Below are 67422 nucleotides of genomic sequence, written 5' to 3'. Positions count from 1 at the left end.
AGAACTGGTACTATTTCTACTGAAACTATTCTAAAACATTAAAGAGAAGGGACTCCTTCCTCATTCTATGAGACCAATATCATCCTGATACCCAATCCTGATAGAGATACAACAAAAAAGAAAACTTCAGGCCAATATTCCTGATGAATATTGACACAAAAATCCTCAGTAAAATATTGGCAAACCAAATCCAGCAGCACCTCAAAAAGCTTATTCACCACAATCAAGTTGGCTTCATCCCCAGGATGCAAGGTTAGTTCAACATATGCAAATCAGTAAATGTGATTCATCACATAAGCAGAACTAAAGACAAAAACCACATGATTATGTCAAAAGATACAGAAAAGGCCTTCAGTAAATTCAACATCCTTTCCTGTTAAAAATTCCCAGTAGCTATTGAAGGAACATACCTCAAAATAATAAGGATCATATATGACAAACCCACAGCCAATATCATACTGAATGGGCAAAAGCTTGAAGCATTCCCCTTGAAAGCCAGCACAAGACAAGGATGCCCTCTCTCATCACTCCTTTTCAACATAGTATTGAAAGTTCTGGCCAGAGCAATCAGGCAAGAGAAAGAAATAAAGCATATTCAAATAGGAAGAAAGGAAGTCAAATTATCTTTGTTTGCAGATGACATGATCTTATATCTAGAAAACCCCATCATCCCAGCCCAAAAACTTCTTAAGCTGATATGCAACTTCAGCAAAGTCAATGTGCAAAAATTTCTAGCATTCCTATACACCAAGCAACAGGCAAGCAGAGAGCCAAATAATGAATGAACTCCCATTCAGAATTGCTACAAAGAGAATAAAATACATAGGAATATAGCTAACATGGGAAGTAAAGGACATCTTTAAGGAGAACTACAAACCACTATTCAAAAAATCAGAGAGGACACAAACAAAAGGAAAAAAAATTCATGCTCATGGATAGGAAGAATCAGTATTGTGACAATGGCCATACTCCCCAAAGTAATTTATAGATTCAATGCTATTCCCATTAAACTACCATTGACGTTTTTCACCGAATTAAAAGAGAGTGTTTTAACATTCATATGGAATTTAAAAAGAGCCCAAATTACAAGACAATCCCAAGCAAAAACAACACAACTGGAGGCATCACGCTACCTGACTTCGAACTATACTACAAGGCTACAGTAACCAAAACAGCATGGTACTGGTACACAAACAGACACATAGACAAATGGAACAAAATAAAGAACTCAGAAATAAGGCTGCACACTTACAACCATCTGATCTTTGACAAACCTAACAAGATAAGCAATGGGAAAAGGATTCCCTATTTAATTAATAGTGCTGGGAGAAATGGCTAGCCATATGCAGAAAATTGAAACTGGACCCCTTCCTTTCATCATATACAAAAATTAACACAAGATGGTTTAAAGACTTAAATGTAAAACCCAAAACTATAAAAACCCTACAAGAATGAAAACCCAAGAGATAGACTAGAGGAGCCCTAAGGTATCCATTAAACATTGTTCATTAACTTCTCTCCTCTGCATCCACAATAGTCCTAGTTATGAACCACCCGTGGGGGAAATGACAAAATAATCACTCAAATTATTTTCTGTGTCCGTGGCTCAAATGAGGCTCCCAGCTGAGAAAGACTGGAATAGATTGAGGCAGGTCTAAGGACATGGAGTCTGGGTTCCTAGAAATATGATATGAGAAGGAGGGTTTCTTGGCTATTTCAGGCCTGGGAGGAAAAGAATGACCCAGAACTTTAAATATTAGAAGACTCTTTTGATCTCCTTATGTGGCCTTCTCCTATGGTTTCTCTTTTCTCAGGAAACCACATCAAGGTCCCAACAAAGGAGCCTCATGTCCATGGAAGACTCAACATTTAAACGTTTCTACCTTAATTCTAATTATGGTTATACATCACAGACTTGTGATGTCAGGACTGAAAGAAGCATTCATCATACACCTTTAAGCTTGTGTCCATAACCAAACAACATCTCCTAGAAAGTCCAATGAATGATATGTATGCCCAAATGTAAGCCAACTCTATATGTAGGAGTAAGTCCCATTTTTCCTATCAGAATACCAATTTTAAGAAAAATTCTTGGCCAAGCCAAATATTAAAGCTTTTAGGAGTACACATAAACTAGTCATATTTTTATTCATAGTATTTAATATGGCCATTAAGTTATACAAACACATCTAAAATAACCTAATAAAAAACTATATTATGCAGAAATACTGCTTTTTCCCATTCTCATGTATATTACAATGTTTATTCAAAATCTTTATTGTGTATCTTCAACATCTTTATAATCATTAAATCAGTTTTCCAGAGTGTATCATCTATACTTCTGTGTAAGTTAAACCATGAATTGTATTCATACTGCACATGTAATCTCAAGCAACAGGTGCCCATTTTTATAACATGCAAAGATTTTGTTTTCATTTGTCTTCTGGTGCATACTTGTGATCTTCAAAGAGTAACCACTTAAATTTATCATTTTATAAAGCCATCTGTTAAAAACTTATTTACACTCCTACCTACCACTTATATTTGGGAAACTGTGCCTACCCCAAGAAAAAGATTGAATCTGGGTTAGAGACTTCTGCTGCATTCTGACTATACCATGTTATTTCTGTAATCATCTAAAACTAGTGTTGCTTGAGATCATTTCAGGTTAGTTGTCTTCCTCCATCATTATACTGATGATGGAAAAAAAATTGTTAAGATAGCACATAATCAGACACTCCACAAGGATTTGAATATGAAGAAACTCCCTCTTCTCTTTGAAGTAATAACAAAGTGAATTGAGTAAAGAACTTGCCTTATATATGGACATGGAGAATAATACTTTTTATTATCTGTTTCAGCCTATGAATATCACAAATATACTGCAATGTACTTTTAGTGTTAAAAGTTTTAAATTGTAAGTGTTTTTCATTTAAAATAATATATATAAATGCTATATTTTATTTTGCTGATTTTTACGTAAACTGTAAGGCTCTCAAAATATAAATGAAGCCTGCTTACATTAGTTCCTCTCTCCATATATAGAGATCTCCATCCTTCTTGTTTTGTCTGTAAGCTTTCTCATTCACCATCCTGAAATCCATTTATTTACTCAAGGAACACTTTGTAAGCCACTGCAATCATCAGGTTCTATTAGTTCATGAACATCAAAGGGCACAGAATGATCTCAAGTTGTCAAAAGTCAATGGTATAGAACACAAATTCATTTCAAAATATTTGTTGTTTTCCTTAAATTTACATTTTTTGTTTCAATTTGAGAAGAGTTGAGTAGTTTCTTTGCTGTCTTTACTGAGTTTAATTTAAGTTCCTTTATTTGTCTCTTGACTTTTCAAATAGCTCTCACCACGACCAAAATATGAAGGCTTGAATGAACCAAATATTGAAGGGGATTCCAAGAGTCTGACCTGGCCCAAGCAGCAAGTTCATTCTAGAAAATGGTGAGAAGAATGTACAACAGGAGAACTTGACCAGGTATTTCCTTTTAGATAATGGAGAGTCACTGAATATTTTTTAGCTAACAGCTGATGCTGTGGTTTGAATGTTTGTGTCTCCTCCAAAATTCATGTTGAAACTTAATCCCCAATGTATCTGTATTAAGAGGTGAGGCCTTTAGGAGGTGATTATGCCCTGAGGGCTCCACCCTTCTTAATGGAATTAGTGCCTTACAAGAGGGCTTGAGAGGGCTTGAGAGGGTGACTTCAGCACTTCTCTTTTTCCGTGTGAAAACACAGTACAAAGGCACCAACTATGAATCAGAGAGTAACCCCTTATGGAACATCTAATTTGCTAGCACCTTGATCTCAAACTTACCAGCCTACAGAACTGTGAGAAACTGATTTCTTTTGTTTATAAGTTTATGCTATTTTGTTGCACTTTAAGGAACTAGAAGAATAAGAACAAACAAAACCCCAACTTGGCAGGAGGAAGGAAATAATAAAGCTCAGAGCAAAAGTAAACAAAATAGAGATTTTTTTAAAACTCCAAAAGATCAATAAAATGAAAGTTGTTTTTTTGAAAAGATAAACAAAACAAACCTTCAGATAGACTAAGAAAAAAGAAGACAACTCAAATAAATAAAATCACAGATGAAAAAGATATAACAACACAGAAATACGAAGAATCCTAAGAGACTATTATTGAAAACTATATGCCCACAAATTTAATAACATAGAAGAAGTGGATACATTTCTGTACACACATGGCCCATATTAACTTATGAAGAAATAGAAAATCTCAGTAGATTGATAACAAAGGAGAAAATTGAATCAGTAATTTAAAAGTCTTCTATAAAAGTAAAGCTCAGAACATGATGGTTTCACTGCTGAATTCTACGAAACATAAAGAATTGATACCAATTCTCAGCAAACTATTCCAGAAAATCGAAGAGGGGGGAATTCTTTCAAACTCATCTAATTAATGTGGCGTTACTCTAATCCCCAAACCAGAAAAGGACATACCAATAAAAGAAACTACAGGCCCATGTTCCTGATGAACATAGGTACCAAAATTCTCCAAAAGATACTAACAGACTGAATCCAACCACGTGTTAAAAAATCATACCAGGGATGCAAAGTGGGATTCATCCCAGGGATACAAAGATAGTTTAGCATACACAAAACAATAAATGTGATACACCACATTAACAGAAATAAAGACTAAAATTATATGATCATTTTAATATATGCATAAAAAGCATTTGACAAAATTCAACATCCCTTCATGATAAAAACTCTCCACAAATTGGATAGAGAACATATGTACCTCAACATCATAAACCCATATTTGAAAAGCCCACAGTTAATATCATACTGAATGATGAAAAGCTAAAAGCTTTTTCTGTAAGATCAGAAACAAGACAAGGATATTCACCTTCACCACTTATATTCTACCTTATATCAGAAGTCTTAACCAGAGAAATTAGACAAGAGAAAGAACATAAAGGCATCCAAATTGAAAAGGAGAAAGTCATATTGTCCTTGTTTACAGAGGACATAATCTTATAAATAGAAAACTCTAAAGACTCCACCAAAAAACTGTTAGAACTAACTTAAAAATTTGATAAAGTTGCAGGATACAAAATCAACATATAAAAATCCATAGCATGTCTATATGCTAATAGTGAAATGTCTGAAAAATAAATCAACAAATCAGTGCCATAGTATAATAATTTAAAAAACGAAAATAAAATATCTAGGAATAAACTAAACTAAGAAGGTGAAATATCTCTACACTGACAACTATGAAACTTTGAAAAGAATTGAAGAGGACACAAATAGAAACATATCCTATGTTTATGAATTGAAATAATTAATATTGTTAAAATGGCCATAATACCCAAAGTGATCTGCAGAATTAATGCTATCCCTATCAAAATACCAGTGGCATTCTTCACAGAAATAGAAAAAACATATGTAAAATTTATATGAAACCACAAAAGACCCCAAATAGATAACGCAATCCCGAACAACAACAAAGTAGGAGGCATCACATGACCCGACTTCAAAATATACCATAAAGCTACAGTAACCAAAACAGCATGATGCTACCATAAAAACAGACCAATGAAACAGAATTAAAAGCCCAGAAATAAATTCACACACTCATAGCCAACTGATTTGTCCAAGATGTCAAAGACACACACTGGGGGAAAAATAATCTCTTCAATAAATGGTGTTGGGCACAAACATAAGGAAGTGAACAATAGACACGGGGCACTACAAGTTGGGGAGTGAGTTGGGGGGCAGCAAGAACTGAAAAACTACCCATTGGGTACTATGCTCACTACTTGGGTGATGGGTTCGATTGTACTCCAAACTTCAGCACCAGACAATAAATGCCTATAACAAACCTGCACATGTACACCCTGAATCTAAAATAAAAGTTGAAAGTAGAAATAAATAAATAATGAGTAAATTGTGCTGGAAAAATTGGGTATTCACATTCAGAAGGATGAGGCTAGACCCTTACCTCTCAGCGTATACAGAAATCAACTCAAAATGGATTAAAAACTTAAATGGAAAACCTAAAACCAAACTACTAAAGGAAAACATAAGGGAAATACTTTATGACACTGGATTGGGCAAGGATTATTTTTATGTAAGACCTCAAAAGCACAGGTAACAACAACAACAAAATAGACAAATGGAATTACATTAAACTAAAAGGCCTCTTTGCAGCAAAGGAAACTGTTAACAGAGTGAAGAGACAACCTACAGAATAGGAGAAAATATGTGCAAAACATACATCTGGCAAGGGGTCAGTATTTAGAATATATAAGGAACTTAAATAACTCAACAGCAATGCATAAATAAAATAAAATAACCCAATTAAAAAATAGGCAAAAGGCCCAAATAGACATTTCTCAAAAGAATACATACAAAAAGCCAAAAAGTCTTTGAAAAATGCTCAACATCATTAATCATCAGGGAAATGCAAATCAAAATCACAATGAAATACAACTCCACTCCAGTTACAATGACTATTTAGAAAGAAAGAAAGAAAGAAAGAAAGAAAGAAAGAAAGAAAGAAAGAAAGAAAGAAAGAAAGAAAGAAAGAAAGAAAGAAAGAGAAAGAGAGAGAGAGAGAGAGAGAGAGAGAGGGAGGGAGGGATGATGGATGATGGGATGATGATGGATGATGTGGAGGATGATGATGAAATGAGCGAAAATGGCGCCGAGCCGAGCCGAGCGAGCCGAGGCCGAAAGCCGATGAGCGATGAATGAATGAATGAAGGAGGGAAGGAAGGAAGAATGGAAAGAAAAGAAAGAAAGAAAAGAAAGAAAGAAAGAAAGAAAGAAAGAAAGAAAGAAAGAAAGAAAGAAAGAAAGAAAGAAGGAAGGAAGGAAGGAAAGAAAACAAAACAAGAAAACAAATGTTGGCAAGGAAGTTTGTGAAGAAAAGGAAACAGTTACACACTGTTAGTGGGATTGTAAACTAGCACAGCCATTATGGAAAACAGTATGGAGAGTCTTCAAAAATTAAAAATAGAACTACCATACAACCCAGCAATCCCACTACTGAGTATATATCAAAAAATAAAATGATTATGTCAAAGAGTTATCTGTACTCCATGTGTACTGCAGCACTATGTACTGCAGCACTATTCACTGCAGCCTAAGATATGGAATCAACCTAAGTGTCTAGCAGTGAATGAATGCATAGAGAATATGTAGTGTATAAACACAATGGAATACTCTTCAGCCATAAAAAAAAAAAAAGAATGAAATGCTATCATTTGCAACAATGTGGATGAACCTGGAGAATATCATGTTAAGTGAAATAAGCCAGACACAGAAAGATAAATGCCTTGTGATTGCACTGATACGTGCAATCTAAAAATATATATATTGGTATCATAGAACCAAACAGTAGAACAATGATAACCAGAGAATGGGGATGAAAAGGAGAATGAAAGGATTGGGAGAAGTTTGTCAATGGGTACAAAATTACAATTAGATAGAAGGAATAAATTCTGATGTTCTATTGCACAGCTATGGAAGACCATGGTTAACAGTAAAACATTGTATAATACGAAATAGCTAGAAGAAAAGCTTTTGAATGTCTTCACCACAAATGATAAATGCATGAGGAGATGGATACACTAACTACTCTGATTGGATCATTATACAACATAGATATGTGTCAAAGCATCAAATGGCATTTCTATAAATGTGGTCAGTTACAATGTGCCAATTAAATAAATAAATATACTGAGTTTTGTTGGGCAGTAGAATCGTATAATATTAATAGTAAAACTTTCTCTGATGGAGAAGAGTTGGGGTCTGCTTGTGGAAGCCAAGGGAAGAGGGATTTCCAAAGTTGTGGATGCAGTCAAGAGCAACAAAACGGTTAAGAAGTCTGTAGAACAGAAGCACTGCCACTCTCTGCATGTAGTTCTAGCTTGAGGAAACAGCCCAGTTGGCCTAGATTACTAAAACAGGACCTCTTTTAGGGGCTCTTATCAAGGAGGATCTAGCCATGTCCCTAATAGAAGGGAGAAGGCAGACTGAGGAGGAAAACCAGGTTAGCTCAGATCACATCTGCTTCTGCAGCACTTCCCTGCCAGGTGGGGACTCTCCATGCTCACACCTCACCAGCTCTGCGGGGTGCTTTCCTTTGTTTCATTTCTAGATTTCCAGCCTGGCATTTTCTAGTGCCAACGTGTCATTCTCTCGCCATCCCACTGGAATGAACGCCATCTTCTGGGCATACTTTTCAAGTACAATCAATACCTACCTCCCTTACAAACATCAAGAGGAAGAAAGAAGGCAGACATGGAAAGCCCAAATCTTCAGATAACTGAAAAAAAACCATATTTGAATAAGCTTATGGTCAGATACGTTCAACAATCAGGTTTCCCAAGGGACTTTCCTCTGTAGGCATCCAGCCTTTTCAAGAGGTCTCTACTACCATCACAATATGGGGAATAACTCCGGCTAGCCTCAGGAAATCAACCTTATGTAGATCGAAGTAACTGCACCCCTTCCATCTGCCAAAAGAGTTCTACTGTCTGTCTCCCAGGCAAAATATAGACTTCAGGAAATATTGCCATTAGGCAATCTGAGGGTGGCTGCAGTAAAGCATTCTAGAATGCCTGAGATTGCCCTTAAAAAAAAAAAAAATACTACTAGCTTTGCTTCCCCTCCCTGGAGACAAGGATGAAATAATAAATCAGACATCCCTGCCCCTCTAACATCAAAATGTATTTCATAGAGTATGGAATGAACCCACCTGCATGGATTCACTGGTCTGTGGCAGAGGTGGCTGCCAAAATTAGGGATTTAAACCACAAACCCAAACAGAAAACCACACATTGAGAAAAGCATGTGCACATCCCTCTCCCAATCCTCTTGCCCCAGAGGGGGAAACAATCTGTGGACAGTGTCCAGCACCACTTTTCCTTCTCTGCAGAAGTAGCAACTTTGACAACTGATAATCACTCTTGTTTGAAAGAGGGGAGAGAAAGGGAGTTTTGCTAACCCCAGAGGCAGAGTTTGCCAGGCCCAGGCAAGGTCTGGTGACAGCAGAACACATGATTCTTACCCAGTTTGCTGGGTATTCCAGTCATTCTAGTATGCTTTACTGCAACCACACTCAGATTGTCTATTGGCAATATTTCCCAAAGCCCATATTTTGCCTGGGAAACAGACGATAGAACTCTTTTGGCAGATGGAAGGGGTGCAATTATTTTTATCTATGTAAGGTTGCTTTTCTTAGGCTAGCCAGTTATTTCCCATATAGTGATGGTAGTAGATTAATTTTAACAAAAGACGTCTGGCATATCAGCAACGAAAGCACTTCTGGAGAAGGTAACAAATGTGCAGAGTTGGTCCATAGAGTTCTGATGACTTCCTTTCCCACCAGCATTTCAGAAAGAGCACTGATTTTGGGTTGGACAGATCTGGTCTCAAAGCCTGACTGGTAAATTTGTTCTGGTAAACATTCTGGTAAATCCCAGATTCTGGTAAATTCAGGCAAGTCATTCCACCTCTCAGAGCTTCAGATTTCCATCTGTAAAATAGAAACAATAACGTCTTACATGGCTTGTGTGAGACTTAAACAGACAGGGTAAGTAAAATGCCTAATACATCACCTGGTCCATAATGGTCTTAAGTGTCCTATATCATTGCTGGTATTGTCATCACCACCAAGGTGGAGGAAGAGAGAACAAGTAATGAGTTACTTCCTGATGTCTATTATCTCCATTCTTCTCTAGACACCCTTCCGCCTTCTGCCCAAGTTCATGCTGGCAGAGAACCAGGCTTGGCATTCAGGAGTCTAGAGGCCCAATTACCATAAAGCTTGATGTATCTTAGCCCGTGGTTGGCTGGTAAATGTTTAATGAGGGAGAAAGAGGAACTTGATTTGTAACTTTTGCTGATTTTCGTGGTGTAAATATTCTCTCTGTGGCAAATTTCAAGCTGCCAATGGGATGTCACTAAAAATAGAATGGGAAAGAGATGAGCGACAACAGAGCATTATATGGCATTTTCCTCTTTTGGATACAATACATGGGAATAACTTCAAGAGTATATTAATTACAGTAATAGTAAAGTCTAGCAAAATAAGAAGTAATGAGTTTTGAATATCCCTTACCTTTGTTTTCAATATAATTCACTTGATTATGAGCTTAAATAATTTTCAGTAATGGTTGTGTTTAACAGCCAGCTCAAAAAATTCCTGAAATTTTAACCAGCAAGCCAGTATATGTGAGCTCCAGCTCACTGCTGATTCTAGCCTGCTGGTTTGTACCCACAGTATCAGTATCATCGGAATGGAGTTTGAACATAGGCAACAGGCTTGGCCATTAAAAGATTCAAATGACTTAGGATGGGACTTCCCCAGAATTCAAGACAACTGTCAGGGAGACAAATCCTCTTTTAACTCTAAAAATCTCTCCTAGAGAAAGTAGCCACCTTGGGGTCCTTAAATGAGGGGATCACTTGGTTTTCAACATTCAGGGCAAATCCAGTGCAAGTCAGCACACTGGAATGCCAGGGATTTAATCTGTAAAGTTGGAGTGGTGAATGGAGAAAAACCCATGGGCCATCATTGTGCCTCTGCCCCCGCGTGGCTATGTGACTTTAGGCCAGTGACTTCAGGCCAGTGACTTCATCTCCTTTAGGCTCATTTTCATCATCTGCAGAATGGGGACAGCACCTACCTGCAAGTGTGGTTATGAAGTTGATGAGATAATGTATTCCAGCTGGCATTGTGAACTGCCAACCATTATAAAAATGTAAGGCATGGCTTCTATGTGGGGAATGAGACAGAAACCTGGAGTGAGAAAGATCTAGGTGGGGAAGGAAGGAGGAAGGAGGTAGTCAGCTTAGCTAAAGGACAATGGAAGAAACTGGGGAGAAGAGGTTTGGAGTAGGAGGAGGATAAGGGAAGTGAAGGTAAGAGAGGGTAGTACACAGCCCATTGCATTTAAAGTCATTGCCTCAGTGTTTTTCCAACCCTCTGGTCACACTCACTGCAGCAATTTCTTCCTTATTTCTTAACAGCTCCCATGTACATCGTAGTGATTGTGATCATACATTCTAATGATCATGAGTTTATGCTTGTATTCATGCTTTGACATCATCCCCACTACCTAGAATAGATTCCTGTTTTCTCAGACTCCACCTTGTGCCCCTCCTCCCCACTATGGCCTCCTCCATGAATGGAACTATCTCAACTGTACTGTTGGCATTTTATTTACCTGGCTATCAGAGCTCCATTTTGACAAAAATCCTTCTTGAGCTCTACCATGTTTCTGTCTCTGTTTGACACGCAGCTTGAAATACTATTGGGCCTCAAATGAGAAAAATTGAAAATCAATTTCAATCAAGGTGATGACTTGCCTTTTTCATGCCTTCATTTACTGGGTATTTTTGTGCAAGGATTCTTAACACAGTCTCTTTCAAAGACACTCTTTCCTCTGGCCAAAGTGGAGCAAAAATGGGACAGATGTGTTGATACGCAATTTGAAACTTCTCAGCAGTGGAACACGCTATCCAGGAGGCAAAAGTCTTCTCATTACAGGAGAGATCCAGAGACTGGACAGTCTCTTGGTGAGCAGGTTGTAGAGGTGTTGAGAGCACCCAACAAGTTGGCTTCCAAAGCTCTTCTAACTCTTGCCACCATTCAAATATACCTAGCCTTAGAACCCATCATTCAAGGTCCATAGCACGTTCTTCACCATTTAGGACTATTATAAATATTGAAACACTCACTGCACACCCCCATGAAATATATCTAGCCAATAAAACAATAGGGAGTCTACAAAATCTTATTCCAGGAGTCCACTCATTTCCCAGGGATCCCAAATCCTAGTTGTAGTTACACTCTATTCTAGCTTTGAAGCCATCATAGAAACTTTGGTTCTGAAATATTCAACACAGATAGGGAATCTGAGGCCATGATGGATCATATCTCTTAATGTTATTTTCACCTATTCCTCCACCCCATCTATCTGGCCCCTGCCTTAAGCATCTCTCACCTGGACAAAGGCAACTTCCCTCCATGGGGGGCCTTGCCTCCAGCCTCTCTTACCGCCAACTCACCTTCACACAGCTGCCAGAATGATTATTCTGACATGCAGATGTGATCAAGTCCCTCCTCTGCTGACAATCTACAATCACAGGTATAAAGTCCCAGTGAGCCTGGTTTACCAGGTCTTCATTATTCTTTGTGCCCTCCTTTCCTCCCATTTCTTCTCCAGGCAGCCTGTACTCTAGCTGTGCCAAGTGGATTACTGTGCAGGTGCTTACTCCCCTTGAATGCTTTAGCCCTTTTCATCCTCTGCTTGGTTCCACTCTTGCCAGTCACTGAGGACCAAAAGAATTGGGCTAGATTCAGTTCTGACTGGCCACACCAAGTCAGCCTTTGTCAACCAAACACCATGGTGATACCAGGTTATAGATGATGCTATATACCAGGTAACCTAAAATACCTGCTGCCAAATCTCTGTGTGAAACTGGGGAGTCCTTTCCCTTTCTTGGGCCTCAGTTTCTCTTTCTGAGGCTAGGTGGGTATCAGTCCAAGTGAGTTTTTTGCACTCTAATAGGCTAAATATTTCTGGACCCATATTCATTTTTCCAGTAGGTATTTGTTGAACACCAGATATCACCTGTCACTGTGTCAAGTGATGAGGACACAGCTGTGACTGAGACAAATACAATTCCTACCTTCACAAACTGATTATCCTGCATTCTCCTTGAAGCACAATAGAGTTCTTTTTCTCCCAAAGGTTGTTTATTCTAGCCAAGAAGAGCAACTTATGGTTCTGCTATGATTTAGTAACCATCCTCTTAGACCAAACTCAGCAATGCTACGTGCTTTCATAGGTAAGACATCCTTAAATCTTCACAACGATCACATTGCTGTCCCCCATTTACCAATAAGGAAACTGAGGCTAAGAGGGGTTCAGAATAATATCTTAATATAATCTAAGATCAAAGAACTAATAAGTGCTGAGATTCACACCCAGGTCTGTCTGCCTCCATCGCCCCTGCTTTTATGCCATAGGCAGTTTTCTGTTTTTCTTTTTAATCAGGCATTTATCAGGGCCTACAGCTTGGGGCACTATATTGGGTCTTATAGAGACAAAGAGAAAATGAGCTTTCAGTCTGATAACTTTGATCTGAAATATGTAACTCTGACCTCACCCAGCTTTCCCATACTTGCAGACATAGCTTCGGAGAGAAGAAATATTTGAATCAGATGAAGACAGAGCTGGACTGGATTTGGAAATGCCAAGCAGAGGAGTAGGGGCCTGCCTGGCTAAAGGCTTCAGAGGGTCCAGGAAGCTGTGAGTCACAGGGGGCTTGAAGAGGAGAGGATATGCTGAAAAATGAGATCAGCCAGGTGCTTTGGGGCCAGATCATTAACAACTTTAATTAGATCTCACTCCAGTTCAGCTGAAGATTAGTCTGAAGTCCCTGAGGAGGTATTAGGTACACTGGAAGAGGGATGGAAACAAGTCTAAATTAGAAATTCACCAGGAATAAGCAAGAAATGACTCCAGCATCCTCAAGACTTAATAGAACTCAGATGGTTCTCAAGGTACTAGCTTCCTGAACAGGAAAAGATCTACTACTTAAGATGAGAACTTGGTTTATTTTAGTTTGTAAAGGTGCAAAGCATGCTAATGGGATAACTTAGGGCAGCTGAGATTTTCTGAAGGTTTGAATAGTTAGAGGGGGTGAGCATGGCCCAGGGCCAAGAGTGTAGCTTTGGAGTTAGCCAGGTGTGAATGCAAAAGTCCTCAGTCTGCCATCTCCTCCCTGTTTGAACTTGCACAGTTTCCTTCCAGCTCTCTGTGCTTCCATTTCTTCAGTGAGAATATGAAGTAAATAATTGAACTTCATGTTATTTTTGTGAATTACAAATGTAAGCTCACTTAGCAATGTGCCTGCACCAAGCTAGCACTTGTTAAATCATAACTGACAATTAGCTAACTTTAATAACTTGTGCTAAAGAGAGAAGACTAGGTATCTATTAAACAGACACTTGGTGCCACGTGCTCTGCAGGCATTACTTTATTTAATTCTCAGAGCAGTTTTTCTAAGGAGGTATAATCCTCCCAACTTAGCCTTCTAAGTAACTGAAGTTCAAGAAAGTTATGCTATACCTAATCATTTTTTTAAATCTGATTTTAATCGTTTATAATCCTGAGCCAGATTGCTTGGGGTTCAACTCCTGGCTCTGATACTTTTAACTTTGTTCCTGAATGTAGTAACTTTGTGTCTTAAACTGTCTGCCACTTTGTATTCTCTTTCATAAACTGTAAACCCTTCTTCTCACAGTCCTTATAAAGTATATTAAAGTAATATATAATATAACCGCCCACAGTGACTATTCAAAAACATGGTGTTACCTTTGTGGTGAATTCACATAGCTATGAGATGATGGAGCTGGAATCTGAACCCATGTCCAAAGCCCAGGCCCTTCCCTCCAAATCACATGATGGGAAATAACCCCAGTGTGTAACCCTATAATGGTAGACTAGATGGCTTCCAAGAATGGGGGAGTTTCCCAAAAGGGCCTAGCTGCTCCAAAAGTCTTTCTAAACCTAGCTAAGTGCCTCAAAGTCTTACCATTAGTTTCGCTTCATTGGATTAAAACTCAATTAAAAACCAAATGTTGAACTAGGGATGTAAAGTAAGCCCATTATTTCTTGCTAAAGTGTTACAGTCCTACTTTCACATAAGATGGCTATCACCAAGCAGAAAGCAAGATGCAGGTAGTGTAAAACTAAAGACATGTGACTTTCAATTAAATAAAAAGAAAAGTCTACAATTAAAAGTTCCACCAAGACATGGGAGTGGGCTCCCACAGTTAGGTAGCCCACAGTCAGAGACAGAATACCACACTATGAATTTTAAAACTTGGATAAATAAGGGGTCTTACTCTACCTCACTATATGACCTCAGCCAAATCTCTTCCCTCCTCTGAGCCTCAGTTTACCCTTCTGTAGCAAAGGGCTGATATCAAATGTTTCTAAGCACATTTCAGCCCTGACAGCCTGAACTGTTAGAAAAAAAAGGGAAGCCCGGAAATGACTGGGTGAGACAGAGTCCTCCCTGGGACATCTGGAAAAGCCCAAGGAAGAAAGCAGAGCTAGCCTGTGGAGACAAACCATCTGGAGCCAGCAGGGGCCTGAATCTTATCATCTGACTGTGGTTGCCAGGCCACCAATTCCCATCCTGAGGTCTGAGCTCACCCATCCCTGAGATCACTCCTAAGACCAAAGCTGAACTCAGAAGTATCAACAATATTCTGGACTTGCATTATTCTATTACCTGAGATGAGAAGGCTGCTACCCAGCAGGTCAAGCTGTTTATCCAGAGTCAAGCAGCCTGACCTTGAATTCAGATAGAACTTAAAGAAAACATCTTCACTAAATGGCAGAGTTCGCAATGGACTTCAAACTCAACTCTCATCCAGTGCTTCTTTGGTTCAATTAGATGGGCTCCAATTCCTCTAGGACAGTAATTCTTAACCAGGGTTGACTTTGTCCCCACAGGGCAATGTCTGAAGGCATTTTCAGTTGTCACAATAGGAGTGGAGGGAGTTCTACTGACATCTAATGGGTAGAAACCAGGGATGATGCTATGCATCCTACAATGCACATAGCAAGTCCCCACAACAAAGAATTATCTGGTCCAAAATGTCAGTGGTGTCAAGGGTGGAAAATCCTGCTCCAAAGCATACCAAAAGCTCATCCTGTTTTTCAAGTTACCCCAACAGAGAGTCTTGTTAATAAATTCTTTAACATCCCAGCTAAGAATGAATCATAGGTCCTATAGCTCCTGGTTCTTGAACCTCCCCATCTGACATTCAAATCACACAAAAGGAACACAGCTTTCTTGTCAGGTGCAAAGATGTTTTGGTTTTGGTTTTGGTTTCTATTTTTCGCTTTCAACTTTTATTTTAGAATCAGAGGGTACATGTGCAGGTTTGTTACAAAGGTATATTGCATGATACTAAGTGTTTTTTTGTTTTTTTAAATCTTATTTTTGGAAGTCACTTTATTTTTTTAATTTTTTTTTATTATATGTTAAGTTCTAGGGTACATGTGCACAATGTGCAGGTTTGTTACATATGTATACATGTGCCATGTTGGCGTACTGCACCCATTAACTCGTCATTTACATTAGGTATATCTCCTAATGCTATCCCTCCCACCTCCCCCCACTCTACAACAGGCCCCAGTGTGTGATGTTCCCCTTCCTGTGTCCAAGTGATCTCATTGTTCAATTCCCACCTATGAGTGAGAACATGCGGTGTTTGGTTTTCTGTTCTTGCGATAGTTTGCTGAGAATGATAGTTTCCAGCTGCATCCATGTCCCCACAAAGGACACAAACTCATCCTTTTTTATGGCTGCATAGTATTCCATGGTGTATATGTGCCACATTTTCTTAATCCAGTCTGTCATTGATGGACATTTGGGTTGGTTCCAAGTCTTTGCTATTGTGAAGAGTGCCACAATAAACATACATGTGCATGTGTCTTTATAGCAGCATGATTTATAATCCTTTGGGCATATATCCAGTAATGGGATGGCTGGGTCAAACGGTATTTCTAGTTCTAGATCCTTGAGGAATTGCCACACTGTCTTCCACAATGTCTTCCACAGTCCCACCAACAGTGTAAAAGTGTTCCTATTTCTCCACATCCTCTCCAGCACACTGTTGTTTCCTGACTTTTTAATGATCACCATTCTAACTGGTATGAGATGGTATCTCATTGTGGTTTTGACTTGCATTTCTCTGATGGCTAGTGATGTCGAGCATTTTTTCATGTGTCTGTTGGCTGCATAAATGTCTTCTTTTGAGAAGTGTTTGTTCATATCCTTTGCCCACTTTTTGATGGGGTTGTTTTTCTCTTATAAATTTGTTTGAGTTCTTTGTAGGTTCTGGATATTAGCCCTTTGTCAGATGAGTAGATTGCAAAAATTTTCTCCCATTCTGTAGGTTGCCTGTTCACTCTGATGGTAGTTTCTTTTGCTGTGCAGAAGCTCTTTAGTTTAATTAGATCCCACTTTTCAATTTTGGCTTTTGCTGCCATTGCCTTTGGTGTTTTAGACATGAAGTCCTTGCCCATGCCTATGTCTTGAATGGCATTGCCTAGGTTTTCTTCTAGGGTTTTTATGGTTTTAGGTGTAACATTTAAGTCTCTAATCCATCTTGAATTAATTTTTGTATAAGGTATGAAGAAGGGATCCAGTTTCAGCTTTCTACTTATGGCTAGCCAGTTTTCCCAGCACGGTTTATTAAATAGGGAATCTTTCCCCATTTCTTGTTTTTGTCAGGTTTGTCAAAGATTAGATGGTTCTAGATGTGTGGTATTATTTTTGAGGGCTCTGTTCTGTTCCATTGGTCTATATCTCTGTTTTGGTGCCAGTACCATGCTGTTTTGGTTACTGTAGCCTTGTAGTACAGTTTGAAGTCAGGTAGCATGATGCCTCCAGCTTTGTTCTTTTGCTTAGGATTGTCTTGGCAATGCAGGCTCTTTTTTGTTCCATATGAACTTTAAAGTAGTTTTTTCCAATTCTGTGAAGAAAGTCATTGGTAGATTAATGGGGATAGCATAGTGTTGGAAGTTCTGGCCAGGGCAATCAGGCATGAGAAAGCAATAAAGGGTATTCAATTAGGAAAAGAGGAAGTCAAATTGTCCCTGTTTGCAGATGACATGATTGTATATTTAGAAAACCCCATCGTCTCAGCCCAAAATCTCCTTAAGCTGATAAGCAACTTCAACAAAGTCTCAGAATAAAAATCAATGTGCAAAAGTCACTAGCATTCTTATTCACCGATAACAGACAAACAGAGAGCCAAATCATGAGTGAACTCCCATTCACAATTGCTTCAAAGAGAATAAAATACCTAGGAATCCAACTTACAAGAGATGTGAAGGACCTCTTCAAGGAGAACTACAAACCTGTGCTCAATGAAATGAAAGAGGACGCAAACAAATGGAAGAACATTCCATGCTCATGGATAGGAAGAATCAATATCGTGGAAATGGCCATATTGCCCAAGGTAATTTATAGATTCGATGCTAAGGTTTGAGGTATAACTAAATCCATCACCCAGGAAGTGAGCATAGTGCCTAATAAGTGGTTTTTCAGCCCCTGCTTCCCTTCTCTCTCCCCTTTAGCAGTCCCCAGTGTCTATTGTTCTCATCTTTCTGTCCCTGTGTACCCAATGTTTAGCTCCCACTTGTAAGTGAGAACATGTGATGTTTGATTTTCTGTTTCTGCATTGGTGTTTTTTTTTTTTAATTTCTCTTAATGTCAGAGATAAGGTTGCCTTGAGTCACACTTCCACAAATAGGATAATTTACCTGTTGAATTCCTGGAGATTCCAAAATGGGGTGAGGGGTTGCTGAGCCAGTTTCAAAACTGGTCACAACTGCTTGTTTGTCAGAGTCCATAGCTTCCTGCCTTGGTTTCTTCCCACCTCCTTATGCTACTCTTTAAGTCATGCAACACCACCTATCATCCATTTGTGCTACCAACAATGATCATAGCAATGCCTGTTCTGGGGTCTGCGGATTGTAGAAAAAGACATACTTGCTTCTCTCAAAAAAAAAAAAAAAAAATCTCAGTCTGGTGGGGGATACAGACATGTCAATGGATGGTTATTGGCACAGAAGAGTAACTACCTTAGTGGGGAAGCCCTAAGTAGATACAGTCACACGCCACATAAGGACATTTTGGTCAATGACAGACCACATGTATGATGGTGGTCCCATAAGATTATAATGGGGCTGAAAAATTTCTATCACCTAGTGACATCATAGCCATCACAACGTTGTAGCACAATGCATTACTTACATGTTTATGATGATGCTGGTGTAAACAAACCTACTGTGCTGCTGGTCATATAGCACATGCAATTATGTGCAGTACATCATACTTGATAATGATAAGAAATGACTATGTTATTAGATTATGTATTTACTATACTATACTTTTTATCATTATTCTTCACATGTACTCCCTCTTCTGAATTTAAGTTAACTGCAAAACAGCCTCAGGAGGTTTTCCACAAGAAAGCATTAGTATCATAGGAGATGACAGCTACATGCATAGTATTGTCCCCATAGACCTTCCAATGGGACAGCATGTAGAAGTGAAAAAACAGTGATATTGATAATTCTGACCCTGTGTAGGCCTAGGCTGATATGTGTATTTGTGCCTTTATTTTTAACAAAAATGTTTAAAAAATAAGAAATTTTTTAAATATTTTAAAATAGATAAAAGCTTATAGAATAAAGATATAAACAAAATATCTTCATACAACTGTACAATGTGTGTTTCAAGCTAGGTGTTACAAAAGAGTCAAAAATTTAAAAAATAAAGTTAATAAGTTAACTTTTTAACTGAGTTAAAAAGTTAAAGTTCATAAAGTTAAAAAGTTACTGTTCACTAAGGTTATTATTGAAGAAAGAAAATGTTTATGTCAATTTAGTGTAGCCTAAATGTAGAGTGTTTATAAAGTACAGGAGTGTACAGTAATGTCCTAGGCCTTCACATTCACTCACCACTCACACATTGGCTCACTCAGAGCCAACTTCCATTTCTGCAAACTCCATTCATAGTAAGTGCCCTATATAGCTTTTCCATTTTTTAAATCTTTTATACCACATTTTTACTGGACATTTTCTATGTTTAGATAGACAAAATTTCCCACTGTGTTACAATTACCTAAGTATTCAGGACAGTAGCATGCTGTACAGGGATACAGCCTAGGAGCAGTAGGCTCTACAGTATAGCCTGGATATGCCGTAGCTTTACCATCTGGGTTTGTGTTAAGTACACTCTATGATGTTCACACAACAACAAAATTGCCTAACACCACATTTCTCAGAATGTATTTCTGTCATTAAGGATGCATGACTGTACTTGACCCATGTTGAGGGATCAGAGAAGGCTCCCAAGGGGAAGTGAACTCTAAGCTGACGCTTAAAAGAGTCATCTAAGCCAAAGCAAAAGTAGCAGAGAAGAGCTCTAGGCTGGACAAAAGTATATTCTGATGGCTAAAGAGAAGAGAGAGCATGGTGCCTTCGAGAAACTGTGAATGGTCCCCTAGGACTGAAACAGAAAATTAAGGGGAGAGAGGCTGAAGAGGAGGGTGAAGAGAAGACAAAGCCAGAATGAGAGGGATTTTATGTGCCAGGTAAGGAGATAAGCTTTATCTTGGGACAAGGAGGCAGAGACCTGGTCAGATTTCCAGAGGAGAAGGATTGTTCTGGCGGCACGGTCAGTATAGATGGTGAGGGCACTGTCAGGATAGATGGTGAGGGCACTGTCTGGATAGATGGTGAGGGCACTGTCAGGATAGATGGTGAGGGCAAGAGGGGAGGCAGGGAGACTAGTTAGAAGGCACTTTCAGCAGTCCAGGTGAGGAGTATGGCAGCCTGGCCCAGGGAAAAGGCCACAGGGATGAGACATGCAGACAAATGCCAGTGGGGCTGACTAAGTATGGCAGACAGTGCCTGGCTATGGAAGTGAGGTGTTGGGAGAAGTCAAGTATGACTCCCAGAGTCCTGCCTTGGGACCTCTCTGGTGGTCACTGAGAAAGCCACAGGGGAGTTGCGAGATGGGGGCAATGTGCCTATTTCAGTTCTGGTTATATTGAGTATGAATCTTCCAGCAGCCCACTGTCTATGCCGGTATGGGGCTCAGAAGAAAGCCATCAACACCCAAGGGACAGTGGTACCAAGATGGGGGTGATACACTGTGTCATGAGGTCTTCATCTACCCCAGGAGAGCTGACACCAAATGTGCGATGGTGGGAAAGGAACAAAAGCAACGTTCACAGAGCTGTCCATTGTTGTCAAGCATATAGTTTAGCTGGAGAAGAGCCTGATATGTCCGGTGTCCTACAGCCTTATTCTATCCTCCAATAGTCTGCATTGCTGGTATTACCCCCAATTTAACAATGGGAGAAATGGGGATCAGCGTGGAGACAGTGATAAGCTCATCAGTATGGAGTTGAGATTCCAAGTCAGGTCCACATGGTCCCAAATCCCATGCTTTTACTACATCAAACATTTTGCCTTGGTCTTCAAAAGACCACCCCTGTATTTCAAATTTTTCAGAATGGTGAAGCTCACGAGCTCTGAAGTCAGGAAAACACAGATACGAATCCCAGCTTTGTGATTTATCAGCAGCTCATCACCCTCGTTTGCAAAGCAAAAGATAATTACTGACTTCACAAGGATGTCATGAGGATTGATTAAGATTAGGACATGGAAATCACTTAGCACAGTAGCTGGAATAAAGAAGTACTCAGTAAAGGTGTTCAGCATTGCTATGTTTAAGTACTCTTAAATCATGGTTTTCAACCAAGGCCATTTGGCCCTCAGGGGATATTTGGCAATCTCTTGCCAAATTTGTGGTTGTCACAACTCAGGAGAAGGTTGCTACTGACTTCTAGTAGGCAGAGGCAGGGATGCTGCTAAATGTCCTACAGTGCACAGATCAACAAAGAATTACTTGGTCTGAAATGCCAGTCGTGCCAAGATTAGATGAGAGGCACACATTTTTTTCCCCTTTATTGACACAGGGCCTCACTGTGTTGCCTGACCTGGTCTCAAACTCCTGGGCTCAAGCAATCCTCCTGCCTCAGCCTCCCAAGTAGCTGGGATCACAGGCACATGCCACTGTACCCAGAGATAGATTAGGAATGATCTAATCTAATTTATTCATTTTACAGAGGAGAAAATGGAAACCCAAAAAGGAAAAGTGGCTTGTGTCTCAAGGAACGTTTGGATGGAGAGGAAGAAGACCCTGAAAATTGCAAGCTGGCTGTCTGGAACCTTATCAGTAAGGATGTTTCTGTATCCTTCTTACTCTTTGTTCAGGGAGAGTTGCTGGGGTGACTATTTTCTAACCACTTTCAAGGGGCAAGGGGCCAGTCAGCGGTGCCCTGGGTGAGGGCATCCTGGCCCAGTCCTCCTGGCGGTCATACCCCAATCCAGCCACGTCTGATCCAATGAAGGGCAGTAATCAGGAATGTGAATTGCAGAATGTACCCAGGACTTTATGAGCATCATGTCACTTTTTCTTCATAACAAGTAGTTCTGTCATCCTGTTGTAGTCTATGAGGACTCTGAGGCCTAAGGAGGCTCCATGGTTTGCCTGGGGTTACACAACAGAGGGACACGTGGAAACCAATGTGCTCCAGAGTTCACATTCACTCCCACCTCTTGAGACTGTCCAGTGAGACCCCAACCTGGGCCTCCAAAACCCTCATTTCCTCTACGCTTATAGGACCTAAGCAGGCTTCATCTGAACACAGGGTTACAGTCACTAAAGTCCCACTTAGCCATGATCATCAAAACGCACATTTCACTGGAATAGCCCACTCCCCAGCTACACAAAAACCATGCGTCTGGGTGGATTCTCAGCCCTCTTGTTTTTCTGGAGACCAGAGACAGGGGTGTGAACAGCCTGAAGTCACATAGCAAGTACGTGATGGGTCTCCTGACTCCTTGTCTGTTTCGTATTTGGAAACAGAAAAGCAAAACTAAAAATACCAACTCTGAATTATGCCTTTTCAGGAGTGGAGAGGGGGCTGACCTTCTGACAGTTTCCTTCTGATGCAAAGACATTTGCATGAAGTGATTCCCCAAAAGATCTTGGAGAAAAGACCTTAGTTTCTCGTCTCCTCCCTTGCTCAGCTAAAGCAAATGAGACTCTGGATTGTTAATATAGCAACTTAAAATGGGTAAGTAAAACTACAGAATGCAAAAAGAAAAGCTGTTTGAAGATCCCAACCCCAAAATGTTTCAATTCTGTACATCTTTAAGCCAGAACTCAAAGCTCCACTTTCCTTTTTAAAAAAGGAAAGAGGCACACAGCGGTTCCCTGATTTCTCTTTCACAGCAGCCGTGTGCCAGCAAGAATGTTTTTACTTCGTTCATTAGTTTATAGCTTATCTCATCCCAAAGGTGTTTTGACAGTAGTGGGGAGCAGGCAGGAGAAGAATCAAAGTAATGGGCAAATGTCAGATAATAAGAAAAGCCAGGAAACATTAGTAAACAGCAAGGAACAGTTGTTATAATGAGCTGCCTAGTAGCCAAATCAATGAGGAAAATCAATCCATTAGCAGGCTTACACTGCCCATAAGAGAAAAAATATACATCTGATGATCAGAAGAAAAATTTTCTTTGACATGATGTGAAAAAATAAAACTTTATTGTTTAATACACTGAGTGAGATTTGGGGGGTTTGTCTATTGCAGCAACTAGCATTAATTACCCTGACAAATCCCCACTGCTTTACCTCCCTCAACCTCCCACATATACTCAGTGTCTGTTGAATGAAGAAATGAGCACCAACTCCACACCAGGCTCTCTGATTTCCAGGTGACATCCTATAATCTTCCTATTAGGTTGGGATGTTGTGCCTTTTATTCCCTAGACAAGGGAATAAATCCCTTGGTCATGTAGATATTTTAGACTGGATAATTCATTGTCATGGGGGGACTGTCCCCTGCATTGTAGAATGTTTCATGGCAATCCTGCCTTCAGCCCACTAGCTGTCAATATCAGCTAGTTGTGACAACCAAAAACGCCCGCTGCTATTAACAAAAGTTCCTACAGCCAGAAGTACCCCCAGTTGAGAGTCACTGCCCTAGGCCTATGATCTGTAAGTACATTTTCTACATCCTTCTCTGCCAACAACCCCTATACCACACTACACACACTACAAATCCAAGATACAAAGATGGAACAGGACGGGACAGCCACAGGAAACACACCTGCTGGAAAGAATGGGACACACACAGAAGTCACAGATTCAGAGCTGCTCTGAAATCCTGCTGGGCAGATGTCCTGAAGGCTCCAGCTCTGGGTGAGGGGCTGTGAATCTTCTGTCAGGGAAGCTCAGCCTTGTCCATTGTTCTCATGACCACTGGATCCACTCTTTGGTTGGGAGTTGCAGGAGAGTTCTCCTTCCCACAACACTCCTTGGAGTTTAAATAGTTTCCTTAATCCACTTTCTGTTCATGGGAGGCTGGCATCCCAGGGATTGCTTTAACTCTCAAAGATTGTGCAGCCCAGACTTGAGGCTTCTTTGGTGTTGCATCTCACTCAATAACTTAAGAGGCTTCTGATGTCTTTGCCAGTGAACACAGGCAAAGTTCTTTTTAAGATACATTTCCTAAATCTGCCTTTTCCTTTTCTTTTTCATCACTTTGTTTCTCTCTCTCTTCACCTAATAGCAGCTACCTTGAGGCTACATGGAAAAATCAATGACAAGACCACACTTCTAATTTGATGTTTGACCTGAGTCATTTCCCAAACAGGAGATTTTACTGGGCCTTTGCCACGTAAATCCCTTTTAAATTCCATCTCATATTGTGTGGAACCTAGAAATAGTCTGCTGTTTCAACTCCAAGGTCCCATCTTTCTGGGCTCTATTATTCTGAATTTCTGTTTGCAACTCATCTAACAATTTCTTGAACTCATGTAATACTCCTAATACCTTGCCAAATACAGCTATGCTACCATCACCCTATTTTCCTACTTGTTACCCTGAAGTGATGAGTTCAATGAGCACTCTTTGCCCTTCTAGTCATCACAGGTGACAACTTTCCAAAACCTTGCCCCTGCGTAACCTGATCTCCATCTTTCCAGTCTACGGTTCAGTTTCCCATCACCTGTCTCTTGACCACTAAGCTAAAATCATTTCTATTACCCTTTTTTTAATGAAGCACCCTCACTACCAGTATCAATTTCTGCATTAGACTAATTGGCACTAGCTGCTAAAACAGACAAATGCTGAAAATTTCAGTGGATTAATAAAATAAATGTTTATCACTCACTCTTTCAAAATCCAATGAAAGTAGGGAAGACTTTTCTCGTCTTGGAGCTACAGTGGAGAAAATTGCTTCTAGAGCAATAAAGGACGAGATTGTTTAAAAGGCTTCGAAGGATAAAGGCCCACTTAACCTGGGTAAAGAGATCAGATTAAAGGTGTGCTTCCTCTCTCTTCATGGCCTTGGCAAACTCAGTGGACACGTAATGTATATGGTGTAGCTCTAAGACACAGGAGGACGATTCATGAGTATGATCACCTGGTGCCCCGTGAGCATCACCTCCCTCCAAGTGGCTTGTTCTGTACTGGCTCCCAAATATCAAGAGAAACATCAATAAGCTTGGAAGCCTCCATGAACAGGGGAGTAGCTTCTATAGAGAGCTAGAAACTGTGGGATGGGAGAAGCCAATTGTAGTAGACTATTATTGTTCACAAATATTTGCTGTCCCTTCCTAAGAGCAAATTTCCCTTCCCCACCTCATTGGCATAGGCTATGGCCAATGCCACATGAGTGAAGGTGATATGTTTCACTTCTGGTAGAAACTTTCAGAAACAGGGTAGGAAGACTCGTGTTCTCTTTTTCTTCAATCACCATGATCAGCAATGTTTTAGATAGAGTCTACTTGATCAACCTGAGTCCTGGGGTGAATATGGGTTGGAGCAGAGTAAAGTTGTTTTAGCCTGTGTTGAATACATAGTGTGAGCAGGAAATTAACCTTTGCTTCTAAGAGCTCCTGAGATCTTGGATTTGTTTGTTACTACAGCATAACCTAGCTTGTCCTGACTAATAACACCAGTGAAGGAAATGCAGGAGATTGACCCAAAGAAGAAAGAACACAGTTGGGAACAAGGTTGTTGTCATCAACAACCTGAAGAGCCAAGAGAAAAATCAACACTAGATTTGCTCATGTGTCACTCCCAAACTGTGGAAATCACAGGGACGTAGCTCAGTTTAAGGAATGATGTTCTGGAAGAGTAATGAGCAACTGGTGATTGGAGTTAATTGCAGAGGAGCAAGCAGCAGTCTGAGATAAGAGAATGGGAGATGGCTCCAAGGCCTCTCTCTTCCAGTGCTAAGATGCTGTCATTACATGAAAAATCTGTATTAAAGGCAGCCTTTGGCCCAGGAGTTTCCACATGTCAGTGAGTACTATGGTCTGAAGGTCTGTGTGCCCCATCAAAAAAAAAAAAAAGATATCTTGAGGCTTAATCCCAAATGCAATAGTATTAAAGGGTGGAGAGAAGTGATTAGGTCATGAGGGCAGAACCTTTGGGATTAGTGTTTTTATAAAAGAGGCCTGAGGGAGTTGGTTTTTCCCTTCCTCCATGCAAGGACACAGCAAGAAGGCACCATATTTGAAACAGAGAGCGAGCCTTCACCAGACATTGAATCTGTTGGTGCCTTGATCTTGGACTTCCCAGCCTCCAGAACTAAGACCAACAAATTTCTATTATTTATAAATTACCCAGTTTACAGTATTTTGCTATAGCAACCATAACAGACTAAGACAGTGAGTAAGGCACAGGACTTAGGACCATGCAGTATCTCAGCTAAGCCCAAGAACCCATCCTCCTGGGGAGGCCCCAAGGCCCAGGATGCAGTACTTCTCAGGAAGTTTCACTGTGTTTTCTCCATTAAACACAGCTATGCATTGGGCATTTGTGTCATTGGGCCGCTTCCTCTTTCTGTCTCTGTCCTTTTCTCCCTGTCTCTAATTCTCTCTGTCCCGGTTTCCTTTTGTCCCTGGACCTCCGGCCTGTTATCCTCCTCTGTGTCTCTGGGTTACTGTATTTGTATTTCTTTTGCCTTTGTATATTCCTGCCTCCATCTCGGTCTGTCTTTCTGTTTCTGTGTGTCTTTTCACCTCTTTCCCAACCCTCCCTCTATCTCTCCCTTATACAAGTTGCTTCCATCAATAAATCACTCAAACACTTTTTTATGAAAAATGCACCCCTAGGAAACTGGTCCTTGAGCATTTCTCTCTCACCATAGCTGGTACTAAAACCATTTACTTGTTCAACTGCACCTTCAGTTTCTGACTTGTTGTCTTTTTATTTTTTTAATCACTTTCTTTTCATCCCTCTAATGAAGTTTCTCCCCTAACCAGACAGGCATTACTCATCTCCAGCCCCAGTGACTGAAACCTTGTGCTCAACCTCTCCACTCTAAATTCTAAAATTGTTGTCTCTGGCCCTGATTCCAGGGCAGCACTTTTCCTTCCATTGACCCTGAGCTCTGTGTCCAGTTCCAGAAACATTCCCCAGCAAGGTCATGCCAAGGGTGTGAGCTTCCTCGGAAATGAAGGAAGAGAATGTTCCTGAACACAGATGCCTGAATAGGGTACTTTATCCACTCCAGCCCTAAGGACCCTGCTAGACCTCTTCTAAAGCCATATCTCCTGCTTTTTGCCCACATTCACCCTTGGGCCTATCTCATGGCTCCTGCTCAAAACCCAGTAGGCATCTTCTCTCTGATCCCTACTGCCCATACCTTCCAAAGAGAACAGAGCACAGTCCTAGCAACTAGGAACCTGGGCTCAGCTTCAGCTCCAGCCCTGCCACTCGTGTCACCCTTCTGAGTCTGTTTCAAAATTGAAGTAATAGTGCCTGCCTGCCAAGGTTGTATGAGAATCAGCAAAGGTCATATACAAAAAGGTCCTGATACAGAGCTGGAATAAAGGTGGTGATGCTGAAACATTTATTCCCATTCTACCACAGCACCATCATGGCCCCATGCCCCTCCTCATCTTCAGGGCTGACCTGTAGCTAGGAGGCACAGGAGTGGCAATGCTGACTGTTTACAGCCAGAATCTACTCTGGTGGGTCAGCAGGGATGCAGTTCTAGTTATTACTTTGAATATCCCCATACCACCACCACCACCAATACCAAAACTCCCTCATCTCCACCTTCACTTTCCCTATCATCTCCATCCATAAAATACACTCAAAGCCCAAGCCAAACCACCCCTTCCTCACTCTAAATTCCCCTTGGATCCCTCCTAACCAGTGATCATCTATCCACACCTTGAATTTCACTCACCAGGCGTCAGCTACAAAGTGTAATGTACGGTGTCCCCTCAAAACACTTATTTAGCACCTACACTGTACCCTGGACTTGGGAGACTTGGCAATGAAAAAGACAAAACTCTATCCTTGAGATGCTCACAGGCTAGTGGGTGGCAGCCACGGGTAAATAAATCATGACAATGCAATGTGATAAGAATACAGTCATGGAGATGTGGGCTGCAGACACACTCAAAAGAGGGAGCTCTAACTTTGCCTGGGGCTGCCACTGTAAATGCAGTCTATAGCTAATCTCTTTGCTCCTTAATAGCAAGATCCACTCAACACAGCTCAGCACTAAAAGCTAGTACTGTCCTCGTGAGAAGTATGGCTACAACCATGGAAAAATAATAACAATCTCCAACTTCAGATCTAGGCTCCATCTGTATCTCCAGGTTCTGAAAGAGTCTGGGCCACAGAGTCAGTATCCAAGGAATGAGAGATGGTCCACACTCTCAGCCAGGCCTCACAATTTAGCAGCATTCTTAGTTAAAACTGAGTAATAATCTCAAGGCCAAAGAAGGAAGAAAGGGTCCAACGAAATAGTCTGGTTGGCCAAGACCCCTTGGGCTCCACCTGGCTGGCTCAGAATTGCAGATTCTCTGTTACTACCAGGTGCATCTCTCTACCTTGGTGCTGGCTGTTCTCTATTCCTGAATCTCTGCCAATCCTCTCTCCACATGGACACCACTCTCTCAACCAGAGCTTGTCACCCACCCAGAGACAGGTCTACTCCTACATTCTAACTGGAACCAAATAGCCATCAAATTCAAAGTCGTAACTCCAGGCTCTTTCAAGGAAGTGCTTATTAGCTTTAAGAGTGGGGCCAGGTTCTGCAAGATCTCATGTGTCCGGCAACATCACCTGCCTGGACCAGCGCCAAGAACGAAGAAAAAGAATTTAAAAATGTTTCTCTGTGAAGCCAAATAGACACTGTGAAATCTGTGCACTAATGCTTATCCCATGACTCATGGAAAGTTTGTTAGGACCGCAAACAGTGTCCACTGACTCCCATTTCTTTTCTATTTTTGGATCTCAGATACACAAAATCGGAATCATCATCATTCTCAAATTATGTCACATTGTCATCAAGGTTCATACCTGGACTTATTTTTATTAAGTCAATTAGTTAATTAGTTGCAATGCTATAAGTACCTAATAACTCATGACATAAAATGAAAGCTAGGACCTGGATGGGGCATCAGATGACACCATAAGAAACCCCTTGCCAACCCACCCTCTGATCCCCCTGCTCAGAGTATCCATCACCCAGATTCCTGTATTCATCAGTGCTTTGCTCTCCATTTCAATGAGTGCTATGTACATATGTCCATATGTGTGTGTGTGTACCACAAATACGCACTTCTTATTTTTAACTTTATGTAAGCTTTGTTGTAGATAATCTTTGGAAATTTACATCTTCAATTAATATTGTTATGTTAAGATTTATCCGCATTGAAGCATGTTGCTGTTGATCCTTTATCTGGATGGCTGAACAATGCCCTATTGTGTGGCTCACCACAGTTTATTTGCTGCCTCTCTGATGATAGGCATCTGGTGTGCATCCAGGTTTGTGCCACTGTGATGATGGTGCTACAGTTAAGCTCCTTGTTCCTCATACATATCTCCCGTTGAACATATGTGAGGGCTTCTTTCGGGTATATGCCTATAAGTGAAATAGTTGGCTTTTACACTCTTGAGAATTTTGATTAATCCAAAGGGAAGCTAGATTTAAGCAAAGCAGGAAGAAAGAAAATAATTAAGAAGAAAGGAAAAGAAGAAAGATTTCTGAAAGCCTGATTTTCAGGGCAAATTCCGCATAGGAATAACATTGCTCTTTGTGATTCAATAAGTGCAGAAGACTCAATTGTCTTCTATTTCTTTAGTTTTCTAAAGTTAAAATGTTACTTTTATAATCATAAAAAATAAACTGCTTTAAAAGTTTAAACCATATTTTAGAAAGGTTTCTATTCAAAATGGTTGCACTTTTTCTGTTGCCACTTAGAAGACAGTGAGTTAGCCACTGAAATTTTCTATTTCATCAAATAGCTCTTTTCCCAAGAGAACCAGAGAGGGGAGGTCTTGCCAACCATCAATGCCAGTCCAGGAAAGTAGGGCTATGCCCAAATAAGCACCCTTGCAGAAAGGCTGTGGATATTGCTCAAGTCCAACAAATAGCTAGAAGTAATTGCTAAAAAATGAGCCTTTTTTATTAACTAGAACAACAGAGAAAACATCTGCTGACCCAACCCAGCCGCCCTTGCTAATCCCTCATTTGCACATCATGAGGAAATTGCTATGGCACATTCTGAAAAATATATTACTTAGCAAACAAGGATGTAAGCAAAGATGTGCAGAAATGGGTGGAAGGAACAACCAACAAGCAAAGAGAAGACACAGGGAAGCACGAGACCCTGAAAACGTTAATGGTAGAAGCATCCTTAGCAATCAAAAAGCTCCCTCTCCCCATTTAACACATGGAGAAAAGAAGGCCTGAAAAGTAGAAAAAAATGTAGAGTCATCTTGTTTAAGTAAGAGTAGAAGCTGTAAAAGACATCAACTCCAATCACTTTTCCAATAATCAAATTTCCTCTAAAATATTCTCAATAAGTGGCCGTCCAGGTCCTGTCCTTACCCTTGAAATGGAGAGCTTCCACCTCTGGAAACAACATGATTTATCTTTGGACATTATTGACAAAGTCTTTAAATTGAGCTGAAGTGTGCCTTTCAGTAACTTCTACTTATTGCCTAGTTCAACCCCCTGAATGCCATACAGAATGGTAACAATAATAACAGCAACAATAATAATAATACCAGCCCATAAACAAAATCCAAAAATCTCTAAAAACTGAAAGCATTTGGCAGCAAAAGCTGACCTGAGAGGGCATGTGTTGTTGGGAATCACTACCTATTGCATTCAGTATGAGCATGTTGGGCTGCAAAATTATTTCTGTAGTTGATTATTAGGTGTTGTTTCAGACCCCACCAAAAGTGTTATGAAATATAAGGTATGTGTAATGGATTATTCAGGAGAACCATATATAACTATTATTATTGCAGGTCCAAAATGACCAGATACATGCAATTTCAGACAGTTCAACTGAATACTTTTTGAAACCTGGCTCCAAGGACTTGAGATACAGGATTTGAGGGCCTGCAACCATATGGAGAACCTCCGCTTTGAGCATTAACTGTGTGGTAGGTGCTGTGTCAAGCATGACTCTCAAATTAGTATCTCCACGCCACCCTCTGCCTAGAAGCCCCACATAACCATCCATCTACCTATTAATTGCCTCCACTTGGTCATCTAAAAGTCCCCTTAGACTTTGTTTATCTCAATCTCCGCTCTCAAGCATCTAGCCATAACCTGCCCTGCCTCCATTAAAGACGTCTTTACACACCCCATGCTCAAACCAAAAACCCTCAACTCAGACTTTTCTCTTTCTCTCTCACTCCACATCTAGCATAATATGAAATTATGTCTGCTCTAGTTTAAAGCATTAATATATCCAGGATCCACTATTTCTTGTGACCCTCAGTGTCATCACCTCATCCAGGCCACCATCCTGCCTCTCCCGGATGATTGCAGTGGTCTCCAAATGGGTCTCCCAGACTCCACACTTCCTGCTTCAGACTGTTCTCAACACAGCAGACAGGATGATCTTTTCAAAGTAAAATCAGAGCCTGCCACCTCTCCGCCCGTCACCTTCCAAAGAACCCCTACTCCACTCTCCACCACCCCTCTTCCCGTCAAACTCAGTGAAGAAGAAGCCAAGTCCTACCTGGACCCAGGAGGATATACACGGTGAGCCTCCTCCATCACTCTGACCTTGTGCCCCACCCCCGCCACTCGCCCTCCCACTGCCCCAGCTGACCTGGCCACCTTGCTGCTCCGTAAATACACCATGTACACTGGCTTCAACACCAGGCTGTCTTCCTCCTGACACATCCATGGCCTCCCCCACCCCATTCAAGTCTTCACTCAAATATCTCCTCTCAATGACGTCTATTCTGACAACTCTATTTTAAATTGCAATTAAGATCATTTTCTATCTTTTTTCTTTTTTTTCTAAACCACTTAAGGCTATCTAATATACTGTAAATTATTTGTTTTAATTACTGGTTATCTCCCCCCACCAGAATATAAGCTTCATGAAAGCAGGGGGTTTTGTCTGTTCTCTTCACTGCTTTATCTACAGTACCTAGAACACTATCTTGTACATACTCAAGTGCAGTAACTCATCATTTATCTGTAAGTGATTTACCTTTTGCCTTTGAATCCACTGAGATTCAAGAAGGAAACAAGAAATACCTCGTGACAGCCAAAATAGATCTCTGTGTTATCAAAGAGGATATACAGATGGCGAATCAGTATGTGAAAAGATGTTTAACATGATTAGCCATTAGGGGAATGCAAATTAAAACCACAGTGAGATATGACCACACCCTTATCAGAATGGCTAAAGCAAAATATAGTAAAGGCACCAAATGCTGGAGGGAGGATACAGAGAGGATGCTGGATCTTTCACACATTACTTGTGGGAAGTAAAATGATACAACCACTCTGGTTGTAGGTAACTGCCATACAGTTACCTACAAAATTAATTGTAGGTAACTGCCATATTTAAGCAACTGCTTAAATTTTATAGGTAACTGCCATGGTATGTTTTTATCATGGCAGGTAGTTTTACCATGGCAAATTAAATATGTGTTTACCAGACAGCCAACAATTTCACTTTGGGCATTTATACCAGAAAAAGTGAAAACATGTTCACACAAAATAATCTGTACACAAATATTTGCAACAGCATTATTCATAATAACTCAAAACTGGAAATAACCCAAAACTCCTTCAGTGGGTGAATGGTTAAACAAACTGCTGTGTATCCATACCATAGAATGCTACTCAGTCATCAAAAGAAAGGTAAAGTTACAATAGCAAAGATTTAGGTTAATCTCAAAGATATTTCTTAATAGATTTGTTCAACCCGGAATGAGTAACCATGGGACCTGAAAATCATCCTTCACTAGAATTCTTTGAAAATACATTAGATGCTTATTTTAGTAGGTGGTAATGAGTCTGTTGCATAACAGTTAGGAGCAATAGTCATGGGAAAGGGATATGACTTAATACCTGCTCTCCCAGACCTGATGGGGAGACAGAAGAAATGGTCAAACATAGTCTAGTAGGACGTATTCAATGATAGGGAAGAAACGGAAGCAATAGGAACATTGAATATGAGCATCTTACCCAATCTTGGAGGCAGGGAGATACAAGAATGGTTTCTCCACACAATTAAGGAACAGGAGCATAGAAAAGAAAGGTTAAGTTACAAGAGCAGAGATTTAGGTTAGTCTCAAAGACATTTTTTAATAGATTTGTTAAACCAAGAATGAGTAGCCATGGGACATGAAAATCATCCTTTGCTAGAATGAGCATAGGAACATAGTGATATGAAGGAAGAGGACTGGACACTTCCATTTTGCAACAGTACAGCTAGTCAATAGTGTATCCAGGGAACTGCAGCTTGGGAAAGTAGTAAAAGTTGAGGCTGGACACTGGGGAGGGGTGGCAGTGAGCAGGGACCAAGCCATGAAAGGTCTTTCCAAGTAGCCTGAAGAGTCCAGGCTGTGATATAACCAGAAGTAGCAACTGGATGGAGGCTCTAGTCAAACTGGTTTCTACCATACATCACAGGCCATTCCTTAAACTTTCCTATTTCTAGAACCCATCTTTTCCCAGGGTCCTCTACTCTCCTCTGAGATCAACCCTCCCTGAGCTCTAAGGCCGAGTTCCAACACCACCTCTTTCTCCAGGAAGCCCCCTCAGCCCCCTCACTGCAGGGTATTACTCCCTCCTGGTTAAGAGGGTGCAGGTATTTATGAACATACATGATCCAGCAGCACCTACAGTGAAGTGTGATGGTGAAGAAGCCAGCAGCCAGCCTGCCTGAGTCCCCATCCTGGCTCTACCACTTGCCCTCTGTGCTTTATTTCCTTATGTGTAAAATGAGAATGATAGCTTTATTTTCACAAAAGTTATCTCAGGATAGAATAATTTTATTGATATATTTAACTTAGAGCAGTGTTTGGCACAAAGTAAGCACTTAATAAATATAACCTTTTATTACATGTTGTGGCCCCCACACCCAATTGCAGGCAAAGCACATCACATGATTAATTAACTTTAATCAGGGAGTAGTGGTTAATGTTCTACCCTCACAGACAGTCACCTCCATCTGTGACCTCGTACTCTGATTAAACAATGGTCAGTGCAGGCTGGAAATACACTTTCCTTTCATAGGCAGTCATGTGCTAGAGGTTACAACTCCAAGTCGTGATTTGGAACTAGGTCATCTTCCTAGCTCCTCTGTCTTCATCCTTGGATGACCTAGGACAAGTGCCTTCACCTTTTAGAACTTTGCTATTCCCATCTGTACACTGAGAATGAGTTTCTAGGAGGTTCAAAATGACAGAGGGCTAGGCAGCACTTCGCAAAGGGCTGATGCAAATGTGATTTCCGTTTCCCAACCTGCAAACCACACACCTCCCATCCCTCACTTTCACTTCCAGAAGCACACTCCCCAGACTGGCACAGCTGGTAAGCCTCCAGTGCAGGGAACAGGTATATTTTAATTTGCCCCACCCACTGACTTGATGAATTCTTTCTCTCCTCCTTCAGGGACTTTCCTAACTTCCTTCTGTAAACGAAGGAAGGAGCACATGATCATACTGTATATAAATATGCTTGGGAAAGCTTTCTTCTTCTCCTTCTTCTTTTTTTTTTTTTTTTTTTTTCCTTAAACCAAACTTGGTTTCTGTTGTAGGCGGTACATTCTCTAGCAGGGTAGGGCCACAGTGTGCTCTTGAAGAGGGGAGGGGAGAGGAAAAGGGAAGGAGGAGACTGAGTGATTAAGTCACCCACTGTGAGAGCTGGTCTTCTATTTAATGGGGGCTCTCTCTGCCCAGGAGTCAGAGGTGCCTCCAGGAGCAGCAAGAGCATGGCCGAGGATCTGGGACTGAGCTTTGGGGAGACAGCCAGTGTGGAAATGCTGCCAGAGCACGGCAGCTGCAGGCCCAAGGCCAGGAGCAGCAGCGCATGCTGGGCTCTCACCTGCTGCCTGGTGTTGCTCCCCTTCCTTGCAGGGCTCACCACCTACCTGCTTGTCAGCCAGCTCCGGGCCCAAGGAGAGGCCTGTGTGCAGCTCCAGGTAAGCCACATGCCACTCTGACCTTCGGGGAGATCAGTGGACTCTCTGCAGGGAGCGGCCACTATTTCAGCTCTGGACAGAGGACAGAGTTTCTTGGTGTATCACATTTCTTGTTTCTACATGCAGAGGAAATGTAGAGTGGGAGGGGTGGAGAGGTTCAATTTGGTGTTTATTCTCAGTATTTCTAGGGAATGAATAGTCCCTTCTTTTAATACGGGAATAACCTTAAGCTTCATATTTGTTAGATAATTATAATCATAGTATACTGGTAATTTGGGAACATTCTTTTTATTTAAGAAAAAAACTTTTAAAATTACATAACTAACACATGGTCATTGAAAAAAAGTTGGAAAATACATATAAGGAGAGGAAGAAAGTTATCATTACCCATAATTCTTATAACTGACCACTGTTAACAGTTTGGGATATAGAATTCTGTACAGAATTCTATGTAAGATGTAAAATGGAATTTTTTTAATGAGATAGATTATTCTGAGTCTCCTAATATATTATGATTTTATTTATATGCTAATGAATTCACAACAGCATGATGCTATAGATACACATTCCTATATGTGGATGCTATAATTTCTTACCTACTCTTTTTCTTGGGTTTAGAACTTTTTCTCTTTTTAGAGCTTAAGAAAGAACCTCCTTCCTTATTATCTATCTCTAAGGTCTTGCTGGGGCCTGGGAGAAGCCTAGTCAGAAAAAGAATATACGGTCTAGGGAGAACAATGGTAGGGGCAGGGATAGGTGTCAAGAAGAAAGCATAATTCTTGGCTAGAAACATCAAAGATGTACCTCAAAACCTAAGGAATGTGTCTTTCCATTAATATCCTTTTTAAAAATGCCCCTTCATAATCTATGATGGCTGATTTCATTTCACTTCAAAGTATTAAATTGCAAAGGGAAAAAAATTGGGTTTTCAATGGGTGTAACTGGAAACCTCGTCTCTAAGCAATCCTGGCCAGCTTCAAAGCATAGACACCATGAGTAAGCCATGGAAAATCTGTAATTCTCGCTGCCCCATCAGGGTCAACAAACAGACTGTGATTCAGGCAGCAGCGTTCATAGCCAGATGCCATTGCTTGTAAAATGTAGAAATATACAGACAACCCGGAAATGCTGTTTATGATAAAGGAGAACCGCAGGTCATGGGAAGTCAGACTTTGACCCCTTGACCACCAAAGGGCCAGTTTCTGCTAGAAGTCAAGCTGCAGCACCCAGTTGGTGCTCTGGGACTCTGTCCCTCTTTAGCCAGGAGGAGACAGTTGTCCTTGAATGAGACACTGAGTGGCCTCCAGAAACCTGCACTGCGGTCTGAAGGAAGCCCAGAGGCATGACAGGTTCCCATCACCACCAAGATGATGTCTGAGAGCCCTTGGTCAGCAGAAGGCAAGGAATACTTTTGTCTATCTAGAAAACCAGCAAGCAGAACGTCACAGTCCAAGGAGGATCCATGACTTGCCCAGCCAGAAGGTGAGATGAAGACATGCGCTGTTACGAGACAGGAAGCTCAGTGAAGAAAGCCACGGGGTCTTTTTTACTCACTGCTACCCTGCCAAATCTATCACTGTGCCTGTCCAATTGCAGATGCTCAAGAAATGAATAAGGCTGACACCATCCATTACATTATCATTAAACTCATCTTCCTGGAGAGCAGATGTGTAGGGATGATTGCAGCTCTGGGTTGCCCAGGCTCTGTAACTTCTTAGTGTGTCAGAAGAAAAGGAGAGGGAAATGGTGGTGAGGCTGGGCTCATGTAGCAATCAGGGTCTGAAAAGAAACAGCTGGCTCACTCAAGAAAGTGTGTTTATAGAAGAATATTTAAAGAGTTTGAAGGGGTTTAAAGAAGGACCTCTTTGCTGAGATGCAGACAGATTGAAGGGAACTGAAAGGGCTGGAGCATCCAGGACTAGCAACAGTGGGAAACCAGCGACCATGCCTTGGTGTGAAGGGCACATGGAGGGAGAAGTGTTAGAGAAACCCAGAGAGAACTAAAGCCTAGCAGAGGGCCTGCCTGGAAGACCTAAGGGTTCTGGAGAGAAAGGCAGTCACTGCCAAAACAGCAGCGAGAGCGCAGAAGGAAGGAGGGAATGCTGACTGCTCCCCCATCCCCCACCCTGCCTCCAATCCAAAACCATTGACCAGGCTCAGCAGGAAGCCAGGGCTCAAAGGTCCAGGGGCAGCTGAGCCAGGAGTCAGCTTCACAGGACAGAGCAGGGCCCGGGAAGGGCTGAGAGGGGATCTGGAGGGACTGATGGAGAAGAAATGGTTCAGAGGAGATGGGAAAAGACTGGATTCAAGGAGGGAAAACCAAGGCACTAAGGAGAGCTTGGGTAAACATACAGTGAAATATGGCTCACTTCCGGCTATGAAAATAGGCATGTGGCTTCATTTCTTTGAGCCTTTTTCCTTTTCTCCAAAGGGGATATTAATATCAATACTCTGACAGCACCAATAAGGCGTGTGCAGGAGGAGCATTGTGTATGTTGGAAATGTGGGGAGAGCTACATGCACATAGTGGCTGTGATGTGATCATCACTCTACCCCAGGCACCAGGCAACTACTGAGAAAATTTGATGTTCGCCTCAGGAAGTAGGCTATTTCAACAGAGAGGCACTATGGAATTCCAGATGTTCTCCTGGCCCAGTCACAGGGATAGGGGTGGTTCAGGAAAAGCTTTCTGGAGGAGGGAAGGAAGGCACCTGGGCTAGATGCTGTGGCTGAGGTCCAGATCACAGACCCCATTATGGATAAAAACCAGTCAGATGATCGCAGGTCTTTGGAAATAACAAGGCCTTTGAAGGTCAGCTAGCCTAAAGCACCTAATTTTGCAGATAGGGACACTGAGGCCCAGGGGACTGAAGAGATTTGCCCAAATCCATACCTCTAGTCGGTGACAGAGCCATGATTTGAAACTGGACCATCTGACCTCCTTCCCTGTGCATTCAGGCAGCCATGTTTGTGCTGTTCCAAGTGCCAGGTGGCCACACTATGGATCAAAGGAAGAAGGAGATCAGTAAAACCATGGAGAAAACTATTACTACAACTATACCAGTTACTGAGCCTCACCCCTCTCTCAGTGAGGAACTTCACACGGCAAATCTTATGTCACCCGTAGAGTCACCCATCGAGAACTCCTGGCCCAGCAGAGAATGAGGCTACCTGTGTTTTTCCAAAGAGAGAATTAAGAATCAGAGAGCTAGCACAGCATGCTTATGTTACAGAAATACAATTAAAAACAAAATCTGGCCGGGCGCAGTGGCTCACGCCTGTAATCCCAGCACTTTGGGAGGCCGAGGCAGGTGGATCATGAGGTCAGGAGATCGAGACCATCCTGGCTAACATGGTGAAACCCTGTCTCTACCAAAAATACAAAAATTAGCCGGGCGTGGTGGCAGGTGCCCATAGTCCCAGCTACTCAGGAGGCTGAGACAGGAGAATCACTTGAACCCGGGAAGTGGAGGTTGCAGTGAGCTGAGATCGCACCAGTGCACTCCAGCCTGGGTGACAGAGCAAGACTCTGTCTCAAAAACAAAAACAAAAACAAAAACAAATTCTTCTCCCAACCTAGAAATCCTGTCCACAAAGGTAGTGGAGAAAGAAAACAGTTTTATTGTTGAATAAGCATTAAACCAGAATGTGATGCACATCACAGGCAATCTACCAAGAGATGGCAAAGACAGATATTTTACCCTCTTATGCAGCCAAGCAAATACAACCCATTACACACAAGTTAACTGGAAAAAAAAAAGTGCATAACAGTATATATAATATGGTACATTCATTTAATGAAAATATTTACTGATATGAACATGTTTATAAACACATATTATATCTCAGGAAGAGCACAAAAGAAATTGGTAATTCTGCCAGCATCCAGGTAGAAAACTGGGCAGCTTGTCAACAAGGGAAGGAGGGAGTCTTTTATAAACCTAGCCTCTTTCATACAAAATGTGTATGCTACCTATACAAAAAAAGTATAGAAATAATAAAACCTGTTAGGACCTTTAGATTTCTGCAGAATATTAGGCAAATGTATCTTGGAAGAGTTGAGGGTTGAAAGGTAAAACCCAGTTTGAATTCTGGCCTAGACACTTCTTAACCATGTTACTTTTAACCCTTTGGGGCCTCGGCTTCTTTATGTGTGAAATGGGGATAATTACAAATAAAGTATTTGCAGTGTCTGTCATGGAGTGAGGGATGAGTAAATGTTAACAATTATTTTTATTAGGATCAGGGAATTTCCCTGCTCAGGGAAATTACATCATAGAGGACAACTTCTTCACCTGCCCTGGAATTTGCCGTCGCCTGGCCAGAGAGTAGGTGTTGATGCTAGAGGGATTCTTGGTCCATGTTTATGAGCTGTCTCTCTGTTTCATTCCCCACCCAGGTCTTGCCTCCCAACCCCCACTAATTTCTCAATCCATTCTTTACCTGGCTGCACTTGACAGCCCTGTAGGCTGGGTATTCTTTGGGCCCTACAGTATCTTCCACTGCCCTCAGATTGGGGCCACAGGCCCTACTCTGGCCCAGGTCCCCTGAGACCAGGCTTCCATCCTCTCTGGACACAGTTCTGGCACATGGAGTCTGTGCAGGCAAAGCAGAATGCACCAAGGTGATTCAGCCCAAGCCCAGCAGTGGCACTCAGTACCGCACAATGAATCCTCAGGGATGCCATAGGAGGCATTCCTGCCCAGCATTTAACCACTGCCCAACCTTTTCAGTCCTTCCCTTTTCAGTCCCACTTCTAGCATCATCTGCACACTCTCCCCACATTCTCCTTGGTTTCCTCCAACCTCACTTCCACACCTTCCTGAAAATCTCTACAATGCTCATGACTTTTATTCCCTGAACCATTCTTCCCCCCTGAGGCCTCCTGCTCTCCAATCAGACCAATAGGGTCCTGTAGTGATGGCTTGGGCTTCAGAGTCACACAGACTTGAGGAAAAGCCGTGGCTCCACCACATCACAGCTGCGACCTCTTAATAACTTATTATGTAGCAGAAACCACGCTAAATTTTTTCATATTAAAGGTTTTGAGACAAGTACATGAGATCACACCTATAAAGCATCTAGCATGGTATCTGGTAGGTAAACATGTGCAGTACTTGTTTGCTATCAATACTGCATGCATCATCTCAGTTAACAATGGAAATCGCACAATGAGGAAACTACTATTATTATCCACATTTTAGAGATGATAAAGCTGAGGTTTAGAAAGGCTAAACAATGTGCCCAGCGACACAGTTAAAGAATGCGACACTAAGATTTAAATCCACTCTATATATTTATCCTAATCACCATGTTGTCTGCCTCTGGGAATAAGTCCAACCAAGTATTCACCTCCTGGAATAGGCAGGAGGGTTTAACTATGAAAAGCGCCTACCCCATAGTAAGTGCTCCATAAATGCCAGTCCTCTTCCTCCCCTGCGGGCACCTATCTGTACCTGGCACACAGAAAGCACTAAGTGTTTTCTGGATGGAGGGAGGGTTGGAAGGGCAGGCAAGGTACTAGATCTCCCTGGGACATAGACTCGCTGTCTATAAAATGAGGAGATTAATACACTTTCTATATAGCACTAGGGTGAGAATTCTGCAAAATGTCCAGAAAGCTGCTGTCATAGAGTAGATGCTCAGCAGACGCGATTCCCTCCCCCATCCCTACTCCACCTGGGATGAGCCCTCTTATCTCACTCAAGTTATTTCCTCTTTCGGAAGGATGATGGATCATGATAATCTCTTTCAGTCTTGTCTAGAGAAAACAAACAGGTAGTTGAGATAAAAGTACTTTATAAATTGCAGACCTCTTATCGCTCGATGAAGATTCCCCTACTGTAACCTCAGGAAGCATCAGCATACCTGGAAGATATTCACTCCAAAGATCAGGTTGTGGGCAAAAGGAAGGGAAACCAGAAGTAGTAAAGGTGCACTGAGGAAGCGCGGAGGCAGGAAGGGCGAGCAAGCCTGGCTGTGAATCTCGGACATCCGGGCAGCTTGCAGCTGGTAACGGCAGAATCCATTCAACGTGAACATATTGCAGCTGGTAATGGCAGACATATTGAATATTGAACGTGAACATATTGCAGCTGGTAACGGCAGAACCCATTTAAAGTGAACATATTGCTGAGTGCCAGGGCGGCTTGGAGAGCTCCTGCATCCCCACCCAATGGAGCACACACTGCAGACCACACACTGGCTACAAGAGGTCATCTCCCAGCCTGACCCCTCCTTGTAGCTGACAGCAGCAACAAGCGGGGGATGTGAAGTGGGTAGGGCATAAATTCCATTCCCTCAACCCGTTTGCGTTCTGAAAGGGCAGAAGTTCAAAAGCCTGAGGAAGCCTATCGAGTGTCTGTCCTTGGTGAAAAGCAGATGCCTCCCAGAGCTCCTAAAGCATCCAAATCTACTCCTTGTGATAAAGAGATACAAGGGTGACTTCTTATACAACTGAAGTCGTAAGACCAAAAGGAGGATGTGCAGAACCAACAATACAGCCTACAATCATACACTGAGCCCAAAGAAAGAAGGAAAATCAACCTTATGTATGTGGCCTTTCTGAGCCATCACAATAGACCTGGGAGGAAAGAATTATCGTCTGCTTTTATTGATGAGGAAACAGTTCCATTGAGGTCAAGTGACATGTCAAAATCAGAGCACCAGGAAATAATGGAGCTGGAATTTCCAAATTTGCTCAGCTGTAAACACCGGCATCGTTGCTTTGCACTGTGCTGAACGTTGCACATTAAGCCCTATCCAGGGCACCTTGGAGGATGATGAAATGAAATGATCTCAGAATAAAACATTTCCAGGTTGGCATTATCTTTGTGCAAGTATAAACAGGGAGAAGCAAAAGGAAGAGGCAAAGAGGCAAACTTCTGCATATTTCTCCTGGAAGTGCTGGGAGGATGTTTTGGGTCATAAAACATTTATGCCTTTGCAATTACAGCATTTACGACAGCAAGAGATGAATATCTCTCCCTGTTTGTGAATAGAGATAGAGAGTGACTATAGTACCTGAGAGGAAAGGCTACGTGGATCATTAGTTAAAATACGCTTAGGGGATTTTTCTGGGGAAATGCCAGGAAATCTCAAAGACTATCTTGCTTCAGGCTTGTTCATCTATTGTACATTCAGCTAATGTTTATGAAGCTCCTGATATGTGCCAGGGTCTGTACTTGTTCTAAAGGTTCAGATCCCAAGCCCTCCATGCACTCTTTGACCTCGGACAGTTGCTTGACCTCTTTTCATGCCATTCTAAGCCACGAAAAGGTGATGCTGACCCCTCCTTTAAAAGTAACTGGAGTATTAGATGAGGCAGACACATAAATGCCCAATACAGGACCTGGCACCTGGGAAGCATTCAACTAAACTTCAATCTCCTCTTTCTGCTTTCTTCTACTCAATTTAAACAATTAAAGTAATTCCAAAAATACCTATAGTAACAGACCATGGTTAGTTGGAGTCAGGGATTACCAGTCGACATACAAAAAAAAAAAAGCAAATGAGAGGAAAAGTTCCCTGACCTACAAGAACTAAGGAGGGTAGACGAAGGGAAGTACCAGCTGTTTTTTGCTGGGCCTAACATATGCTGGTGGGAGCAAGCATCCCATCTCCCTCTGAGATGCATGCCCATGGCCATACACATTTGCTTTTTCTGACTCTGGCTCCTGGCTAAGCCTTGCCACTTACAACAAATCTTTCTAGAGCCACAGCTGTGCTCCACACAGAGCATGATGAAGACCTTTAGAGGCCCTAGTACTAAACATTTTTAATAGGAACATTTTTAATAGGAACAAAAAGTTGTCTTTCCTAGATTTTTGGATTGTAAAACTCTGGCTGAAGTCACTGCATCCTCACCCCTTCTCTGACTCTCTTTGTCTGCCTCTGTCTTCCTGATGCCTGACAATCTGTGCATTTTGCCAGTTGGATAATCTGGCAAAAGTGCCAGGCACTGTCTGAGGCACTAGGAATACAGGTCCCCACATGTAGGCAGATTGAATTTTCACAGTGAGAAAAGTCATAAGCACACAAATAAATAATAAAATTGGATCCTGGATCTCAGCCAGTGGTTTGAGAATATATGTATAGAGGAATAATCTTCACTATCAGACGCTATGTCAATTCAATTGGAGGCTAATGTTGCCATGACCAGCACCTCTCAGGAGCCAACATCTCTTTGGTGCCCCCAGAAAAATGAGAAGTGATGGAGATGAGTCAGGGCTGGAACACAGAAGACATTGCATTGGCCTGGTGTTCCCAGGAACCAGCCTGAGAGCAGGCATTGGGACAACTGTAGTGCATAAACCTTTTCCCAAATAAGCTATTATTCCATCCTGTCAAATTTCTTCCTCATTCATTACTGCTTCCTTTCACAATAATTTTCCTCCTGTGATAGACAGAGTTGTTACTAAGAGAAGCAGCAACGGAAGGTTTAGATGTTGTTCTTGGAGAAAGAGTTTCAAATGACGTCCTTCTTGTGGACTCTTGGAATGTTGTAGTCTTCAACATCTGCCAACAGGCTCAGTCACCACCTCCAGATGTTTAGTGACACACTGGACCATGTTTGTCTATCCATATATGAAAATAAAATGTGTGCCCAAGTTATAGAAGTCCAGCAGAGCAAACAGGGAAATGTGTCCACAGCTCAGATACATGCTAATGACAATGGGATTCTGAGTCAAGAAGGAATGTTGTAAACTCTTAGCTGAGTGTCATCTTAGCCAAAGACAAGCAGGATATTCAAAATTTCTCAGCAGAGAATTAAATAAATCAAAAGAAGGCCAACTAGGGCAGGTACCTTTCCTACACCAGCAGATGCAATCAAGATCTCTCTGATTCTCTTTGAGAACTCCACCTTCAGTTTTCTGCCTTGTCAAAGGATCAATTCCTTCAGCTCTGTCAATATCAAGGAAGACAATAGGCTACAGAATAAGTTCATTTCTGGGCTGCTTCTCCACTCCCTCAAGACCATCCAAGTTATTGATTCTGGATAAGTGATCACAGCAATTGGGCTTAGGTTTTCAAAGACTGCCGTACTCATGACCCTGTGCTAAATGCACATAATGTATTCAATTCCCAGCAGAAAGTCTTGATGTTTACCCCCGTGTCCTGTTGAGCCTCCTTACATGTCGTATCCATACATATGACACCACATCACAGATGCAGGGTATTGAGGCATTTGCTATTGTGCAAGCTGTTGGCCTTGTCTGGAATGGTCATTACCTCTTTTATCATCTGGCTAATACCTGCAAGACCTGCAAGACTCTGTTCAGGGGCAATTTCTTCTGATTCTCCCATTTCTGGGCCAGGTCTTTGTGTCCCAGAGTCTTTATTGAATGAATACTCATTCAATAAAGTAACTACACTTACTCTGTTTCTTCAGATACCTTGAATCAGTTCACAGTGGTTGCCTCTCATGGCTTGGAACACAGAGGGCTTAGAGAGAAGTAAACAATGGATAGCAATACTGGGATGATAAGTTAGGACTTTGAATGCCAAGACAAAATGAGATTGGACTGGGTCTGAAGGGCCATGAGGAGTCATTGAAGGTTTATGAGCAGCATAGTATCTAGACAAAGTGATGCTTTAGAAAAAGCCCTCTGAAGGCTGGCCAGGAAATAGATCAAGGAAAAGGAGAAAACAGAAGTACAAAGACCCTGCCAGGGGCTGATGAAAGAATCCAGAAGAGCAGCAAGCCAAGGCCTGGAATTGAAACCCCATGAGAAACACTGCAAAATAGAAGTGACAGCCCTTGGTTTTGTGGAAGAAGAAAAAAAGAAAATTTCAGGTCTGGTAATTGAGAGAAAGCAGTAATGGTGGCTTTAACAGAATTGAGAAGTGGATGGAAAGGGGCTGGAGAGACCATAAAGTCAGTTAGTCATTCGAAGACAAGATTTCTGCCCTCAAGGGGCTTCTAGTAGAGGTTAGGTAGCATGACCTGGGAGTGAAAAAAAGGCTGCATGTCCCAGCTCTAACAAGATCACTGATATCGCAGACCTGCTCATAGACCTAGGCTCAGCAATGACACAATTAAATCCACATGATTACACAGGCAGATAGCAAGACATCCAAACATATGATGCCATACCACAAACACGTGCACAGATGCTAAAACACGTCAATATAGTCTCCCCACTGATGGAGCTGTATTCTCTCACACTCACACAGACACACAGTTCCTCATTCATGAGACAGTCCTCCCTCAGCATCCACGGGGATTGATTTCAGGACCCCAATGGATATCAAAATGTACAGATGCTCAAGTCCTTGATATAAAATGCATAGTATTTGCACATAACCTAGTCACATCCTCCTATGTACTTTAAATCATCTGTAGACTAATTATGATACCTAATACAGTGTAAATGCTATATAAATGGTTGCTATGCTATATTGTTTGTTATTTGCATTATTTTTCATGGCTGTAATTTTTTTCAAATATTTTTGATCCACAGTTGGTTGAATCTGCAGATATGGAAATCATAGAACCTGATTATACACTCACGATACACACATTTTGAGACGTAAAATAGATCAAGTGTTCATATAATAAGAGGATCACTCTATTAGTGGAGATTGTGTAGCAACAAAAACCAAATCAGAAGATTGGGTTGAGTCGAAATCATATTAGAGAAGGCTTTTTTTAATATCATAAATTTTGCTTTATTTTTATTTTTATTGATACATAATATTTTATATATGTGTGGGGTACATGTGATTTTTTTTACATATGTAAAATGTGTAATGATCAAGTCAGGGTATTGAGGGGTATCCATCACTTTGAGTATTTATCATTTCTATGTGTTGGGAACATTTCAAGTTTTCTCTTCTAGCTACTTTGAAATGTACAGTGTAATATATAGTTGCTAACTATTGTCACCATACTCTGCTATCAAACATTAGAACTTAAACTTTCTATCAAACTGTACATTCGTACCCATTGTCTAACCTCACTTCATCCCCGTCTTCTCCCACTCACCCACCCTTCCCAGCCCCTATTGTCTGTCGTTCGACTCTTTACCCCCATGAGACCAACTCTTTTAGCTCCCACATATCAATGAGAACATGCAAAGTGTGTCTTTCTATGTCTGGTTTATTTCACTTAACATAATGACCTCCAGTTCTATCCATGTTGCTGCAAATAAGATGATTTCATTTTTTATGCCAAATGGTATTCCATTGTTTATATGTACCACATTTTCTTTATCCTTCCATCTATATCTTGATAGAGATGTGTATCAGATTGATTCCATATCTCTACTATTGTGAATAGTCCTGCAATAAGCATGTGAGTGCAAGTATCCCTTTGATATATTCATTCCTTTTCTTTTGAATACGTACCCAGTAGTGAGATTGCTAGATTGTATGGTAGTTCTATTTTTAGTTTTTTTGAGAAATTCCATACTATTTTCCATAGTGGCTATACTAATTTATATTCCCATCAACCATGTATAATAGTCCAATGCATGATATTATTTCTAAGCTAAGAGCATACTTTTGCTATTAAGCTTTATGCTCAGGTATGTGAGTGGTGGTTCCTTCATTATCCATGCATTCTTTGTACCGACTCACAGATTTTCTGATTTGCTCTTCACCTCAATCCTATGAGTAATTTAAGGCTAAGTGTGTTATTATTCCCACCTTAGAAATAAAGACACCAAAGCTCAGAGAGGAAAAGTCTTGCTCAAGGTCATATTGTTAATAAATGATAGAACAAGGATTTAAATTCAGATCTGTCTGTCTCCAAGGCATTTACTCTTCCACCATCATGTGGTATCTGAAATAGCTCACAAACTAGGGTAGCAGTCATTTAAAAAGTCTTTATGTATTGCATAGAAACAAGGAAGAATTGTTGAGGCTGATGAAAAGAATATAGTCATTATTTCCTTTTCTGTATCATTTTTAAGAAGAGTCCAAGTTTTTAAATTATGGTAGAGAAAAGAAAACAAAGCAAGTGCCATTATTTGTTCAAATAACAAAAGCATAGACAAGGTGCTGAGTTCCCCTAGAATAGAACAGGAAAAGCTCTCAAAAAAAGAACCTTAAAGTTGAGCTTCAAGACAAGCCTAAAAGAGAGGAAGGTCATTAGAAGTGTCAGGGGAGGAAAGTGGACAGCAGAGAGGCAAGATTCCCATCAACAAAAATATTTTCATTCTCATTTCCCTCATCACAGAGTACCCAGGCTGGGCAGCAGAAGCTTTGTAATCATACCTGTGCTATGGGCAGCTGTGTGAGTGTTGGGATCAAAAGGACCACAGTTGGTCTAAACTATGCTTTCTTTCCCAATAGGATCTAAAAGGACAGGAGTTTGCACCTTCACATCAGCAAGTTTGTAAGTATGCTCATCTTCAATGCCTTTCCTTGTGGGGAACAAGAACATTTCTAGTGGTTCTATATGTAGGAATTTCAGAGATGAGTCTTTAAGTATAAGTTGCTAAGCTGAGGGATGCAAATCCAGAGGAGAAGTGAGGCTCCGCTGCAGGCACGAAGAAGGCAAAATGGCACCATGGCCAAGTGCGTGGACTGTGGAGCTGATGGCCTGAACTCAAACCCCAACTCTGGAAGCTACTAGCAGTGTGACTTTGGGAAAATAATTTCACCTGTCTCTGCCTGCATTTACTCACCTGTAAAAATGGTTATGCTAGATCCTACTCAACAGGGTTAATGTGAATTAAATCAGATAATTCCTATAAAGGGGTTAGAACAATGTCTAGCACATCAAAAGTATGCAATTGCTTTTTATCATCAGCAATACCATATTTATAACTGCAATTAGACCATGCCTAATCCAACATAATAGTTTCTGATAACCAAAGGGAAATTCTAAGGTCTTCTCCAGAACTAATAGGCAAACAGAGGCCCAGAGAGGGAAAAGGATCCACCAAGGTCATATAGCTAAAGAATAGTTCCCATCCACTCCTCGTCCCATTTCTTTTGGGTCATCTATTCAGTGAATATAGTTAAAGGGACCATGGAAGAAGGCAAAAAGCCAGTTCACTCCCATGAAGGAAGTTTGAGGGAAGGAGCAGTGGGTTGTGCTTTATTGAGCATTGGCCATGTGCAAAGTTCATGCTAAGCACCTCCATCTATATTGTGCCCATCTTAGATGAGATGAGAAAACAGCATCTCAGGCAGGCTAGATAAACTTGCCCAAACCCATGGGGCCAAGATTCATTTGTGTTCAAGACTCTTTCTTCTGAGTCTTCCTGTTCTTGTTGGTGCTTGCTGCAGGTGCCACATTCCAATCCAAAATCCTGCAAGGAGTGGCACTGGACCAAGCTGGAAGAGATCAAGGTTTCTCTCCTATCATAGGCACCGTGCAACTCACAAAGGGCCATCTTCATTTCAGTCACCCTTTGTCTCATATGAAGCACATTTCTCCTTTTCTTACAGATGCACCTCTTAGAGCAGATGGAGATAAGCCAAGGGCACACCTGACAGGTAAGCCTCCCTGCTATGTTTTACGGGAGACCATGGGCCAGAATCCTGAGATTTCTTTCAGCAGTTTAGCAAAATTCATTCTAGGGGCTTAAACTGAAAACTACATTCCTTGGTAAGAGACTCCTCCCCTCAATATTCCTGTGTGTGTGTGTGTGTGTGTGTGTATACATATGTGTGTGTGTACACACACACACACGTTTTCTTTATCCACTCATCTGTTGATGAACACTTAGGTTGATTCCATATTTTTACTATTGTGAATAGTGCTGCAATAAGCATGTGAGTGCAGGTGTCTCAGTGGAGGGTTTTTTGGATGTCTTTTTCCCTGTGGGGGGTCCAAAGGCCCATATCTCTTGGACATTTTCTTTCAGATTCTATCAGCCCTCTTTCTTTCTCTCCTGTCTCTCTCTCTCTCATTTATACACTGAGTCATTCAGAAATGACTTCTCTCCAACTCAGAGCTGCAAGTAATTCTGGATCTGGTCACAGACAAAAAGTCCCCAGAGTTGCCAATTTATCTAGTTCATCTGTGCCCTATTCAAGATGATGTAACTAAACATTTACCTTCAGGGAGGTGCTTCCAAAGAATTTTCATCGGTGTATGGAAATCAAGAGAAATTCCATACTATCACCAGTTGGCCAACTTTCCAAGTCTAGTGTAGAAATCCCATGCACCTCATACCTAGAGTTCCTATACCTCTGAGACTCCAGAGGAAAGAGCAAGACAGTACAGAAGGATATGTTAGAATCCATTGAAAACCTAGAAGGTTAAAAAGGAAGCATACCCTCCTGACCTATAAGAAAATTTGCAATCTGCAGGGGGATATCCTTGTGGCCCAAGACATTGGTGTTATCATTTGACTAAGAGGAAATTATTTGTGGTGAGCTCTGAGTGAGGATTAGGACCAGGGAGATGCCAAGTTTCTATCACTTACCTCATGCCTGTAAGACAAGTGTTTTGTTCCAATTGATGGATGGGGATAAAACAGTTCAGTCAATTACTCACAGGGCAAAGAATGGGAATTTGAAAGGTCTGGTGCCTGGCCTTGTCATAGGTAAACAAGAGAGGCATTCGTTAGTTTTATTGGAGTCATTTGGGAAAGGATAATTCTTGCAGCAAGCCATTTTCCTAAACACAGAAGAATAGGGGGATTCCTTAACTTTCACTGTTCTCCAGGATCATAGGTCTCAGGTAAAATTAAAAATTTTCAGGTCAGACCACTCAGTCTCAGAAAGGCAAAGTAATTTGCCCCAGGTCACTAGTCCAAGATACTATTCTCTTTGAACAAATGTGTTTGTCCAGTCACATATTCTTCATTCGTTCCTCCCCAAAGCAGTTTTTAGCTGTTAGGTATATTCAATCACTTTAGTCTTGTTTGAAAATGATATCAGACCCTTTTTTAGCAAAGTCTACAGTTTCCAAATGAGCAAATTAATCCTCTCTCTTGTCTTTGCAGTTGTGAGACAAACTCCCACACAGCACTTAAAAAATCAGTTCCCAGCTCTGCACTGGGAACATGAACTAGGCCTGGCCTTCACCAAGAACCGAATGAACTATACCAACAAATTCCTGCTGATCCCAGAGTCGGGAGACTACTTCGTTTACTCCCAGGTGACATTCCGTGGGATGACCTCTGAGTGCAGTGAAATCAGACAAGCAGGCCGACCGAACAAGCCAGACTCCATCACTGTGGTCATCACCAAGGTAACAGACAGCTACCCTGAGCCAACCCAGCTCCTCATGGGGACCAAGTCTGTGTGTGAAGTAGGCAGTAACTGGTTCCAGCCCATCTACCTCGGAGCCATGTTCTCCTTGCAAGAAGGGGACAAGCTCATGGTGAACGTCAGTGACATCTCTTTGGTGGATTACACAAAAGAAGATAAAACCTTCTTTGGAGCCTTCTTACTATAGGAGGAGAGCGAATATCATTATGTGAAAGTCCTCTGCCACCGAGTTCCTAATTTTCTTCGTTCAAATGTAATTACAACCAGGGGTTTTCTTGGGGCCGGGAGTAGGGGGCATTCCGCAGGGACAATGGTTTAGCTATGAAATTTGGGGCCCAAAATTTCACACTTCATGTGCCTTACTGATGAAAGTACTAACTGGAAAAAGGCTGAAGAGAGCAAATATATTATTATGGTGGGTTGGAGGACTGGTGAGTTTCTAAATATTAAGACACTGATCACTAAACGAATAGATGATCTACTCAGGTCAAGATTGAAAGAGAAATATTTCAACACCTTCCTGCTACACAATGGTCACCAGTGGTCCAGTTATTGTTCAATTTGATCATAAATTTGCTTCAATTCAGGAGCTTTGAAGGAAGTCCAAGGAAAGCTCTAGAAAACAGTATAAACCTTCAGAGGCAAAATCCTTCACCAATTTTTCCGCATACTTTCATGCCTTGCCTAAAAAAATTAACAGAGAGTTGGTATGTCTCATGAATGCTCTCACAGAAGGAGTTGGTTTTCATGTCATCTACAGCATATGAGAAAAGCTACCTTTCTTTTGATTATATACACAGATATCAAAATAAGCAAGGATGAGTTTTACATGTATATCAAAAATACAACAGTTGCTTGTATTCAGCAGAGTTTTCTTGACCACCTATTATGTTCTGGGTGCTACCTTAACCCAGAAGACACTATGAAAAACAAGACAGACTTCACTCAAAACTTACATGAACACCACTAGATGCTTCCTGATCAAATATCAGTCAGCATACTCTAAAGAATAACTCCAAGTTTTGGCCAGGCATGGTGGCTCACGCCTGTAATCCCAACACTTTGGGAGGCCGAGGCGGGTGGGTCATCTAAGGCTAGGAGTTTGAGACCAGCCTGACCAACATGGAGAAACCCTGTCTCTACTAAAAATACAAAATTAGCCGGGCGTGGTAGCACATGCCGGTAATTCCAGCTACTCAGAAGGCAGAGACAGGAGAATTGTTTGAACTGGGGAGGCAGAGGTTATGGTGAGCCCAGATCGCACCATTGCACTCCAACCTGGGTAACAAGAGCAAAACTCTTTCTAAAAAATAAAAAATAAAATAATAACTCCAAGTCTTTAGAAAATATCATCTGAAACTGTTACATCAGATTTCTGGCACTCTCCTGACTGTGGAAGATAGCCAACTGACTGTGGATAGCCAGCTGATTAGTTCCCTGAAGAAACCTGAAGGCAGACACCTAGTTAACTAGATCAACTATATACTGCCAACTCATTGGATGCTGGGAGACAATGGACTTATTCGCTGGGGGAGAAGAAAAAAGAAGTCAATCACCAAATCTGAAGAAGTTAACCTAGATCTTTGAGGTTTGATTTGCAACTTTATATACAGAGTATTATGTGGGTATTTTTCCTTTAAAATATTCAAAGGGATTTACATATGGGATTAGCCAATGAGCCTAGCCAAGACCTTCCCTGGAGGAGAGGCTGGACATTGCGGAGGTCCCTTCTGTGTTTCAGTGGGTTCATATCCTCTAGTCTGTATGAGTTTCCTATGCTAATACGTCAAGGGCAGGAGAGGCAGCTCTGTTCTCTTAGCCTTTGTTGACTTGCCTGTAAAGCAGGAATCTGCCCATTTGTTTCCAAGGAGCAAATGAGCTCATGAGAATGAAACATGTTAACTTCATGCATTCTGTGCCATCTGAGCATTTTGGCATGATATGACCCTATTATAAATGCTTCCTATTCTGGGAGACCTCACAGATGAGTCTGAGAGCAAATCTGGCACCAAAATCACTCTCGTGCTGGTTTCCAGTAGACTGTAGAGGCAGAGATGCATTTGAGAGGCTTCTGAGCAGAGTGTCCAGTGTAGTAGGAGTACTTGATCAGTATTTCTTGAGTTATAATTAAATAAAAATTAATTTCTGATTTCTCAGTTTGGAGGTTAAGGCTCTAAATATATTTTCTACCCTCTGCTAGGCTAACTTAAACCAGGCCTTTTTCTCGCCTTCAGTTTCTCAAAACAGTCAGCACAGACTCAGTGGGAACACAGAGGAGTGTGGTCACCTCCACCTGGCTCACCAGAGTCTTCATAGAGGAAGTGAAGCCTGGAAGAAACTGGGGGGGCCCCAGATGACCACAGGGAAAGGGCATCTCAGATGAAGGAATTACCCTTGACTTAAAGCAGAAAAGAAAGATTTCTCAGTAACTCCAAAACTTGCTTGACGAGAGAATATTCCCTCAACCAATTCCTAGGACAATATTTATTGGTAGATCAAGAATGTTTCCTCAATAACTCTAGTCTAGCTCCATGATCAGAACTAACACCCATTAAAAGCATAAAATGTTCTTTCTGAACCAGTCTTCATGGTGCATGAGAGCACCAAGCAGCTTGGGTATGCAGGAGGAGATTTGCACAGAAGAGTGGCCTGCTCAAACCTGCCCACTGTTCTGTAGGTGATCTGGTGGATCTGGAAATTTATCCCAAGACAGGAGTTTCCTAATATTCGAAGACAATTGAGGCTTTGGGAAATTTTCTGCTGTGTATTTATTTGGCTCCTGTCATAAGCTTGTTTTTTAAAGAATGTATCATAGCTCAAGTTTTTACTGCTGATTTTGTTAAATTCTGTACAGTACAGTATATTTTTTACAGAAAGGCACAGTCAGACGTTCCTAATATGGCTCATGTCAGAACTTCTGTTCCCAAGGCATTACCTCCATAGCAAAAATTAGTGCACTGTTTTCAAAAGTGAGGTGGGAAAATGCTTTTAAGATCATGTGATGTTCCCCTAAAAGGGGTTAATGGGGTATATTCAGGGTTTGGGAGGGAGGAAGAAGCATGCTTTAGAATAGTAAATTTAGGGAGAAAATGCTTTGCTGGTTAAATGTCGCTCAAAAGGCTGAATTCAAATCAATTCCACAAACATTTACTGAGTACCTACTGGCCCTGGGGACACAGAGATAAATTATTTAGTCTCAGACGCGCTCATTCTAACTTCCCAGCACCTCTACTGTCTGCAGATTCTTTAATTTATATTGGTTGTATCTGCTAATTAATTTGCTAACTTTAGGCACATGGATCTATTCTCATTATGAAAATGGATACCATTTGATGAAGGCTGATGACTAACAAAATGATTTGTGTTTAAGTGGTTTTTAAAAAATAGCTACTCAAGGATAGTTTTCCATAAATCAAGAAGGTAAAAAACAAAGTTACCATTTTTTTCTTGTAGAATCCATTATTTAAGTCACAGGCAGAGAGAGGTTCTTATTTGCTATACTCAAGTTTGATCATCAACAACCTTAAAAATATTAGAACTTCATGGATGACCTAGAAATGCTTTGAAAATCTGTGTTTCTCAGCAATTACAGAGACCATGAACAAAATGCACAGAATCACTAACAGTTTGATGCTAGCATGGTTTCAGTCTATTTGGGAGAACAGAATTGCTTATGCTACTAAAATTTCTAATTTTTTTTTTACTAAGCTACAGTAAGAAAAGGGAAAAGTGTACCTTTTCACTCCCTGAAATATGTCAGGTTGAATCAATAACAGAGCACACCAGAACTCTTGGCTCCATTTCAATCTAAACTATTCAATTCTCATCACCCCAGAGGAAATTCCGCCTCTGTGCTAGTCAATAATCCCCCTGGATTATAAAAGTTTAACTAACTCACTGTACACAAGGCATGGCCATTGCCAACATTCTCTTGCAATGTATTTTCCCAAGCCCTTACCCAATTCTGTTTCCATGATTGTGACATTGGGGATTAATTCTGCAGGACAGAACTGTTTATATTCTGTACCTTAAAAACACATGCAAAAGTTTCTTGCCTCAAGATTTCTGGCTTTCCTATGGCCCAGAGTCCTAGAAGTGTTTTAATATTTGTAGCAGAATTTTCAAGTGTACATCATTATCCTGCATATTAACATTTTTGCATCATATTGGCAGCTGGACCTACAGAGAATTTAGCAGACTGTTAACCTAATAACCCTTGAATCATTTTGCACCAGTAGTGACAGAATGTGGATCAGAGCCACCACATCCATGCCCTGTCACTCTCTAATAACCACATTTACAACTTCCCCAGCTCTGAAACACACTTGCCTCCACCCCTTCCATCACCCCATTTTAAGATGAAAATACCATACCAGCCTGGATGGAAGAAGTTACTTGCCCAGGACCACATGATGAATTAAGAGCTGATCTAGAACTAGGATGCTGTCTTCCTGAACCATAATCCTGGACTCTTCTAACCGCTCTACTCTTAGCAAATAGAGTTCATTTTAATGATTGGAAGGAAGATGGGAGAAGTATTTTCAAATACCTGTAGGACAACATGGAAGTGGGAGGAGACTTCTTCTGTATCTCCCCAGAGAAGAGAGCTGGGGCTACAGAGTTGCAGTTACAAGGTTGCCCTCTCTGGCTTGATGCCCAAAGGAACTTTCTACTCCAAAATAGAATTTTTCTAGGAAGCTAGTTCTCAGTCCCTGGAGATACTCAAACAAAGGGCTTGTCACAAGGATTTTTGTAGAAGCTATTCTTCACAGAGGTTAGGGGAGAGATTAAGCCAAAGGATCTCTGAGGTCTTTTTCAAATCTATGATTATGTGGCCTTTTTTTCATTGACTTCCATGTGTTCTAGTTGATCATTACAAACCTGGCAGGCCTTCTCAAGAGTTCAGTAATCCGCTATCATTTCCCACTTGTCCAGAGAGTGTCCAACACAAAATACCCCTAAGATCTTGGCCAATAGAGAAATGCCATGGAATTTTAGAGATGACGGTATCTGCAGAGTTTATTCCAAGTTACATCATTTCAAGGATGAAGAAACCCAGGCTCAGAGGGAGCCATCACCTCCATGCCCTGTCACCCTTGGTGGCCAGTGCCAGACAGTAGCTAGTTGGAGTGCTAAAAGTAGAATTTAGATCTCCTAACAATAAGCCCAGCAGTCTTTCAACTTCATTCATAAATCATTTTTATTTTGAGCATCTGTCACATGGCAGCACTTACCCGGATACTAGGGAGGTGAGAGGGAACGTGACAGGCAAGTCCTACTCTCACAGTGTATACATTCAGGAGGAACAAGACACACAGTGTCAATAAATAAAGTAGCTGAACTTCATCAAATGATTTTATTCTTAAAGTCATTAAAGCATGTAATGTTCCCCTTTTTTTGTTTCAGGGGTGTAAAGATTCAACAAGTGTAGGTGTTTATGTGGTTTTAGTGACAAACCCCATGTGCTTTAATTGATTTTATGTTTTATGTTAAAACATCAACCCCAAGGTAAAATGCATATTGTATGTTGTTGGATACATACTTAACTGGTATGCATCCCATGTCTTTGGGCACTAGTGTGTATGAATTCTAATCTCTGTAAATGAAATGTTGTATGTGTTAATATATTTAATAGATGTAACTTAATAAACTGGCATTGAAGACTGAAGAATTTTCACACTAATTGTCAATTCTTTTGTTAATGTGTTCCTTTGTTTTTCTTTCTAGATTAAGTCTAACGGTAACCTCTTGGGATTTAAAAAAAAAAAAAAAAAGCATCTAATTCTCCATGTACTTGGCTGCAAAATGGCAACTGACTTTCATGGTTATGATAAAACTTAAAACAAACTTAATTTTAAGGTTATAATAAACCTTAAACTGAACACCACAGATGGTATCATTCTGGTCAGATGAGGGAAAGGAAGGGAAGGAGAGAATCTACAGGGTTCCTTTTATGAATTATAAGACTTTGTAGTTGAGTAGCTTAATCTCACATTGAACAACCCTGTAAAAGAAAGAGAGACCAGAAAGACCCATGCCAGTACATGGAGGAGTTCGAATTTGGATCAAGGTCACTCCCTGACACTACACCTTCTGCCTCGCATCAAAACAGCAATCCACAGGAATCAAAAAGGTTCAACACATCCATCACTTTCTATTCTCCAGCACAGTAACTGGGGTTGCTGTTGGTGCTCAGTCAATGATACTAGATTGAACCATATTAAATTGCCATTTCTGAAGGTCAAAAGGGGTCACATGCCAGAAATTTCATTTGTTTCCACGTGATAGTTGTATGTAGAATCAAACTTTAAGGGAGAGGGGGTAAGGCTTTCCTCTAAAATATCAGACTCAAAAATTTCCCTCCCGGTGGGGAACCAGAATGTATGTATTGATGGCCTTCTGAAATTCAGTTCTCACTCTACTCCTGGGGGTGATAAGAACAAAATATTTTTACACTTGGGGAGAGAAGTGAATTATTTTCCCTGAATTTATTAAAAACCAAGTATCTGCAAAAGTCATAGTACCAGTTCTCTAAAGGAAAAATATTGATAGTCATTTAATCTAGGTCACCAAAGACAACCTTTTCAACTAATTCTCAAATGGACCCTCTGTGCCTAAGAACTTTGGAGCAAAGAGACAAAACTATCCAATGGTTTCTCCTGATGTTTGTCCAGTTGTCCACAGGGGATATCGAGTGTCCAACCAAACCCCAGTTAACATTCAGTCGGGACACACATGAGTGGCATCTGTTCCAATTTGTTAGATGTGATTCTGATTAATGGATGCTCATACCACACTGGTTGTTACTCTGACTACTATTCCTGTTTACATTGCTTCCACTCCCCCCTCCACAACATGCGCACATCATCATTATCTTCATCATACGCCATAATAAAAATGCCGAAGATGGGATTGAAAAAGATGCAATGGATCAGAAGTCCGTTGTCCTGGGCTCCAGACCCGGGTCTGCCAAACTGGCAAATTCTAAGGCCTTGAACAACCATTTCAACAGGTTTCAGTATCCTTCTCTGAGAATCCAGAGGAGGGGTGGATGAAGTGAGCTAAACTCCCTTCCATTTGCAGGTCTCAATAATTCTGTGCTTGTATTGTTTGAGTTTCAAATAAGCTCCCTTTTTTCAGGTATGTGGTAGAAGACAAGAGGGTTTCTCCAAGAGAAAGCAAAATCCCCCCATGTACCTTAGACTGCAAAGCTCTCCAGTCAATATATGGGGACTTTTTACCTCTTCAGTGCAGGAAATAGAAAGGTAACTGGAACTGAGCTGTGAACTCCCAGGTCTGCCAATGTTGTCCCATTTTGACAGCACTTCATTCCTCCTCTCCCCACCTAGTCTCTCTGACCTTTGGTGGGGCTTGGTGGTGCACTTTCCATTCTGTATAGCCAAGGATGCCATCCTCACAGGCTCATTTTGGACCTTAATACCAGTCCTCAAACCAGCTAGTGTTTCCTGTGTTCTTAGGCCATGTTAGGCATTGAGCTCAACTCGTCACATAACTCATCTTATTTCACAATGCGATAAGATAAGCATGATCCTCTTGTTTTATAGATGAGGGAAATGAGGTCTGAGGGATTAAGTCCACTTTCGCAGGATGACTCAGTTAAAACAAGTTTCCAACTCAGTCAGGATAAAAGTGCCCCACTTGCTGAATTCATTGCCAACAGAGAATAATAGCAGCAAACATTTGGGAGCATTTACAGTGCTGGACACTTCATCTGTATCATCTCATTTAATCCTCAATCAAGGGCAGAGTGTGGTGGTGCATGCCTGTAATTCCAGCACTTTGGGAGGCCAAGGCGGGTGGATTACTTGAGGTCAGGTGTTCAAGACCCGCCTGGCCAACATGGCAAAACCCCATCTCTACTAAAAATACAAAAATTAGCTGGGCATGGTAGCAGTGCCTGTAATCCCAGTTATTTGGGAAGCTGAGGCAAGAGAATTGCTTGAATCCAGAGGCAGAAGTTGTAGTGAGCCAAGATCGCACCACTGCACTGTAGCTGAGCTACAGAGTAACACTCTGTCTAAAAAAAAAAAAAAAAACGCAATCCTTAATCAAAGGTGGATTTCCTGGCTCCGAGTCAATAAGCACATCTACTCCTACCAAAAGTGGCATTCCCAGGAATGAGCCATCAAATCTGCAAAGGATGACTGGGTCTTCTATTCAAAATAGTAACCATTGATTGGCTACTATTGATTGACCCCAAAGGGATCCAAGGATATCCTCTTTCTAGAACGCAGGTCCTGCTTGATCCCCCATCCCTGGTTCCTGTAATAGAAATATTGGTACCACCACTATCCTGTCAGCCTATCCTTGCCCGAGCTGGGGAGCCCCAGCTCTGGCCACAAGCAGACCAGCTCCAGCTACCAACCTCAGGATCATGGGGTTCCCTTCTCCACTGGCCTCAGGATCCTCTGCAATGTTACCCTCCACCAAGCTTGGCCTCTGGTGCCCATTTTGCCTTTGTCTCTATTCTCCATTCTGCTTTTGTCAACCACAGAAAGATTTGAGCACCTACCCCAGGCCAAGCACTGTGCTAAGCACTTAGCAAATACAATTTCCTCTCCTCATCACAGAACCCTGGAGAACAAGTACTATTATCATCATGGTGATTTTGCAGATGAGAAATCTGAGGCTCAGTGAAGCACACTGACTTTCCCAAAGCCTCACAGCCAGAATGATAAATGTGGATTTGAACCCATCGGTCAGTGTTACTCCCACCTCTCATCAACTGTCTTGGTCTGCTTCTCAGGTTTGCCCACATCTCTGCCTCTTAACCATCGTGTGGTCTTGAGTAAGTCATTTAACTTCTTTGGGCCTCGGCAAGGAATGCCACTTTCACTCTCAGCCCAAAATTTCTAGGATTCCAGCTAAATAGCGACCAGCTGAGCATTCCCAGGTAAGTCAGGTCTCAATTTTTAAGGGGCATCTTACCCAGAGCCTCTCCTCTTCAGCCTGTACATCTACCCCAGGGAACCATGAAGCACCATCACCAAAGCTTTTCCCAGTAAGTTCTGCTGTGGCTGCTCCTGAGGAAAGATATTTAATGGGTTCCATGGTTATCTCATTACCTTTCAGCCCAACAGTCCTCAATTTTGACTGCACATTGATGGGAACAGGGATGAGGATAGAATAAAAAGCCCAGTATCTAGGTCATGCTCCAGGCTAATTAAAGCAGAATCCTTAATGATTGAAGACACACAATAGTTTTTTTAGAGATAGGGTCTCACTCCTCTCTCTGTTACCCAGGCTGGAGTACAGTGGTGCATCATTGCAACCTCCAACTACTAGGCTCAAGCAATCCTCCCACCTCAGCCTCCTGAGTAGCTGGGACTACCCCACATGCACCACCATGCCTGGATAATTTTTGAATTTGTTGTGAAGACAGGGTCTCTCTATGTTGCTCATGCTGGTCTCAAACTCCTGGCCTCCAGCAGTCCTCCCACCTCAGCCTCCCAAAGTGCTGAGATCACAAGCATGAGCCACCATGCATGGCAGACAATGATATATTTTCTTTAACCTCTCAGGTAATTCCAGTGCGCAGCCAGAATTGAGAATCACAGTTTTCAAAGCACTGGCACATGAGAGAAAGAGCAGGGCCCTGAAGCTAGATAGATGTGCATTATGTTTTCAGTTCTGCCACTTTTTAGCTATGAGATTTCAGAGAGCTGAGTTAATCTACCTGAGACTCAATTTCTTCATATGCAAATGGGAATGAAAGTAGTACATGTTGTGAGTCACATACCTGGCCAGTGACCATGTCAAGATGAGAATTCTAGTACCAATACAATATCAATATTTTTTGATATCTCATAAAAGTTCTCAGTGGACTGGATTCCTTTGTTGTTGATTTTTCCCCAATACACAGTTATGCCCATTGAGTTTGACACTCTAGTTATGTTAATTACATAAACCACAATTCATCCATTGAATGAGAGCAGAATAAAGCTATTCCTACCTGCCAAGGTTTAAGAATGCTTTAGACAATGCAATGTATTGTGTTTTGTAAATAAAAACATTAAAACGTTTATATACTGTGAACTGAAAGCTCATGGGTACCTGCCAATACCAGAAGGAAAGTGTGTCAAAAAATATGAAATGCTTTAAAAAAAGAAAGTAGTACATTCCTCACCACACCCTTGTGAGGATAAAATGAGATGAAACCCACAAAGGTACCTGGCTCCTCATCAGTGCTCAATATAAAGCAGTTGTTCTATTAGAAAATTACCTGAAAATTCTGCTGTCTCTATTTCTTCTCTTCTACATTTAAAGAAGCAACACGAAATTATAGAAATTATAAGATCATAATGAAAAGGCACATGAAGGGCTGGAAACTTGGTTATTCATTCATGCAACTGATACCTAATGAGTACCCTCAATGCCAGGTGCTGCACATGAAATAAACATAGCTACTAAACTCATAAAGCTTCCATGCTATTGAGTTGAAGTTGGAGGGGTATGGGAAGGTTTACAATAAAGGAATTACTGTGCAATAATATATTGTGATGAGTTATCTAAAGGAAAAAAAAAAGGCTGTAAAGAAAGAGAACAAAAACAGACCCAATTTCCAAGTCAGTGATTCAGTGAAGGCCTCTCCAAGGCCACTCTGCACAGTGTGTTTGATTTAGTTAACATTTAGACTCATGACTCCATAGCACAATTACTGGCTGATAGCAATTGTGATTCATTCAGTGAATATTGCTAATTACTAGAGCCTTCGTGGGCAAAGGACAAAGTGGCTGGGCACTGGCCAACTGCCAGCTGTTTCTGGGCCAAAGCAAACAAGTTGTGCCTTAGAATCCACTGGCACGGTTAATGACAACCCCACCAATCCCTAGAGCTCCACTCCAGGCTCTCAGTGGAAAACTTTCCTCCTGCAGCCACTACAGGAAGATCCAACATTGTCCTTGGCACTCCCTACTGTTTTTCAAGAATGACGGCCAACTAGACTTTGCTTTCGTGTGTGCCAGGAAGTTTTCCTGGGTTTTGCCCTTGCGCTAACAAACATAATCTGACGTCATAAGGATAAGGAAAATTATCATCATGTGTCCCTTCTTTCAAGAGCTCCATGGGGAGGAAAGTACAGTCTGGATGCGAATATCCATTTTACAAAAAGATAAATCAAGGCTCAGAAAGGAAGCCATCATAGTCATAGGAATAAAGGGACTGAGCCAGATCTGACCAAATCCAGTATCATGCTTCTAGTCCCATGATGCTGTCTTAGGGTTTCAGTCCATGGGCAAAAGGGTCAGAGAGACCCCACTCTGCGAGTCTAACAAAAATAAATCCCTGTGTTTATGGGCTTGATAAAGGCCGGAATTGAGGAGTGAGGTCTGAATGCTTTGGGATCTGCCCTGCCCTTCTCTCCAGGACACTGTCACACTCTGTCCATCTGCCCATGGGCACTTGTTCTTCTGAGGCATCACCATCTCTCACCAAGTGTTCCAAGACAGAACCCTGGGTCATCTTAGGCTGGCCACTCTCCCTATCCCTCACATTTAATCACTCACTAAGGCCAACTCCTGAGTCTCAAATTAGACCCCTTCTTTCCTTCTTTATGTCAATAGCCTCCCCACTGGTCTCCCTGCACCAAGTGAAGCCCACTGTAGTCCATATGCTCTACAGCAACTAGAGTGGTCTTGCTATTACAAAAACAGGTCATAGAATTCTCCTTCTCTGAAAGGCCAGGGTAGCTTCCTATCACCTTTAGAGAGAAATTCAAGCTCCTGGATTTGGCATTCAAAGCCCTTCTTGATCCAGTTCCTACCAACCTCTCTGCTTCATTTGGTTTCCCATGTCCCATCTGCCTATGTTATAGAGGCAGTGATGTGCTAATAAGTGGTGAACATCCAGCTCTGCAACATAAAGCCCTGATTTGCACCATTTGTTGCTATCTGTATTGTAAATATTTCCACCATGACCAGTTACAAGCAACCAATGTGTTGCCAGTGAGTTCAGAGGGAATGTATTTCAGCCATATGGATACAATAGACATTTACAACCGCAAGAGGATAAATAATTGTATAATGTAGTGATAATTAAGAAGCGATAATGTAGGAGTATTCATTACCTTTGTTGTAATATAATTTATATAAATGTAGGTTTATGTAATTTAATTTTATTATGGTTGTGTTTAATGACCATCTCACAAAACCCCTAGTAATTTAATATTCCCTTCTTGTAAATTGGTACACATTGGCCCTAGCACCCCTGATTAAAGCACTCTGGGTAGAATGCCTGCCCTCCCCTACCCCGTGGTGAACTGCTAGTCATTTGTCAAGACTCTGCTCAGCTGTCCCTTCATCTGCGGGGCCGACCCTGAATGCCTCGTGCAGGGTCTCTCGCAGGCACCCTCCCCATCCCTTGTCTCAGGCTTGTTGTCTGATCATCTGTCTTTCCCCATTTGATGGTGTCTTACTCACTTTTAAGAACTGGCGTCAGCTGAACCCTACTAAATGTTTGTGAGACAAACTATTCAACATAGATTCATATCTGGATTCCTTCCCTATATACATTTCTCTTCCAATTTCCAGTTTTCTTTCAGTCCTACCTATTCGCAAGGATGTCACCCAGACGAAAAACAGGCTTTATATGGGAAGTAGAAGCAGGTTGGGGAAAATGGAGGGGGAAGTTCCAACCCAAATCTGCAAAATGCATCATTTATGGTTTTGAATAAATATAAATCCATATTCCACTCATATCTTCACCCCAGACCAACTTTCCCTAGTGAGGAAAAAGGAGAGGGACTCAGAATGGAAGGACCTAGACTTATCAAGTAGCTGCTCATAGGGTGACAACTGGAATTGACCCACAGCTAAACTGGAAGAGAGAACCCCGGGCACCTGCCATGGAACAGGTTTAAGTGGCCACTTCTCATTTACTCAGTTTTTATTCAAGTCTCACAATAATTTTATCAATCAGAAATAATTACCTCCGTTTTACAGCTAAATAGACTGAGGGTTGAAGATACGCTGTGACTCTTCCAAAGTCCCAAAGGTAATGAGCTGTGGAGCCAAGATTTAAACCAAGGTCTGGCTGACTGCAAAAACCGTGTTGTTACCCACTATAATAAAACATACTATTCCTCTCTTCCCTGTCCTCTTTAAGAGAACAAAGAAAAAAAGAGAGAGAGAGAGGGAAGGAAAGGAAAGACAGAAAGAAAGAAAGAGAGGGAGGGAAAGAGAAAGAAAAAAGAAAGAAATAAAGGAAGGAAGGAAGGAAGGAAGGAAGGAAGGAAGGAAGGAAGGAAGGAAGGAAGGAAGGAAGGAAGAAAGAAAGAAAGAAAGAAAGAAAGAAAGAAAGAAAGAAAGAAAGAAAGAAAGAAAGAAAGAAAGAAAGAAAGAAAGAAAGAAAGAAAGAGAGAAAGAGAAGAGGAGGAGGAAAAAAGAAGGGAAGGAAAAGAAAAGAAAGGAATATTCACACCATTATTGAGAACCTCCCTTGAGGCAAGTATAACACTAGGTGCTTTACCCTTGTTAACTCATTTAACTATTACTATGGTTTGGGTCTGTGTCCCCACCCAAATCTCATGTCTAATTGTAATTCCCAATGTTGGGGGAGGGACCTAGTGGGAAGTGATTAGATCATGGCAGTCGATTTCTGTCTTGCGGTTCTCATGACAGTGAGTGAGGTCTCACGAGATCTGGTTGTTTGAAAGTGTGTAGCACCTCCCCCTTCGCTCTTCGTCTCTCTCCTGCTCCACCATATGAAGATGTGTCAGCTTCCCCTTCGCCTTCCACCATGATTGTAAGTTTCCTGAGGCCTCCGTAGCCATGCTCCCTGTACAGCTTGTGGAACCACGAGCCAATTAAACCTCTTTTCTTTATAAATTACCCAGTCTCCGATAGTTCTTTATAGCAGTGTGAGAAGAGACTAATACAACTATGTATAGAAGATAAGTATTATTATTCCCATTTTACACATAAAGAAACTGAGGTTCAGAGAGCTTGAGAAAATTGGCTAGTGTTGTATATCTCATACACAATAGAACTTAGCTTTCAAAAGCCTTCTTCCTTCCAGGGTCCACATTTCTGACCTTGAGACAAGCTTCTAACCCCACTTCCCTCTGCAGCCACTTAAACTGTACCCCACTTCCCCCTGCAGCCACTTAATTTATATTTAAGCCACTTAAGAAAGTGAGTTAAATAAAAATCAATATTTCAGCATCAACTTGAAAGAATGTAGGCCAATAAATAGTTGCCCCAAGAGGACCTGGCTAATCAATAGAATTATTCAAGAAACCAGGGAAGTAGCTCAGCATTTTATCAGACAAATGATCTAAGCCATGTTCTGTGGCTTTGTTAAATAAAGAAGGAAGCTAAGAAGATAGTACTGAAAAATTCCAGACATTTCCATGTGCTTCCCCCACAGTCCCCCAAAGTGAATCCCAAAAGGTTAAATGTGGTTTCATCACAAGCGTGGGTATCAATTTTATAAAGGAGGGAAAAAAAGTCATTTATGGGAAACTTAAGCCTTTTATCCATGCAGGTATATGTGGAGTGAACTGTGAGCCCCAATTCAGAACCACAGGGAAGAAAATGAAGCCCTGTGTGATACAGCATAGAATAGCCCACACCAAGAGACCAGAGACCTGGGGGTCTACAACATTTTGTTTTGCCATGTGCCCTTATCCAGGTCAGTATAACAAAATTTTTGTGCATTCATTCAACTAACCCCAAGCACTTAGTTCTAGGAACTACTCTAAGTTCTGAGAAAAGCAAAGATGAAGAAAACATTGGAACTCCCAGTTCTAGCCAAGACAGAGCAATGGCTACAGGACTTGCCTGCTTATTATAACAACTATAAAACTGGACATTAGACAACAGATAACAGGTCTACAGTCTTTGAGAGAAGGAAAATATGTGAGATGTGCTACATGTTTACCTCAGTTTTCTGCCTGTAAAATTGCCAGTGACCCAGGAAAGTGAACCCAAAGAGAGAGCATCAATCTTACAAGGTTGGGGAAATATGTAACAGGTTTTTGGGCTGTAGTAATCACTAGAATTTATAGCAAAGAATAAAGGAAAGAAGGATGCTATGCAGAGAAGCTGCAGAAATCTTCGTGTAGGTCCCTTTGGTTGAATGTTAAACTATGCAAGTGCAGAAGCCTCACAGAAAACAGCTGCAGGGGCCCAAGAGCTGAATGGGATTACAGAGATCTCACACTATTAGGATAAGATGGAATTATGACAACCCAGCATAGAAACAGATCACTGTAACCACAGGTATTCATTGAGACTCTAGAAAGACCAAGAGTAGGAGTAGGCTGTACTACACTACCTTAGTCTCATTTCAACAAGCCCTTAAACCAAGGACCAACCCCCCACCTAGGGGAAAGGGGTGGGAAACTCAATACTTTCCAAAGAAATGGAATGAAGTTAATTACGAAGATTTTCTTTGTACTCCTAGAAGTTGTTATGTCTCTCCAACCGAAGTAGTTGAGCATCTGCGGTCCAGAATAATCCCCCAGATAGCCTGGGGTCTCTTCCTAACTCTACAGCTAATAAGCCACTAGTAGAAGAGTTTTCAGATCCTGAGATTCAGAATCAGGATGCTATGGAATGAGGTACTCTGGATTCCTTACAGTTTGACCATCTTGGTATTTAAGGCACCAGTGACTCTTCAGAAGCTACTGCAGCAGGCCCTTTTGACCGCAACTTCCAGCAGCAGCTCTTTCAGGGGACGAAAGAACTAAAAATTCAGCAGTTAGCACAGTTCAACAGCAACAATACATATTAGTTCCAGCTCAGCAGTCACATATAGAAACTCTTCTAAGACTGAATGAAAGGAAATGAAACTAGATCCCATATTGCCATAAGCAATCTGAAATGAGTCTGCTGTTGTCTCAGATGGTTTGTTGAGACTGTCCTTCTCATCCATGCTTTCGCCAATAGTTATTCAAAGTCAGCCAATTCATTGATGACCTCGTTAGTGTGACTTTCCCAGATCACTCTACATAGAGCTCTGCATCTCTTTTGTTTCCTTCATAGCCTCTTGCATTATTTTTTATTTCTTTTAATGTGTTTTAAGGTAGTAGTAACACATCTGCCTTCTCACTGCTGACTCCCAGCACCTGGCCCAGTGCCTTGCATATATCAGGTTGGTATATAAGTAATTGTAGTTTTGCCATTTTTTTTAAGTAATGGCAAAAACTGCAATTACTTTTGCACCAACCTAATAGTAGGCACATAATGAAAATATGCTGAATGAAGGAATACTTAATTGAGAAATAGCCTACTGAAAGGAAGAAATTTAGATACTATACATCTTGAACTGTTTACATTGAAATGCTGTACAATTTTTAATTATAGTGAGTCTTTTAAAAATGTTAAGACTTTATATTTGAAGTCAAAATTAAAGCATATAAATAAAATATTTCTTTTTTTTTTTTTTTTGAGACGGAGTCTGGCTCTGTCACCCGGGCTGGAGTGCAGTGGCCAGATCTCAGCTCACTGCAAGCTCCGCCTCCCGGGTTCCCGCCATTCTCCTGCCTCAGCCTCCCGAGTAGCTGGGACTACAGGCGCCCGCCGCCTCGCCCGGCTAGTTTTTTGTATTTTTTTAGTAGAGACGGGGTTTCACCGTGTTCGCCAGGATGGTCTCGATCTCCTGACCTCGTGATCCGCCCGTCTCGGCCTCCCAAAGTGCTGGGATTACAGGCTTGAGCCACCGCGCCCGGCCTAAAGCATATAAATAAAATATTTCTACAAAAAAAGTTAATTCTATTCCTGAGACCTATTAAAGCTATGAAATACATTAAAAATACTGCAGCTTAAACCACATTACAAAAATATCTTTAAAGCCACAATATATCTACAGTTTTTCCTCCTTAATAGAGTTTTCTGGTGCTGAATTTTCAGGACACAAGAGTTTTTCATTTTGGCAACCTTAAGCATATTAATTTTCATCTAATTCAATAACTCTAATTGTGTGATAGTTTTAAAAGAGTTAGATTGAGAGCATAGGGATGTAACGTTTTAGAATGAAAGTAAACCTTAGTTTTAGTAGTGCCTTGGAGAAAATGGAGAGAACCTGAAAGAGTATAACAGAAAGATACCAAAATAATGCAGTCAATATTTTTATTTCATCAAAATAAAATTGTGAAAATTTGTTTTCTATCT

General features: G+C 41.3%; 1 protein-coding gene and 1 long non-coding RNA gene across 2 annotated transcripts; one reads left to right on the top strand and one right to left on the bottom strand.

Moving 5' to 3' along the window:
* Window positions 1–7042: 7042 nt before the first annotated feature.
* On the bottom strand, window positions 7043–38443 carry LOC110741367. Its single transcript, XR_004177973.1, has 4 exons — window positions 38195–38443; window positions 38010–38114; window positions 35066–35232; window positions 7043–9531 (listed from the first exon to the last, which is right to left on the bottom strand). It is a non-coding gene; the product is annotated as an uncharacterized LOC110741367 (long non-coding RNA).
* Window positions 34527–55958, top strand: TNFSF15 (TNF superfamily member 15). The gene is made up of 4 exons (XM_003911320.5): window positions 34527–35116; window positions 47414–47456; window positions 48518–48565; window positions 50023–55958. The coding sequence occupies exons 1-4, from the start codon at window positions 34907–34909 to the stop codon at window positions 50475–50477; spliced, it is 756 nt and encodes a 251-aa protein (XP_003911369.1). The 5' UTR covers window positions 34527–34906; the 3' UTR covers window positions 50478–55958.
* Window positions 55959–67422: the final 11464 nt, after the last annotated feature.

Source organism: Papio anubis, chromosome 13, assembly GCF_008728515.1.
Source record: "Papio anubis isolate 15944 chromosome 13, Panubis1.0, whole genome shotgun sequence".
In the NCBI taxonomy this organism is placed as follows: domain Eukaryota; kingdom Metazoa; phylum Chordata; class Mammalia; order Primates; family Cercopithecidae; genus Papio; species Papio anubis.
This window is presented reverse-complemented; position numbering and strand designations above follow the sequence as displayed.

Coding starts and splice junctions, on each gene's coding strand:
- TNFSF15 (XM_003911320.5), top strand. CDS start 34,907: ATGGCCGAGGATCTGGGACTGAGCTTTGGGGAGACAGCCAGTGTGGAA. Junction 35,117..47,413: donor AGGCCTGTGTGCAGCTCCAG/GTAAGCCACATG, acceptor CTTTCCCAATAG/GATCTAAAAGGACAGGAGTT. Junction 47,457..48,517: donor ACCTTCACATCAGCAAGTTT/GTAAGTATGCTC, acceptor CTTTTCTTACAG/ATGCACCTCTTAGAGCAGAT.